General features: G+C 41.5%; 1 protein-coding gene across 2 annotated transcripts; it reads left to right on the top strand.

Moving 5' to 3' along the window:
- Positions 1-472: 472 nt before the first annotated feature.
- On the top strand, positions 473-46,977 carry MAP3K8 (mitogen-activated protein kinase kinase kinase 8). Of its 2 annotated transcripts, none has more exons than XM_033931449.1 (8): positions 473-635; positions 8,669-9,023; positions 17,593-17,760; positions 29,900-30,161; positions 35,498-35,604; positions 40,903-41,055; positions 44,551-44,794; positions 45,743-46,977. In XM_033931449.1, exons 2-8 carry the CDS (start codon positions 8,688-8,690, stop codon positions 45,868-45,870), a joined length of 1,398 nt encoding a protein of 465 aa, XP_033787340.1. In that variant the 5' UTR covers positions 473-635; positions 8,669-8,687; the 3' UTR covers positions 45,871-46,977. The 2 variants fall into 2 exon arrangements, with proteins under 2 accessions (XP_033787340.1, XP_033787339.1); XM_033931448.1 differs by lacking the exon at positions 473-635 and adding an exon at positions 1,516-1,825.
- The last annotated feature ends 13,971 nt before the right edge of the window (positions 46,978-60,948 follow it).

Below are 60,948 nucleotides of genomic sequence, written 5' to 3'. Positions count from 1 at the left end.
ATTCTAATAAATAGAGCTGCGACTCGTTTTTTCCAAACTGTTGTGTGATTTTTGAGGGATATGTGTGTGTGTGGTGGGGGGTCGGGGGGGTTGGATTGGGGGGGGGGGTGGGGGGAGACCGAGGGGCCATTCCAGGTCCAGCTGTTACAGAATCTGAGCTATAAAGATCAGTGGAAAAAAACAAAACAAAACTGTAGCTGATACTAAATATAGTGTCCAATTCCTGAAAAGCAAGCAGAAGATTCTCCAATACAAAGGTGATCCCCTCCAGCATTTATTATTATAATTTGTTTATTTGCTTGCTTTTATAGTGGTCTAACAGGTTCCCTGCTCGACTTTATTTTGTGTGCCATCGTGTACTGCTGCCATGACAATCTCGGCCGTCAACTACGGAGCATTCAGACTGGTTGCACAGCAGAGCAGTCGAGAGCTGGGGCTGCCTCACTGCCTGAAGTACACTACAGGGTTTTGGTGCCGAGGGGCGGAGTCCGGCCGCCACTCAGAAGCGCTGTCGTCTTCTCTCCTGATGACGTACGCATCTGCGCGCGCTCTCATTGAGCAAGCTCAGCTCTGGACTGGACTGGAGAGGGGAGAAGTGCTTGCTTTAATACTGGGCGAGACCAGGACCGTCAGGGGTAATGGCTTCCTGGCAGTGACCCTCCCACTTAAGACTAGCTTTGTAGTGCTCTGTAGCGTCGATGAAATCTAGGGAGGGGGGAGAAATGTCCAGCTTGCGTGCATCATCTACATTTGCTAATGTGTACTATGTTTTGTGATAGTGACACTCGATTACTCTTGCCAATGCAGCTTTTTGAGGTTTTCAAGCACAAAATATAATCTAGCTAGTTACTGTATAAAAATGGATATAAATGAAACGTAGGCTTCTAGAAATTCGTGGTGCCACCGACAAAGATCAATTCAGTACTCTCCTCGTTTTCCTGATTCACCGGTACAATTAGTGCCCTCCCTGCAAGCTGCTCCGTCTCCGGTGCTGACTTTTTACCATTTCCCCTCACTGTATCCTGTTCAGCTTACAGATGTATTCCTGCTGATCTTTACTAACAAGCTAACTAACTAAAGATGCAACCTTTTCAATTGGACTGCAAAGAAAGGGTTGGACAAGTTCCTGGAGGAAAAGTCCATAGTCTGTTATTGACAAAGACAGGGGGGAAGCCACTGCTTGCCTTGTACGGATAGCATGGAGTATTGCTACTCCTTGGGTTTTGGCCAGGTACTAGTGACCTGGATTGGCCACCGTGAGAGCGGGCTACTGAGCTTGATGGACCATTGGTCTGACCCAGTAAGGCTGTTCTTATATGGCAGGTCATCTAGTTTTGTTTTGAGCGCCACCAAGGAACTTTATCTGCTGATCTTTGCTATTCTCTCCCCCTTCCATCCGTTGCACTTCCAGAATTTCTTTTTCCGTGCTATGCTCAACCTCATCCTCTGCAAGCTGGAGGAAAAAAAAAAAAAGTGCCGGCGTTTGCCCCCTCCCCCTAGCTTCCCTGGGGGTGGGATGAACGTGTTTTGCAAGTGGGACGCGCTGTTCGCCTCACTCCGGCAGAGGTCAGCTCTGCTGCTGAGTTTCCTTTCCCGGAAGGGCAGGGTTTCTGGAGGGGGCTTTCCCGGAGTCCGCTTCGCTTCGGCTGCTGGAGCTCTTGGACGCACCGCAGTGTGACAGGCTGGGCTCTCGCCTGCGGGACCGGGCCGTGGGCATGTCCTGGAGTTTCGGGGAGCGGCGGCGGCGGCGACACTCTCCGCCCCGCACCTGGCTGCACACCCACTGACTTGGTTGCACCTGCAGGGAGAAGCCGAGCGAGGAGAGGTGAGATTCTCCGTAGGGGCAGGCGGAGAGCTAGCGTTTAAGTCGCCCTCCCAATTGTATGTTTGTTTCTTAAGCCAAGCTTAAAACGAGAGTACTCTTTAACCATTGATATACTGTACATAGGTGATCGGAGTTCGGAAAGTTCTGTATAGTTGCCTCAGCTTCGCTGCAAACATACGGTTAATTTTATTTCTAATTCAAAGTATTTTTTTTTTAAATTAGGAATATTGCTGGGATAGGTTTTTCATCGACCTTTAAGCATGCTTACAGCTGGGGACAACATGCTGAGAGGTCTGCTGTACTGGTGTGAATGCAAAAAAAAAAAAAAAAAGCCAGTTAAAGCAACTTGTGGTTCATCGCAATCTGAATTTAATCGTTTTTTCTCTCATGGATTTATTCTTTCCTCTGTTTGGATACTGTTGTGTCTCAATTCGGGCTTTTGTTATATAGTCCAGTGTTTTTCAACCTTTTTTGGGCAAAGGCACACTTGTTTCATGAAAAAAATCACGAGGCACACCACCATTAGAAAATGTTAAAAAATTTAACTCTCTGCCTATATTGACTATATATAAAGTAATTCTCTTGAATAGGAATCAAATAAACACAAAGAAAGTATTTTATAATTACTTTATTACAAAATAAAAATTATAAAATACTTTATTCAGTGCGAAACCTGGGCCTGTTTGGCTGAACACAAAGCTGATATTCTGGCTGGAATCGAAGAAAGACACACACGTAGCTCTTCGTCAACAGCTCTCAGTCTCTCTCTGTATTTGGTTTTTATAGCATACAAAAATAGACAAATATACCCTCCATCCTTTTTATTAAACCACAATGGCAGTTTTTAGCGCAGGGAGCTGCGCTGAATGTCCAGCGCTGCTCTTGACGCTCATAGGCTCCCTGCGCTAAAAACCACTATTGCGGTTTAGTAAAAGGTGACCATATTGTAAAATATAAACAGCAGATATAAATTCAGAACTGTGCATAGTAAGTGAAGGGAAGTTTTCATCTCTGGGAATTTACCCAGTTAACTATTAAGTTATTTGGGCAAATTCCTTTGAAAACTGTGGTAATACTGCCTCCACTTTGCTAAATTTAAAATAAAATCATTTTTCCTACCTTGTCTGGTGATTTCATGAGTCTCTGGTTGCACTTTCTTCTTCTGACTGTGCATCCAATCTTTCTTCCCTTCTATCAGCCTGTATGCTTTCTCTCCTCCACACCTCATTCCCTCCCCCAACTTTTTCTTCCTCTCTCCCTGACCTTTCTTTCTTTTTTTCTGTTTCTCTTCTTTCCTTCTGTTTCCCTGCCTGCCCCCTTTCTTTCTTTCTCCCTGCCGTTCCCCAAGCCACTGCCACTGCCATCGGGGAACAGGACCCACCAATGGATAACAGGCCCCAAAGCCGACGCCGAAGCATGCTCTCCCTGACGTCAATTCTGCAATCGGAGAGGAAGTTCCGCCCAGCCAGGCAGCGATTGGCTGGCCCGAACTTCCTCTCCGACTGCAGAATTGACGTCGGGGAGAAGAAGACTTATCGGCTCGATAGATTAGATCGCCAAGACAAAGTGAGTCCTGGGTGATAGACTCACTTTGCCTTGGCGAGCTACTGGCGCCCCTGCCTCGGGCCCCCTGTCAGCTCCGGGCCCGGCGGCCCTGCGGCACACCAGGCAACATCTCGCGGCACACTAGTGTGCCGCGGAACAGCGGTTGAAAAACACTGATATAGTCCAATGATCCCCCAACCCTGTCCTGGAGGACCAAATGAATATACATGAGAGAGATTTGCATATAATGGAGGTGACTGGCATGCAAATCTGCCCCATGCATATTTGTTAGGGCTATCCCAAAAACCCGACTGGCCTAGTGGTCCTCCAGGACAGGATTGGGGACCACTAATATAGCCTCCTTGGTTTTGACAATCTGCTTTGCCTGCTTCCAGGTTTTCTGCTATGAGGACAGTTGAATGTCTTCAGGTGGTTCTGAAAAGATTCGGCCCCAAGAATATCCCAATTTAATAATATCCCAATTTAATAATACCACAAGCAGTTCAGAGCAGTTTACAGAGGAAGAGACTGTACATATACAGCAGGGATCTCAAAGTCCCTCCTTGAGGGCCGCAATTCAGTCGGGTTTTCAGGATTTCCCCAATGAATATGCATTGAAAGCAATGCATGCACATAGATCTCATGCATATTCATTGGGGAAATCCTAAAAACCCAACTGGATTGCGGCCCTCAAAGAGGGACTTTGAGACCCCTGATATACAGTGATGTTACAGAAAATATTGTCAAGTATATTGGTAACAAATTTCAATTACATTAGTAAGCCCAGAAAGGTTAGATATAACCGGAAATATGTCAGAGATACAGCAGGTATGAGTGTCGTTGCTTATGTAGAAGGAGCTTTTAAATATTTGTATCGTTTAAAAATGGTCCGGTTTAAAGATGTTGCTTGCTTCAACTATCAAATATCATCAAAATATATATGTTGCCAAAGACGGAAAAAAGCGGTGTGGGTAACTTTATTAGTCACAGTGGACTTCCCTTCTGATGTATGTGAAAGGGTGTAATTAACTCATACATCCCACTCCTATATGTTTTAATGCCTATTGCAGAAGGAGGGAATTCCCTTCCCATACTGTGAAGAGAAAACCAGCCAATGGAAAGAAGAGATATGGGGATTTACTTCTCTTCCCTAAGCAGAAAAGGGTCAGAGATTTCCTTTTGCAGACCATAGATAGAGCAGTAGCAGTGGGGCGAGGGGTGGTTTATCAAAATGGCTTACTGTGGTCTTTTCTGAATTTCCTAGCAGTCTGCAATACTGCCATGCAAATGTAGTACAATGAGGTCATTAACATCAAAATGAGCATTCTGAGTGATTCTCTATCATTGCCGAGTGATTCTCTAACTGTTTTGTGCCACATTTGCATTCAAAATTTGCCGACAGTAAGGTTTGGCAGCTCAGACCCCCCCCTGCAGTTAAAAAACAAATAAACAAACCCCCAAATCGAAGATCGGCAGGAGAGATGCCCACTCTCTCTAGCCACGTCACACAATCCCCTGACACTACTAACCCCACCCCCTCCACCCCCCTCAGCGGTAGAGATGCCCACTCTCTTCTGCCGTTGCCCAACCCCCTCCCCCATTCACAAAGTCTGGCCAGAAGGATGCCTGCCTACTCCGACTGGCAGGCCCATCTCTTACAAAATGTCAGACCTTCCCATTCCCAGAGTATCCTGGGATGCAGGGAGAGGCCTAAGTCTCTGATTGGCCCAGGCACTTAAGGCCTTTTACTAAGGTACACTAACAGATTTAGCACATGGTAACGATTAGTGTGTGCTAAATGCCATGCAGCCTAGTTTATTCCTATGGGCTTCTAGCATTTAGCGCATGCTAAATTCTTTAGTGAATCTTAGAAAAAGAAGCCCCAAGTTCGAGCATGAAATTTATCTGGATTTGTGTGTACCCTCTGAATGCTGCTTTGTACTTTGCAGTTCTGTGTGCAGACATGAAAGCTTAGTTAAAATAGGCCATTGTAAAAGCTTTAGGAGAGCAATGGGCTAAGAACCAGGGAAAGCAGAACTGAAATCCCAATTGCCTCGGCAGTAGAGTTTGAGCAAGTTAATTCACCCTTCATCAGCTCTCTGGGGCAGAGAAATGCACAGTGTCTGAAATGTAACTCAAGAGTGAGCTTGAGCTTGAGCTTGTGCGAAATGTCAAAGAGGGTTCAGAAAAAAATGAATGCAAAAACATGAAGATACTGTGAAGATGTGAGATCAGTGCAGTAATGAGTGTTGTAGTAGTAATATGCTGGTGGAGATTACCCCCTGATCTTACCTACTGGTGATGTAGAGGAACAGAGGAAGTACATCACAGAGCAGAAACTAAAATTAAATCGGTTGAAAGGGCAGTCGCAGAGCATTTAGTTTCACTTCTGCTATATTTGAGGTGTTTCCAGAACCAAAATGCAGAAGAATACTTGTGAGATTTCTGCACATAGTTGAATTATGTGGTTTATAACCAGTCGGGGGAAGGGGGGGGGGTTGTTGAGATTGCCAGGGCTGTAAAGTCAGAAATGTACCGACTTCAACCCAAGCTTCAAAATAAAAAAATAAAAAAAATAAACTTTAATATATGATAAATGTATCAGTTTATACTTATACTGTATATACATAGTTTATTCCTGGACAAACGTTATACAGTAAAACCTTGGTTTGCGAGCATAATTCGTTCCAGAAGCATTGTAATCCAAAGCACTCGTATATCAAAGGTAATTTCCCCATAGGGAATAATGGAAACTCAGACGATTCGTCCCATAACCCAAAAACTTTAATACAAATTACTATTTGTACTTGTATTGCAAGAACTCACTCATCTAGAACAGTCACTACACTCCTGCAACGTCAGAGAGAGAAGAACCATCGGCTCAGTTGTGATGATGTGATGCGTGTATACTGTATGTACTCGTATTGCAAGACATTGCTTGTATATCAAGTTAAAATTTAATAAAATGTTTTGCTTGTCTTGCAAAACACTTACAAGCCAAGTTACTTGCAATCCAAGGTTTTACTGTATTTACCAGTGCTTTAAATCCAGAACAAATAATTTAAAGCCTAATGTCAGTCGGAGTGGAGGGTTTGGTATACCGACTCCACAGCCCTGGGTTTTTCATTGATAAGTCTTTTGTAAGAGTGTATGTTCATAAAGCAAGTACAGTTTCTTCTTTGCAAAATGAGCTGGAGAGTATTTTACAACTGTATGATTTCATAGCTCCATAATTGGTTTTGCACCTGTAGACAGTGAGCAGGAAACAAGTCAGTCCATCCTTACTTAAGAGTAGCAAAGCCTTCCTGTTTTTCCAGCGTTCTGCATTTGTCACTTTCGTGTGAGCAGCTGTTTTTTTTTTTTTTGGGGGGGGGGTATCTTTAATTCCAAGCATGCTAAATCTAGATCTGTCTGTCTCTGTTGATGCTTCTTAATTATTTCCATGTATTTGTGTCATGAGGTTTAGGAATTCTGAAAAACATAAACCAGATCGGTCTGATCTTCTTTCAGAACTTGTTTGTTATATCTCAGTCACATTTCTGTTTCAAATGAGTTCATGTTAAGTTTTCTGTTTATTCGATCACATGCTGAGTGCAGCCATCATCATTCTACACAAGAATATTTGCCTAAACTATTATGACACTTGTAAAAATATTCTTTAAGGAATATAACAAAACTAGCAGCAAGGCCACTTTGGCCCATGCTCAAATCCTACCTCTAGTCCTAGAAGCAATTAGCGCATTAATATACACATATTAACATAGTAAATGATGGCCAATAAAGACCTGAATGGTCAACCCAGTATGCCCATTAGCTAAACCCATTAAAAATACATGATTAATTAACTTTGATATTTCTCATTTTTGATATTTCTGGGTCATAGACGGTATTGTCCTAGGTTCCAAGTGCTGAAGTTGCTGTCCAAGCTCACTCCAGCCTATCCAACCATCCTGATTGCAGAATATCTACCATAAAGTCTGTCCAATAACATCCTCATGTTCTAAGTTAATGGCATTCCCATTGATGCCCTCCCCAGCCCACCCTACACCAAATCACCACATACGGGGACACAGACCGTACAAGTGTGCCAAGTACCGCCCTTAGTGCTTTTAATTTACAGCCTTTGTTTTCTAATTAGAGGTCCTCTATGGTTTATCCCACGCTTCTTTGAATTCCATCACCATTTTCCTCTCCACCACTTCCCTTGTACTCAGAAGGCTCTAGCACAGGAAACAATCCCCCTCTTTTACAAAACTGCGCTAGCGATTTATAGCACAGAGAGCCGCGCTGAATGGCCCGCGCTGCTCCTGACGCTCATAGGAACTCGATGATCATCGGGAGCAGTGCGGGCCATTCAGCGCGACTCTCTGTGCTAAAAATCACTAGCGCGGTTTTGTAGAAGAGGGGGAATGTGCGCACCAAAGATTAGTGCAAATTTCATTTAAATGTAAAGAAACAGATGTAAATGAGGTCACTAGCTATTCTCTCCCATTGCTCAGAGAAACAGCACACACATATACAACCCCCCCCCCCAAAAAAAAACAAACAAACAACCTAACACCAGTTTCGAGGAAATAGAAAAGTAAATTTCTCATGATTTTCCTTTTAAAATTTGCTCACTTTGATTTTATTTGAAAGAAGAAGTAAGCCCATTCAAGCCTTTGAGCACTGGTGGTGAGGAACAAATGTGTATGAGTTCAAGCAAAACCGGGAAGTGGAATCATACATTGGTGCTTGTTTTCTGTGCTTAAACATAAGCTTTTCAAGTGAGAAAAACATATTTGAAAAGCTTTGTATTTACAGAGCAAAATAATGGTGCCGATGTGTGCCTGCACCGAATGGGCAAGTGCACAAGAGCTTTGCTTACTGCAAAATTTGCATATCATTTTCATGCTGTTAATGTTGACCACTGTGCACTGGTTCCGTAGTATTTTGTGGCGCTGTTCCCTATAGTGCTGGAGTTCTGAGCACTGGTCCGTCTGTCACGTAACCTCTTGTTTTTCAGTAGTGGTTTATGTTTCCCACATAATAGCCATTTTAAGGACCAGAGACACTTTTTTCACTGAGAATCACAATGCTTTCTAGTTTTGTATTCACTTTTTTTATATGGAGAAATCAATTCATCTTTTTATAGGTATGCATGTACAGTATTTAATTCAAGCCAATCTGGAACAAGTAGCTTATTTTATATATATATATATATATATATTTGCACCATTTTTATTTCAAATATTTTGGTGTGAGCTGTGTTTTGATAATTGGAATTAACTGACACACACTTTGTTTTCCTACTTCTAGCTTAGTTACATAGAGCATAATGGAATATATGAGCACCACAAGTGATAACAAGGACGGGATAGAGTTGATGTTGGCACATTTTAACATGGCCGACATGGTGGAGATCATGGAGAAGCTGTACATTGATGGCGAGCCTGTTACTGATGATGTCAGCATGATCACTATGTATCAAGACCTGAAAGACACTGAAGACTGTGCAGAGTCCCTGTTGCTTGGTGGACAAGAGACCTCGCTGATGTCAGCTGTCAGATACGGCACTTGCCAGGACTTACTCAGCTTTGCGAATCAGGTCTCCAATGCAGCAAAGCATTTGCACAAATATCCACAGCAGGAATTCGGGATTATATTAAATAGGGTATGCTGAATCTTTTCCTGATTTTACTTTTTTATTCTGTATGCTTAAGTCTTTAGTGGTGCTGGATTACCAACACTAAAAACTGAGGTCCATTTATACATTGACTAGATATATTGAGATTGTTTTATTTGAAGTATTTCAGAATATTGTTCTTGTATCCTTTATCCACAGTATCTTTCTCTTTGGCCTCACAGTAAGGTCTCCTATCCCAGCTCACATCTCCAGTGATGAAGGGAGTGATACCATGTTTCCCCGAAAATAAGACCTACCCCAAAAATAAGCCCTAGTCCTGGGATTCACCAGCAATTCTTTAACCCGACCCCACTGCTGCCCTCCCCCCAAATCGCGCAGCCGAACCCCTGCTGACTCTCCATCCTTCTCTCCCCGCCGACCGCGAGCGAGCCCTACCTTCAACCGAAGCAGTGTCGGGCCGGCAGCACTCTAAACAGGCTGCTTGGCCTTGGCCTTGTCCATCAGGGATTTCACTCCTGAGGGTCTCCTAAGGGTCTCCTAAGGGTATTATCCCTCATTAAGGAGGGAGGGAAGGATAGAAGCTGGACAAGGGTTATGCTGCACAAGGGATGGGAGGGAGGGAAGGATAGTAGCTGGGCAAGGGTTATGCTGCACAAGGGATGGGAGGGACGGAAGGATAGAAGCTGGGCAAGGGTTATGCTGCACGAGGGATGGGAGGGAGGGAAGGATAGTAGCTGGGCAAACTTCTGCTGCACAGGGGGATGGGAGGGAGGGAGGGGAGGAAAGATGCTGCACATGTGGGGGATAGAAAGAAAAGAGGAAGAATTCAGGTGAAGGAGAGGAAGGGAGAGATGATCATGTACATACCCCTAGTGCCTTTTTTGGGCCCCAAATGAATATGACACTGTCTTATTTTGGGGGAAACACGGTAGTTGAAGTATGTTCTGTGCTACTTGCTTGGACAGCTGAGGGTGGTATCATGTGATCCTAGCTCCTTTTTCCCTATTTTCTCCTACCTCTTTCTACCTTAAATTTGGTCTGATTTGGCAGCAGCATCCTTTGAGCAGATAGCTCTGAGGCATTCTGTATCATTCATTGGTTGTCACTGAAAGTTTCAAGTTCAAGTTTATTAGAACATAAGAAGTTGCCTCCGCTGGGTCAGACCAGGGGTCCATTGCGCCCAGCAGTCCGCTCCCGCGGCGGCCCATCAGGTCCATGACCTGTAAGTGATCCTTTGTCTAAAACCTTTCAATCCCCATTTTTCTTCTATCTATACCCTTCCATAATCTTATCTCTATCTCTATCTCTATCCCTCAATCCCCGTACCCTTCAGGAACTTGTCCATTCCCTCTTTGAATCCCCTTAATGTACTCTGACCTATCACATCCTCCAGAAGCACATTCCAGGTGTCTACCACCCTCTGAGTGAAGAAATATTTCCTAGCATTGGTTCTAAACCTGTCCCCTTTCAATTTCTCTGAGTGCCCCCTTGTTCTTGTAGTTCCCAATAGGCTGAAGAACCTGTCCCTTTCCACCTTCTCTATGCCCTTCATGATCTTGTAAGTCTCTATCATGTCTCCTCTGAGTCTTCGCTTCTCCAGGGTGAAGAGCCCCAGCCTTTCTAGCCTGTCTGCGTATGAAAGGTTTCCCATACCTTTTATCATTTTTGTCGCTCTTCTCTGAACCCTCTCAAGTATCTCCATGTCCTTCTTTAGGTACGGCGACCAATATTGGACACAGTATTCCAGATGCGGGCGCACCATCGCGCGATACAGCGGCATGATGACTTCCTTCGTTCTGGCTGTAATACCCTTCTTAATTATACCCAACATTCTGTTTGCTTTCTTTGAGGCTGCTGCGCATTGTGCATTTTATATACTGCCTATCGAGATTATCTAAGCAGTTTTAGAAGTATTTTCATATCTGTCCCGGTGGGATCACAATCTGTATAACATACCTGAGGCTGTGGAAGACTGAGTGACTTGCCCAGGGTCACAAGGAGCAGTGCAGGGTTTGAACCCACAACCCCAGGGTGCTGAGGCTGTAGCTCCAACCACTGTGCCACACACTCCTCTCTCTCTCTCTCTCTCCCTCCTAAACTATGTTGCCTCCAGACAAGTCTGACCAGGAAACTCATCCTTTAATCTGGAGCTAAAAGATGAATCTCCTGCAAGTGAATTACAGGACCGGCCCGAGGGTCGCTCGCTCTCTAGGGAAACCTCCAGCCATATGCACCCACGTCCAGCATCTCTCCTTTCTTTCCCTGTGCTGTCACTATTTCGGCCATTCTGTCTCCGGCGTGGGCCAAAGCAAGAAATTTGATGTGTGGCCTGTGCGTATTTGGGTGCACTCCAATCCTTCATTGTGATCCACCCCTCTGATGCAAAGTTCCTGTGAGTTTCCAATTTATTAATTATTTATGAAGGAGGTTGTCGGAGCAGTTTTTACATTCAGGTACTCAAGCATTTTTCCTTTTCAGTCCTGGTGGGCTTGCAATCTACCTAATGTACCTGGGGCAATGGAGGATTCAGTGACTGGCCCAGGGTCACATGCTGGGCTTGACCCACAATCCTCAGGGTACTGAGACTGTAGCTCTAACCACCAGGCCTAGTGATGTGGCTAACCTTCAGCGCATGCAGGTACTCAAAGGCCTGCTGCTGTCGCTGCCCGTTTCCCAAATTCTGCTACCTTAAGCAGATACTGTCGGCTCCGGGCGGCTTTCCCGCAGAGGAGAGAATCCTGCATTCACCGTGGGCCTCATCTGGGGCAGCCTCCTTGGAGCGGCTGGGGCACGGGCAGTGTGTCTGGGAGGGAATGCATGGATGGGAGAACATCGCAGGGGAGGAGACATAGGCATCCTGGGACTGTCTGCCAAGTCTCTTCCCTGAAGAAGCCCTTTCTGGAAACGTCAATCGCTCCTCCTAAACTTACTTGCTCCACTTCATCACTGACGCTGAAACCGTGGATTGAAGACAAAGTTTTATTTTATTTTTCTTTCCAGCTTATGATTTATCTTTAATCTTATCTATTGTTTTGCCTTTTGTCTTTGTTTTGTTCTATTTCTATCATTTAAATTTCTCCAGAATTCTACTGTTCAACGGCTCCCCCTTCTGCTTCTATTCCTTTCTCTCCTCTCTTCTACCTTCCAAAGTATCATGCTGTTTTAAAATGTTAATTTTATTTTTATTTTTCCTCTAACTCTACTTTTCACTTCTCTATTACCCTCCAGGTACTTTAGTTAGATTGTGAGCCTTCGGGACAGTAAGGGAATTTTTCAAGTACCTTTCTTATTTCTAATCTTAATGTATATTTTCTGTAAACCGCTTAGAACCTAACGGATGTAGCGGTATATAAGAAATAAATTACATTACAAATTACATTACATACTTAGTTCATCTAGTGCAGGGCTGACTCTGGTGAGCTGGTTTCATTTCCCAAGGTGTCCCATTTGTATCTGTATTGTATCTGTATGTATGTTTAACAGCACTATAGAAATAAGTGCTACTGGTAGTTCAGGTATGTTACTTCTTTTTTTTCACCATCTTACTGAAATGATCTACCTAGCTACTGTTACTAGCAAGTGAACTGAGCGAGGGTGTGGTTTTGGAGGGGGGGATGATATAATCTCATTATAAACTTGCAGATTCAATTCTCCAACATACTCTTGTTCAATCTTTGATACTCAGCACTTTGGACTACTGTAACTCAGTCCACATTGCCATCGTACAAACATGCTCAGATTGCGAAGAATACAGAATGTAGCAGTATGTTTGATCTTTGATTTGAAGAAATCGGATCATATTACATCCTACTATAGAGAGCTCCATTGGCTCCCATTTGAAGCCCGTGTGCTGTTCAAATTGGGGACACTTTGTTATAAAGTCATGTATGGTCAGTCGGCTGAATACCTGTCAGAACTATTCACCTTGTTCAAAGCAAATTGCCTACTATGTATTACCTCTTTATTTGGTTTTCATCCGGTTCGAGACTGTACCCATAGAAATTTCCAACAGCGCTTACTTGCTTACCAGGTGGCGAACTGGGATAGGGAACTCCGTTCTTTATTCATAAGGTCTTGTTCTTACATTCATTTAAGAAAATTAGTAAAATCGATATTATTCACAAGATTTCTAGAGAATTAAAAAAGATTAATGTCTAATTCTGTAGATCGCTGGGATTGTCTAGCATTTTTACTTTTTGTGAACCACATCGATCCGAGAGGTTTTGCAGTCTAGAAATGTAATATTTATAATAATAATATGCTAAGCGCGCATGCGTATTCTTATCCCGTGTTCCCTGAGATCTGATCTGTCAGGATGTGGCCGGCAGAGTGCGCATGTGCGCGTCGAAGGACCGGCCAGGTAACACACCACGACTCCCCCCTCCTCCCCCCCGCCGCCGCCACCCCTACCCGGCACACCACTAACACGCTGCGACTCCCCCCCCCCTCCGGCCGATTCTACCCACCACACCAGAAACCCCCATTGACCCTCCCAGCTGACCCTCCCACCGCTACACGGCCGACAAACCTCGTAGCTCCAGCAGCATCCCAGGCACAGTAAACACACTGCTTCGCGGTCTTCTACTGGCCTAATTTCCTCTGCCGCGTACCTGCATTTTATTGTAAACTACTTAGATCTATAATATGCTTAAGAGGTATATCAAATGTTAATAATACATAAATCACAAATCTGCTGTCCCTTAATATTAATGCCAGAACTCAAACAGCAACAGCACCACTTTTGCCTTTTCACAACTGAAAACATTACATCAGATCTAGAATCGGTGCTTTCAAGCTGGTCCTGCAGTAACTTATTGACTTATTGACTTTTATGGAACATCCACAATTAATATGGTTGAGATAGATTTGCATTCAATGGAAACAAAGCGTGCAAATCTCTCATGCATATTCATGGTGGATATCATGAAAACCAAACTGGTTAGGGAATACTCCAGGACTGGTTTGAATAACACTGGCCTAGAACAGGAATATACTTCCTCCTGGAAAAAGAATAAGCCAAACTGCTATAGATTCCTATATAGAAACTATTCATTAGCAGAAGCCCTCACCTTTGTCATACACAGAACATGGGCTGACTCTTATCTCATATAGAATAAGAGACATAAGAATAGCCTTACTGGGTCAGACCAATGGTCCATCAAGCTCAGTAGCCCATTCTCACGGTGGCCAATCCAGGTCACTAGTACCTGGCCAAAACCCAAGGAGTAGAAATATTCCATGCTACCGATACAGGGCAAACAGTGGCTTCCCCCGTGTCTTTCTCAATAACAAACTATGGACTTTTCCTCCAGGAACTTGTCCAAACCTTTCTTAAAACCAGCTACGCTATCCGCTCTTACCACATCCTCCTGGCAACGCATTCCAGAACTTAACTATTCTCTGAGTGAAAAAATTTCCTCCTATTGGTTTTAAAAGTATTTCCCTGTATCTTCATCGAGTGTCCCCTGGTCTTTGTAATTTTTGACAGAGTGAAAAAATCGATCCACTTGTGCCCGTTCTACTACACTCAGGATTTTGTAGACTTCAATCATATCTCCCCTCAGCCGTCTCTTTTCCAAGCTGAAGAGCCCAAACTGTTTTAGTCTTTCCTCATACGAGAGGAGTTCCATTCCCTTTGTTATTTTGGTCACTCTTCTTTGAACCTTTCCTAGCGCCACTATATCTTTCTTGCGATAAGGAGACCAGAGTTGAACGCAATACTCCAGATGAGGTCGCACCATGGAGCGATACAGGGGCATTATAATACTCAGTCTTGTTAACCATCCCTTTTTAAATAATTCCTAACATCCTATTTGCTTTTTTGGCCGCTGCCACACATTGGGTGGATGATTTCATCGTATTGTCTAAGATGACACCCAGATCCTTTTCTTGGGCGCTAATCACCAAGGTAGACCCTAGCATCCGTTAACTGTGATTCAGGTTATTCTTCCCAATGTGCATCACTTTACATTTGTCCACATTAAATTTTATCTGCCATTTGGATGCCCAGTCTTCCAATTTCCTAAGGTCCACCTGCAATTTTTCACAATCTGCATGCATTTTAACAACTTTGAACAGTTTAGTGTCATCTGACAATTAGAAACAGAAACATGCAAACTAAAACCAAGGAAACCCCGAGAGGTCTGACTGCATACAGTCCAACACCTGAAAAGGAAAACTAAAACATGTTTCCTTTTTTATATATTGATCAAAATATGAAGACACACTACATGCACATGCCCAAAGCTGACATTTCAATCATGGCTGTGGAGTCGGAGTCGAGGAGTCGGAGGAAATTTCGGGTACCTGGAGTCGGAGTCAGAAGTACAAAAAACTGTGGAGTCGGAGTCGGAACATTTATCTACCGACTCCATTTTTGAACTTGGCATACCAATCACGAGCGATTCTTTCAGCTATAGCACTCACTATATACACAGCACAAATGTTGCGAGCAGCTTCTACGGCCTTAGAACCTTGATTAAAAGCAAAAAGAAGGTGGTGTTGAAAATGCTAATTTCTCTCAACTTGACATTCTATTTTAACGATCTGAAAATTAACCAGTGCTGTGGAGTCGGAGTCGAGGAGTTGGAGTCGGAGGAAATTTCGGGTACTGGAGTCGGAGTCTAAAGTACAAAAAACTGAGGAGTTGGAGTCGGAACATTTATCTACCGACTCCACAGCCCTGATTTCAATCACTAAAAATGTTTCTTTTTTACCCTATTTATAGTTTTTTTTAAATGTTTCTAAGCAAGGTGGCCCCTCTCTCTCTCTATTCCTTTCATAATGTTGGTCTTCTGAGACCTTTTCAAGGTTTCTTCCAATTTCAGTTTCTTTCTTCCATATTTTCCCCTGGTGGAATTCTGTGCAATATAATTGAAAATTCTGCAACATTTATTTGTAGTGTTTTATGTAGGAATTCCCCAGTCATAAGGCTGAAATTCCTTCCTGTCTTTTCTCTTCTTAGCCTCCAGCTTCCTCATTTCCCTCTGCAGTTCTGTCTCCCTCTAAATCTCAAAAAATACCAAAAAGAGCAGTAATTTCACAACCAAATAAATATCAAATATACAAAGAGAGTGGAATGAAACAAAAATAGAAATTAACTTTATCAATTCAATTGCACTAATAGATCATAAATGGAAGAAGGCAAAACCTCAGACCGTATTGTTACGTCTCATAACATCCAAAGGCTATTGACAAATGCCCCATTATTCAGGTCTGATACAGACCATTTAACTTTTCAGGAAAGCTATCTTCATGGCTCAGTCAGCACTAAGGCTTTTCTAACTGATTCTCTGAAGAAGCACTAACGAAATGGATCCGTCAGAGTCAGTTACTATGCCATTAAGATAAGTGGTTTCCATTAATTTTTTGATTTTCTGATAAGCTTCATAGAATTAGTTTCTGTGCCACTAAGATAAGACAAGTGTTTTTTATGAATTTTTTGATATTATAAACTGAGTCAGTTTTGAAATCTTTATCTATTTATAACAAAACTGCTATTTTTGCACAGAATTTTTCATATGACCTCATACAACTTCATCATTAATTTTGACAATCACATTAACATTATTTATCCAAAATTATAAAATCCATTGAAAATTTTTTTAAACAATATTAATTACAGCACTTAATGAATTATTACATTCACATTAAGGGGATGGAGGCGGACTAATGATTGAAACCACAATATTGCATTTACCAATAGCCTTTGGCTGTTATGAGACTTAGCAATACGGTCTGAGGTTTTTCCTTCTTCCATTTATGATCTATTAATGCAATTGAATTGATAAAGTTAATTTCTATTTTTGTTTCATTCTACTTTCTTTGTGTGTCCCTCTAAATCTCAACATGATGCATAATTTTGTCTGTCCCTAAAGTCTTTTCCCACGTGCAATACTCCAACCTCTTATTCTTTCTCCTCACCTCTCCAGCTATTACTAGATCTTTCCTTCCTCCCCATCCTCCATGGCAAGCCTTCAGCTTGCTGCTCCCACCCCCTTGGCATATTCATCCTTTTATTCTGCCCCCCAACCCCCCATTGTGCACTCATCCCTTTACTCTGCCCCCAATCGGACAGAAATTAAATTAAAAAAAAAGAGAATGACTGCAGATGGTGGATGATGAAATGCATGTTTGTCGACTATCGAGCCTCATTTTAAGTTAATTTGCACTCAAAAACAATCACATCCATTGCATTGATAGCAATTCTGTTCTATCTACGGTACTTTAGTTTCACCGTTGTTTCAATTACCCATACGTAGCTGAAATAATTTTAAATAAATAATTCCCAAGTTTAATTTTTTGTTGGTTTTTCAATTTTATAATTTGAATTATAATGTGCCACGAGAAACATTTGCTCTGTTTAGTGTGCCGGAGCTAAAAAAACATTGAGAGACTCTGTGTTAAAGTCCTAGTGGCAAGCTGCCTGTTGGCCTTGTTTCAGCAATGTGTATTATTTGCCTGTTTTTAGCTTTGTTTGCACGTATTATTGTTGAAGTGGATACTTGCAGGGCTCTAGCAAAATGTCTGCCTTTATTGCTCTCAAGTTACCACTTTCCGGATTGCTTTAATATTTACCAGTGTTTTTCTTCTGTAGATGATTGCTGTCAAACATGGGCGCTATCAAATAGACTCTGACGTACTCTTGTTTCCATGGAAGCTGACTTACAGGAATATTGGCTCAGATTTTATTCCCAGAGGAGCTTTTGGGAAAGTACATTTGGCACAAGACCAGGAGACAAGAAAACGAATGGCATGCAAGCTGGTATGTTGATAGAAGGCTTAGCTTTCCAAAAGAGTTCACAGAACTGCTTTCAGGACGTTGCAAAGAAAACCTGTAATTGATTTGGGTGTGCTAGGGTATCCTTGTTTAATTTTACAGAGCTGTACATAAATGTCACAAAGGAATGCATTTGTACATTTTAGGGTTCCCTTGCCATGCCATTACTGAATGCTATTTCTTTGATGAGACAAATTCACTATTGAAACACTGCCAAGAATCTAAAAAACGCAAACTTTAAAAATGTTGGGAAGACGTAGCAAAAATGAAGGCAGAATATTTTTCAATTTCCAATAGCTATCAGATTGATAAGCCTAGAGGATTTTAGATCACAGTTTCAGGGTCAGTTTTAGATATGCTGGGCCCAGGGCAGAAATTAAGGAGGGGGGCCCCAGATTTTTCTCCTCCCTGCCTCTCACCCCCTCCCTCCTCTAATTTTCCCACCTGCCATTATTACCGCACATAAAATAACTTTAAATAAGATGACTTCTTTGCACACAAAACACTGATAGTCCTTTACCAAATACAGAACAAGGGACTGCAAATAGAAATATGAAGATCAAAATTGAATTTGGAATCCCCAAGAAATTAAACTGCAATACTAGAGTAACAAAAGCAGAAGGGCATTTCTTTTTGTAGTGAACATAATCAGTGCCACACCAGGCCCCACCAAAATTAGCCACCTCCTTTACTATGGCAGGTGGAGATCCCAAAACCCCTGCCAGCTGAAGACCATCTTCTCCTCCTCATCTTCCTCTAGTCTGGCAGCCAGAAATCTCCGAGCTCTGCAGCCAGCTGCAATATCCCTGAGTTGCCATGGGTTGCAGAGCTTGGAGAGATCTGGCTGCTGAACTGGAGGAAGAGGACTTCAGCTGGTGGGACTTGGGATTCCCTGCCAGATCAGTTATTTATATTTTGCATTTGGGCAGGGTGAATGGAGAAAATTTGGTGCCCACCCACTTTGAGCTCTACCCTTTCCCCAATCAGCTGTCTGGCTATGCGTCTGAACACAGTACAAAGAGACCTGTGATGCACATATCCCAAAGCTAACAAATTCCACTTAAATTAAAATAAATTACCTTTTATCTACCTTTGTTGTCTGGACATTTTATTTTTCCATCATGTTGGTCCCAGTTTACTACTCCTGCATCCGATATCTCTCTTTTCTTTTTCCTCCCTCCCATTATCTATCATCTATTTTCATGCCTCCCTCCCTCCCACCAGTTTCTGGGCCCATCTTTCATCCTCTAGTCCCCTCCCAGCATTTGGTGCAGCATTTCCCCCTTTCTCTCATCCCTTCCTCCTACAACTAGCTTAAAATAGCTCCAGGAGGCATATAGCCCAACATATCTTCCCCTTCTCCCCAGCACAGCCTGACATTTCTCTCCCATTTCCCTCACCTTCAGGTCTATAAAAATCATTTCTTGTGGCTGCAACTCTGATTGGCTGCATTTTACATCCTTATGCATCCCTTCTGTGTTTCTGTCCCTTTCCTTTCACCAGTTTCAGCATCTGCTCTCAAAGTGTCCTGATCCAACCATTATATTCATCAATTTCCCCTCTGTATCTTTGTTTTTCCCTGTCCTGCATTTCCCTCTTTGTCCGTATTCCATCCTGTGATCAGCATTACTTCACTATTCCCCCCACCCCCATTCAGTGCTGGCCCACTGTGGCCTACTCTTCTTCCAAACCTAGGACCTTTTCCCTCCCCTCTTTCTTCCCTTCTTCCCTCCCCCACCCTGGGGCCAGGATCTCTCACTCTCTTATCCCACTCTTCCCCCCCCCAATTCTGTATGTCTCTTTCATAGGTCTCCAGGGTGTATCCCTCCCTCTTCCATTCAGCATCTTTTCCTCTTTCTTCCCCTAGTCAGCTGGTTACTCTCGTCACCCCCCCTTCCAAGTTGGTGCAGCATCTTTCTTGCCCTCTCCCTCCAGCACCTCTTCATGTCTGTCCTTCTCTCCCTCCCAGTCAAGAGAGTAGCATTTAGTTCCCTTTTCCTCTCCACTGCAGGTCAAGCATTTCTCCCCCTTCTCTCTCACCACAGGTCCAGCATCTCTCCCTCCCGATGGTGCTAATGTGCCTCAATCGCTACTGGCAACGGCACGATTGAAAAGAGCTACCCCAGGGCCTCAATCTTCCCTATGATACATCCTTGTCCAATCCATCATCCTCTCCAGATTGGACTATTGCAACTCTATCTACTTAAGCCTAACTAAGAAAAACCTCCACAGACTCCAACGGATTCAGAATGCCGCGGCCAAGCTCATCTTCGCTAAAAGTAAATTTGACCATGTCTCCCCGCTCCTGGCCAAGCTCCACTGGCTTCCGATAATCGCCAGGGTCCACTATAAATGCGCCTGTTTAACTTTCAAAATCCTATATGGTATCCTCCCTCCCTTTATCCCTCTTTCTTGGAATTCCTCAAACCCTAATACCACCAGATCCTCCCACAAATTAAAACTATCCTTCCCCTCGCTAAAAGGCATTTCCCACACAGGAAAGCTAGGGACCTCCCTCCACTTCAAAATCACTGAGCTCTGGAACAACCTTATCTCCCCTCTTCGGAACTTGAGCTCTCTCCAAGTTTTCCGCAAACATCTGAAAACCTGGCTTTTCTCAAAAAATGTAAGTCTCCCTCCAACTTAGGAATCAAGGAAACTCTTATATCTTGGCATCCCAAGTCCTCTAAATTTTCTTCACACTTCTACCTCTAACCCTCTGTTGTAGTTCCTTCCTATTTCTCCTACTGTAAACCGTGTCGAGCTCAACGAACGTGGAGATGATGCGGTATACAAACCTAAGGATTAGATTAGATCAAGAAGTTGCCTCCTCGGATGCAAATTCTTGTTCCAGTTAGACAGGAGCATCACAGGGGAGGCTGAGGCACCCTCCTTTCAGTTGCTGCAATGTCTCTGTCAGCAGCAATTGAGGTAGGTTAGAAGCACCATTGAAATGCTGGTGTGAGAGGGAGAGAGAGAGAGGAAAGCTGCAGGCTGCTTATGTCGGGCTGTGCAAGGGAAAGGTGCCTGGCCATGGGGCCCCCTGGAACTGTGGGGCCCAGGACAGCTGCCCTGTTTGCCCTCCCCTAACGCCAAGCCTGAAAGTTTAGGACAGTTAAACCAAACAGGGAGATATTTAAATACTGTTGTATCCCAGAGAAATACAGTATAAAGAAATAAATATTTAAATTGTGCTACTTAATGCATTTGGAACGTGAGGTGTATTAATATTGGGATTAAGTTCTAACTTGTCTCACTCTTGTGTCATAGGCTAAACATTTCGACTCTTAGGTAATGATTTTACACACAATCATTGCCTCAGTAATGAGAATACAGCACAGTTACCAGCTATGTATGCCCTTTGGGCCTAGTGCTTGCTGCCAATTTGCTTGATTAAGTAACAAAATCAGTTAAAAGAAGTACAGTGAAAGGCCCCATCTCTCCACTTGATCTGTAGTGACAGCAGAGCTTTCTGGGTATGATATGTGCTCAGAATAATAATAATAGCTTTATTTATATCCCATCATACCTTTCAGTTCAAGACGGTTTACAGTCCGGGTGGCTTTTTAATTTTTATAACTTTTTTGGGGGGATACTGGATATCTAGTACCCCCTAAGCAGCTTGTGCACTTATCCAGAGTCCTCCTTTACTGCCCCCCTCCCCCCGTACCTATTCAGAGTCCTCCCTCTTCCCGCCTCATGGGATCCGGTGCTTGCTCACATGCCTGTCCCACACTATCTTGAATTCAGATACAGTCTTCATCTCCACCACTTCCACCAGGAGACTATTCCACGCATCAACCACCCTTTCTATAAAGAAGTATTTAATTAAATTACTCTTCAGCCTATTATCTCTTAACTTCATCCTATGCCCTCTCCTTCTGGAGTTTTCCTTCGTTTGAAAAAGATTCACCTCCTGTACCATGCCATGTAATGCCATGGAGATATTTAAACGTCTCCATCATATCCCCTCTCTCTCGTCTTTCCAGAGTATACATAAACTAAACTAAAACTTAGTTTTATAAACTGGGTCATCAACTAATATGGAGCTAGACTTGGTTAACATTAAGATCAAATAATAATACAGAGGAATAAAACAGAGAAGAAACTGGTTTGAGAGAGATAGGAATAGCTAATTTCCAAAATGTTTGGTGAACAGAGCAGTCTTCAGAGCTTTCCTAAAACATAAGAAGGGACCTAAGCCATGTCCAGAATCACATCTGTTTTTTAACATAGGTGCCTTAAATGTACACCAGCATTTTAAAGGCCTACATTTAAGGTGCCAGTCTCACACCTACTGAGGCACTTAGGGACACCTACGAATGGCTAAGGCCACTTCCAGTGCAAACCATGCCCATGCTGGCCTTAGGCATCTGTAGGCATCACTATGGATCTGCGTAGGTGTGAGACAGGCACCTAAGAATGGTTTGGTGCCTGCATTTTTTTTAATTTTTTTTTTAAACGTGCATCCCAGTTGGTTTGTTAGACAGCAGTAGAATGCCTACCAGCACCTAACTTTGGGACAACCGTTTGGAGAATTTAGCCCTTACAGCCATAAGCAGAAACTTTAAAAAACAAACAAACCAGATCTCTGAGCAGAATTAATCCCACATGATATTTTGTTTTGTATCAGGGCCTGACCATGGAGGAAAACAGAAAAGCCTTGAGTTTTTATCTGAAAGCTGATAAATTCACCTACAATCATAAATCTAAGCAGGGGTGTCCAACCTGGGGCCCGAGGGCCGCATGCGGCCCAGTGAAGTATTTTGTGCAGCCCTGGTCAAGGGCGATGCAGTGTTTTCCTCTACTGCCCCTGAGTGTTTACCGTCTTGCTGGCTCCCTCCTCTGTCTTGCTGCAGCGTTTGCGCATTTGTGCAGCCCCAGAAACATTTTTTTCAGCCAATGCGGCCCAGGGAAGCCAAAAGGTTGGACACCCCTGAAAGGTTTAACTCATTGCATAATTGTGGAGCAACAAGCAAGTATTGCAAAAGCTCTAGCCTGTAAGACTTGTGGAGGGTAATTTTTATAATGGGATGTCTAGTTGAAGAGGACAAGTGGGCTGCTACTTAGGTGCTATTTTATAAAGACAAATAAGTACCTCCTATATATATTTTTACAAAATGCTAGCGTAAACAGCAGAAATCATGCCTATCTTGCAGGTATGGACAGCTTCATCTGCTCAGGAGCTGGTTCAAATGTCTATGCCTAGATTATTCAGGTACCTGCATAGATCAGAATGCGTTAATATCTACGCACGCAAAGTGTTTTATTTATTTATTTAAAAATTTATTACTCGCAATCATCTAACAATTCTAAGCGAGTTACAATAAAACATACATAACATATTTTTCGCTCTACAAGACACACCTTTCCCCCCCCCCCCCAAAAAAAAAAAAGTGGGTGGAAATGTAGGTATGTCTTATGGCTGCTGCCAGTTCTCAGAAATCCCACGAGAACTGACGGCAGCCATTCAGGGAGCGGTGCGGGACCAGGCAGGAGCGCGCAAAGCTTGCGCTTGCCTTGTGCACCACTCTGCTGCTAGAGACGAGAAGGCAGCCATCCAGTGAGGGAGGGGCAGGAGCATGGAAAGCTCCTGCCGATACAGCGCTGGACCACCAGAATTTAAAAAAAGGTACTGGGGAAGGGGCTGCCTACCACTAGACCTGCCCTGTGCCTTGTACCCTGTCCCGCCTACCACTAGACCACCAGAGGGGGGACAGGGGACAGGGTACACCATTTGGTTCAGAATTTTTTTTTCTTGGTTTTTCCTCCTCTACACGTAGATGAGTCTTATGGTCGGGTGCGTCTTATAGAGCGAAAAATATGGTCATTAAAACAAATATCACAATCAAACATAAATACATATTAAAAAAATTATTTTACAATTAGCAAACAAAAGTATGTGCCATAACATCATGGGGTGTATTTTTCACACGGGTCACTATTTTATACATGTGTATATGATCGCGTTCACATGAAAGTAACTTTATAAAATTACCCCCTAATAGTGAGAGTTTCTCCTAGATGACTCTAGCTAGAGTGCAGCAGTTCTCTTATATGAGAATACTGCTACAACACATCCATTTTAAAACAGTGGCTTCTCAGTTCTAAAACTCCGAAGAGCCAAACACAACAATTTGAATTTCATGTGTGACACTAAGGCCTCCTTTTACGAAACTGCGATAACAGTTTCTAGAGCAGGGAGCTGTGCTGAATGGCCCATGCTGCTCCCGACGTTCATTGAGTTCCTATGAGCGTCGAGAGCAGCGCGGGCCATTCAGCACGGCTCCCCGCGCTAGAAACTGCGAGGGGGTAAAAGTGAAAGTGCATTGGCCCTCTATGAATTCCTTGTAACAATATATGCTACCCCATTTTGTAGTGGTTGAAAATCTCTTAAAGCCCTACCTAGAAAACCAATACACAAATTCCAAAATCAAGACTTCTGATTAGAGAATGACACGGTGGCGGTTTACCCGCGGCTACCGCGTTTAGCCGCGGGTAACCCGCCAAAACGGGGAATGAAAAATAGCAGCCTCTGCGGGGATGGGGACAAGGCCATTCACCGCCCCGTGGAGCGGTGAATGGTCTTGTCACCGCAGTGAGGCATCAAGGATCGCGCGGTCCCCGCAGCCCCCACCCGTACGCCGGCTCGATCGTTTATCCAGCTTCCTATCTCCACCTCACCTTAGTTTGCCGGCTTTCTTTTTCAGCGACCGGCACACTTTCAAAGAGCCGTGCATGCGCAGCTGCTCAGTATTCAATCTTCTGCTCTGACCCAACCGGAAACAGGAAGTTGCAGCAGAGCAGAAGATTGAACTTTGAGCAGCTGCATGTGCGTGGCTCTTTGAAAGCGTGCCGGTCGCCGAAAAAGAAAGCCGGCAAACTAAGGTGAGGTGGAGAGAGGAAGCTGGTTAAACGATCGAGCCGGCATGCGGGTGGGGGCTGCGGGGACCGCGTGTTCCCGGCTCACACAAGGAAGGAGGGAGTGAAAGGGAAAAAGTTTCTCTTCCTTGGAAATAGATTCTGAAGTGGCCTCATCAAAGAAGACCAGCACCAAATGTACAAGAAATCCCTTAAACAATGTCAAAAGAGCTCAAAAGAGAAAACTGCTACTGCCATGAGACTCTATTATTGAAGGAATCAACTTGAAATCACAGTTGAAGAGACAGGAAAAGGTTAAATGCCTCATGAAATCCTCAGCCACAACACAAACCAAATTGTGAATGAAATCAGAGCAGACAGTAAGAATTATAAAATTGATGTCTAATGCTGAGGCATTAGAAATAATGCCTCAGCAATACAATTTTCAGAAGTTCTATTTGCTCATGGTAAGGGAGAAAAGAGACTGCTAGTGATGGTGGGGGGACTGATAGAAGATTTGAAAGAAGGGTGGTAGAAAGGAACAGATGGTAAAGGAGGGAGGGAAGGGTGGTGGTGGAAAGGAATAGAACAGACATTGAAAGAGGGTAGAGAGGAACAGACCCTGAAGGGAAATGTGGAAGGCAGAGTGGGGAGAAGACGCTGGAAGGGAAGAAGACAGATGCCAGACTATGGGGGAGCGGAGGGAAGAAGATGGGTGCTAGACTAATTGTGGGAGGGGGTGAAGGGAGAGGCACAGTAACAGCAAATGGAAGACGCAGAGAGAAGACACACAGTGGATGGAAGGAATTGAATGAGAAGATGTGGAAAGCAGAAACCAGACAACCAAGGTAGAAAAAAAAATTCTATTTATTTATTTATTTTTTTTGCTTTAGGATAAAGTAGTATATTAGTTGTGTTGATAAAAATTTATAAACAAAGCCCTGCCAGCTGAACATCTCTTTCTCTAGTTCAGCAGACAGAACTTTGATTTATAAGAAAGGAATAAGCTAAATATTGCAGTACTAAGGCTTATATGGATGCTGCGGGGACGGTGATGGGGTGGTGAATGGGATGGCAGTGGCGGTGACGGGGCGGTGAAAGGGATGGCGGTGACGGTGACGGGGCGGTGAAGGGAACGGCGGTGATGGGACGGTGAAGAGGATGGTGGGCCTGTTAACTGCATATTATGTATGTTAACCTGTTAGTCCTCTTTGTTTGCTAAACATTTTGGAAACTAACTAGTCTAGTCTACTTTTCCTAGTCAAGTTTATATATTATGTATTACATTACTGTTAACCAAGTCAAGCTCCTTTTGGTTGATGACCCGGCCTATAAAACTAAGTTTTAGTTAGTTATGATAGAAAATGAATTAAATAAATAAACAATACAGAGGGCTTCAGTCATTTTAATGTTAACATAGAAACAGAGGGAAATGAAGGAAAATAAAGGCCATATGGCCTGTCCAGTCTGGCCATCTATTATCCTTTTCTCTGCCCTTTGAGCTCCTATGTTCTTGGCCCAAGCTTTCTTGAATTCAGATACAGTTTTCGTCTCCATTGCCTCCACAGGGAGGTTGTTCCACAAATTTACCACCCTTTCCTTGAAGATGCATTTCCTCAAGTTCCTTCCTTTTTTTTTGAACATCATTTTTATTAAAGAGACCACAAGAGAAACAAGCTTGTATCCAAGAATGCATAAGTCTGCCTTTTTATCTTCATTCTGTGCATTCTTATTCTAGAGTAGGGGTGTCAAAATCCCTCCTCAAGGGCCGCAATCCAGTCGGGTTTTCAGGATTTCCCCAATAAATATGCATGAGATCTATTTGCAGGCACTGCTTTCATTGTATGCTAATAGATCTCATGTATATTCATTGGGGAATTCCTGAAAATCTGACTGAATTGAGGCCCTCGAGGAGGGACTTTGACATCCCTGTTCTAGAGCTTCCTTTAAGTTGATAGAGATCTGCCTCCTATGCATTTATACTACATAGTATTTAAACATCAATGTTCAAAATCAAAAAAGGAAACCTCACACAATTCAAGCTGATTCAGTATCCTGGAGGGACATTGACACCTATATTCATATGTCATTTGTAGAGCAGTCCATTTATTTTTATTGCTTTGTAACTTACCTCTCTAATGGACATAAAATATTAAATAGTAAGGAAGACAGTGTTGCTCATTGAGGGACAGCTGATTCAGCAACATGATATATCTCAGTGTTTTTCAACCTTTTTACACCTATGGACCAGCAGAAATAAAAGAATTATTCTGTGGACTGGCATCGATCCGTGGACCGGCGGTTGAAGAACACTGGGCTAAGTCGTGGGCCAGACCCTGCCCATCTCTACCCAATCGCCACCCCATACTCTGCCCCTATAATAGTACTAATTGTAACACTATTTTTTCCATTCATTTTTCATAGATACACAATATAATCTTTTTAACAACACATAATGGTTAACCTCAAAATTAAACTACACAAAGCACACTGACAGCAGATGTGAATTCTCAAAATTGACATAATTCAATCACTAAATTCAAAATAAAATCATTCCTCCCTACCTTTATTGTCTCCCTCCCTCCATGTTATGCCTTACCTTCTGGCCTGCTCCCGCCTTGCCATTTTATGCCGCCCCTGATATTATCTTCAGGCCGGCTCCCTCTTCCTCTCTGATGCAGTGCACAAATTTGCGGGCAGCAGCTCCTTGCAAAATGATGCACTTAGGCAGAAAGAATAAGGAACAGAAGTATAGTATGTCAGGTGCAACTCTGGGAAAAACCGAACAGGAAAAGGACCTGGTTGCATTAATTGATAGGACCCTGAAACCGTCAGCGCAATGTGCGTCAGCAGCAAAAAAAGCAAATAGAATGTTAGGCATGATAAAGAAGGGAATCACGAGTAGATCGGAGAAAGTAATAATGCCGCTTTATAGAGCGATGGTCAGACCACACTTGGAATACTGCGTCCAACATTGGTCTCCATACCTAAAGAAGGATATAAAACTGCTGGAGAGGGTGCAGAGATGAGCAACAAAGCTCGTGAAAGGTATGGAGAACCTGGATTACGAGGAATGACTTAAAAGACTGGGGTTGTTCTCCCTTGAGAAGAGGAGTCTGCGAGGGGATCTGATCGAGACTTTCAAAATACTGAAAGGAATCAACAAAATAGAGCAGGAAAAACAGTTATTTACAATGTTCAATGTGACATGGACTAGAGGGCACGGATTGAAGCTGAGGGGGGACAGGTCCAGGACAAATATCAGGAGGTTCTGTTTCACGCAGCGAGTGGTGGACACCTGGAATGCTCTCCCAGAAGAGGTAATTGCGGAATCCACCATTCTAGGATTTAAGCGTAAGCTAGATGTACATCTCCTTAAGAGTGGCATAGAGTGATACGGGTAAGGGTAAAGTAGATGCACATCTCCTTATGAGAAGCATAGAGTGATATGGGGACTAAAACTATGCCAGGGTACACCTGGCGGGGCTTCCGCGTGTGCGGATCGACGGACTTGATGGACCTAAGGTCTGATCCAGAGATGGCAATTCTTATGTTCTTGCACATTCTGTGCCTCATCTAGAAGCCTTCCCTCTGACGTTGCAACGTCAAAGAGAAGGCTTCCGGTTCAGGTGCAGGATGTGTGTAGGAGCCACTGCCTGTGGCTTTGTGCACTGAATCAGTGAGGAAAAGGGAACTGGCTTGAAGGTAACGCTGCATCAATTGCACCGTGGACCGGCAGTTGAAGAATACTGTTTTGGGCCTGATGCATGTGCTGGCCCTGTGGACCGGCAGGAAATTTCTGTGGACCAGCGGTTAAAGAACACTGATATATCTAACTTAGATCCTTAAGGAAAGATCAAAACCATTGAAGAACTACCCCCCTAAGCTCAAATCTGAAAGATATTTGGCAGAATATCTCAAACAAATCAAATTAAATGCCTGGGAAAGATCTGAATAAACAGACTTTCATTTCTGTCCAAATGATAACATGATTCATAATTGCAAGTATAGGTCTTTGTTGACTTACAACCGCAATTGGTTCTGACTGACAGGTCGCGAGTCGATCTGGACGTAAGTTGGCATATACCAGGGGTAGGCAATTCCGGTCCTTGAGAGCCGGAGCCAGGTCAGGTTTTCAGGATATCCACAATGAATATGTATGAGATGGATTTGCATGTACTGCCTCCTTGAGATGCAAATCTATCTCCTGCATATTTATTGTGGATATCCTGAAAACCTGACCTGGCTCCAGCTTTCGAGGACCGGAATTGCCTACCCTTGGCCTATACTAACTACAGTATTTTTTTACCCCTCCCCACATACCTTTTCTCTGGTGGTCCAGCGGTGAGGAGTAAAAAATAGTTAGTATGGGAGATGGGGGAAACGCGTCGTAAAGTCGAACCGTCGTAAGTTGCATAGGTCGTAAGTCGACGAGGACCTGTACTGTAGGTGGTGGATATGAAAACGGTGACGGAGTTCAAAAAAGCGTGGGATGAACACAGAGGATCTGGAATCATAAAATAATAGTAAATATGGAAGAACTAAGCCAGTACTGGGCAAACTTGCATGGTCTGTGTCTGTATATGGCCGTTTGATGGAGGATGGGCTGGAGAGGGCTTCAATGACTGGGATGGTATAGATGGGCTGGAGTGAGCTTTGACAGAGACTTCAGTATTTGGAACCTAAGAACAGTACCAGGCAGAACTTTGGATTCTTGCCCAAAAATAGCTAAGAAAAAGAAGAAGAAAAACCCAACAAATTTTTAGATTGAATCAGGTTGGGCAGACTAGATGGACCATTCAGGTCTTTATCTGCTGTCATCTACTATGTTACTATGTTTATATTGGAACATTGGTGTCATATACAAACTTGGGGTTGGATTTACTAAAGAACGCTACTGTGTTAGTGCTATTAACGCGCATTTGTTAGTAGGTCTTATTGCATAAAATGGGATCTATAGGAAATAATCTGTGTTAATGTGTTATTTATGGTGTAATGTGATAGTTGCCTTTCAGTAAATCCAACCCTCAATTGTAAGTCCTCTTGGGATAGAGAAATACTTATCTGAATGTAACTCAACTTGAAATACTTCTGAAAAGGTGTGAACTAAATTTTTTTTAAAATTACCGTAGGCATCTTTTTTTTTTTTCCTTACTTCCAGAGTGTTCATTTTCAAATCCCTCAGCCTCTCTGTGTAAGACTTACAGCACAATCCATGTGGGTCATTAATGATATTGCTTTGTTTGCCACCTTGACTTCCTAGATTCCTGTGGAACAGTTTAAGCCTGCAGATGTAGAATTCCAGGCCCACTTCCACCACGAGAACATTGCCGAGCTATATGGGGCACTGCTGTGGGAAGAGACCATTCATCTGTTCATGGAAGCAGGAGAGGGTGGGTCGGTCATGGAGAAACTGGAGACCTGTGGACCTATGAGGGAGTTTGAAATTATTTGGGTGACCAAACATGTCCTCAAAGGGCTCGACTTCCTTCACTCAAAGCGAGTGATTCATCATGACATAAAACGTATGTTCCTACTTTTTAAAATTTCCATCTCCTATCCTTTGTTAGGTAATGTGCAAGAGTGAGGGTGATTCTGACATCTCCAGTCAACTGTTCCAATATTCTTTCAGTTATTTGATAAGAGAATCTGTCTGAAACTTTCAGCCATTTATTTTCAGCTGAAAGCCTGATACTCCTTAAACCGTCATTTAGCAAACTTTCTGTGGCTGTGATCTCATTATCGTTGCCACAGAAAACACGTGACCCCTCTGAGATGTGGGCTGATGACATTTCTGTGAACAGCCTGCTCAGGTCACAACCTCAAACCCAGGTTTTGTAACCTCATTTGGGATTTCAGTGTATAGTTTAGGAAGCCCTGCTTTAAATATATTTTATGATGTCCAGAAAGTTGCACTTGCTTAACATTGGTAAATATATGATATATATTAAATGTAATGTGAATCCTCAGTTTATGCTAAGGAGAAAAGACCCCAAAGGGAAACAACTCCAATGAACTGCAAACCCCCCAAATTACCCATTAAAGGGAACTTTCCCACGGGATTAGCTACACACCATCATAGGAATTCATAACATGTGTATTAAACATATGAGTGAAAAAGTGAAGCAAAATAAAGTCAAATCAAAATTAAGAGTATTATATTCCGCAAGGGCACCCCCCCTCTTCCCCGGAGATATCCACCGAGGAACTCAAACAGGAGAGCAATACTTAACTTAATGAAGGATTGTGTCAATCATTGTTCCAGGGAGGTCAACATTCTATGGAGTATCTTGCATTTCCTTCCCTCGGATGATGTAGCTAATGTCCAGTTCAACCATGCTTAGTTTCAGCGTGCTAAGCCCCTTCTTCAGGAACCTTTTTGGATTCGAGTAAAGCCAAATAACTCCAGAGATACTATTTCCAACACTCCTTACAGTGTGTTTGTTTTCCGTTGGAGGGGAGGAGCTTGAGTAAATGCATGTCTTTAAAGAGGCATGTTGACACTTGCAAAAGGACAAGAACACTTCACTAAAGTATGTTACTCGCAAATACTGAAATCCCATGGAAAATTATTGAAATCTGTTTAGAATAAAGATCCGTTAACATAAAAGTTATCTATATCTATATTAAGTATAAAATGAATAATGACATAAGTTACCTTAGAAACTATAGGACAGGTCACATGGATGAAGTCCAAGAGGTCATATATTGAAAAGTTAAATGATTGGATTCCATTTAATAAATTCATTTAGACCATCAGGTTTTAGTGAGTTCAATTCAAAAATCCAAAATTGTTCCCTCAATTGAATGCGGGACATTTTGTCACCCTTAAATGCAAGTGGGATTTTTTTAATGATAAACCAAACTTAAATAAAAAAGGTGTGATTGTTTTCAAGACATTGGGTGACCATGGGAGCTGATGTTGTAGATGTATGAAGTTTACTTTTATGTTTCTGTAGCCTGACCTTCATTTGACGAGAAGTACGTCCCATGTATACAAGTTTGCAAGGGCATATGATGACATATGCTACCCATTGAGATTTGCAGGTAGTGAAATGTCTTAGAGAATAGATTTTTTTGAGTATTTGGATTGGTCAAAATTAACACACATGGGACCAGAGCCATAAGGACGGTGTTCTCCAATGTGGGTTCCAGTGTAATTCCCTGGCCTTTTATTAGGACTGGTAAAATAATTATCCAGATTCTTTGGACAAGAAAAGGCCACATATGAGCTCTCAGTGAACATTTGATGCATGGCTAGTATACTCCAGTGCTTCTTAATGATATGAGCCATCTCAGCACAATCTGAATATGAGAGTACACAAATCTGCCTCTCCTTCTGATGGTGCTGTAACAGCAAACTAGGGTTGGCATACCATGCTCTTAAATATGCCTGTTTTATTGTCCAATCCAGCTAACCCCTTTGGTGGAACTGCTCGGACATCAATTTCGCTTGTTTTTTTAAACTCTGTATCAGTTATACATATACGACAGATACGAAGAAATTGACCGATATAATAGTAATACCATCACCTTTTTAGACACTTCTGTGACCAAATCGGGTACCAATTTGACCATCACTGTCTACCGTAAGGACACAGATTGTAACACATATTTACACTACAGCAGTTGTCATTCCATTAGGTTAAAACAAGCTTTGCTTATCAGTCAATTTGTTTGTATCCGTCGGGGTTTTTGCAGTGCATTGGAGTTGTTTCCCTTCTGGGTCCTTTCTTCACACGGCACACTAGGGATTCACATTACATTTAATATGTATTATATATTTACCAGTTTATGTTCGGCACGTGCATCTTTCTGGACATCATAATTGTGTCTTTTAAAGCATTGTTAGCATATTTTGGGTTGTTTATTAAGGGGTCCTTTTACTAAGGCGCGCTAACCATTTTAGCGTGCGCTAAATATTAGTGTGCGCTAAACACTAATGCGTTCATTATATTCGATGGACGCTTTAGCATTTAGCGTGCACTAAAACAGCTAGCGCACCTTAGTAAAAGGACCCCTAAATGTATTTTATACAAATCATAAAGGCACTAAATTAAATGGAGCCTGCCTTTTTAATCTACTGAGTAAAATTATAGTGACCTTCAGTAGTAAGAATAGTTTCTCAGAAGGTGGTGCCTCTGAGCTCTGGGGAGGTAATTGTCATACTTTGGATTGTGATTATTTGCTGTGATGTTTACCTTACAGCGAGTGTAAGTTGTGAGGTAGAGAATGACACGGGGAAAAAATCTGTGCCCGTCACTATCCCGTCGCCGAACCCGCCATCCCCTTCCCTGTCGCATCCGCCCTTCCCTCTCGCCACCTCACCGCCCTTCAGCGGCCTGAGTATCTCCCTCCCTCCCCCTTACCTTCGCGGTATGAAACTTAAGGGAGGGAAAGCGCATGGTCACCGATTGCGCGCACGGCCCCTTCCCTCCCTCCCTACCTCCGGCCAAATCTATCTCTCTCCCTCCCCTTACCTTCGCGGCGCTTTAGAAAAGAAACTGAAGCCGGCGAAGCCTGCCTGTGCCGCCCTGCCGTCGCAACCGGAAGTTGCGTCAGAGGAGAAGCTTCCGCCCACACACACGTGACTGCAAGGCGGCACAGGCAGGCTTCGCCGGCTTCAGTTTCTTTTCTAAAGTGCCGCAAAGGTAAGGGGAGGGAGTGAGATAGATTTGGCCAGAGGTAGGGAGGGGGCCACGCGCGATCGGTGACCGTGCGCCTTCCCTCCCTTAACTGCAGGGACAAGGTCATTCACCACTCTATGGGATGGTGGATGGCCTTGTCCCCGTGCCTGCAGTGTGCACTTCCCCCCCCCAACGTTTCGGTGGGCTAGCCGTGGGTAACTGCCACCGTGTCATTCTCTATTGTGAGATACTGAGTGCTTTTGTCCTTTGCTACTGCTGATTGCACCATGTGTAACTGATCTCAACAAATGGTTTGTTAGCTCTGTACAGTGTGATACCAAGTAGCTTTTATAAAAAAAACAATTTGTGTCTCGTACTTTGACTTTTAAAATGTGTCATGCTGCATATATGAGAGTCATGCTGTATATATGTGAAGATAAACTGGGGAAAAAAACCCCCTTTCAAAGTCAAAAGATAAAGAGGTTATTCTAATCCTTAAAGGAAAGAAGTATATTTAGAAGCTTTACAGGTAGGAAAACGGCTAATATAAATAATATCAGAAGAAAAAAGCCTTTAGTCCACCCAATCTGCTCGTTTGTACCGGCCTACTGGGCTGTCATGGGTTTTATTTGATTTGTGGTCTCCTCCAGCCTCATATGACAACTCCTTGTCCTTGAGCTAGTCGATGTATGGAAAATTCTGTCTTCGGGTGGTAACTGAAGCCTCCCAGCTCTTTGAATGCTAGTATTGTATCTCTCATTTCTCTTCTTTCTTCTTTCAGTGTGTCTGTGTATGGCTTATAGCACAGGCCATGCACCACTTTGATTGCCCTCCATTTTTAATTTCCTTTTGTAGATGTGGTCTCAAGAACTCAACACAATTCTCGAGGTGGGCTCTCACCAGAGATCTATAGAGAGAGGTAGTATTGCTTCTTTCTTTCTACTGATGACGCCTCTCCTTATTCACCCAAGTGTACCCTTAGCTTTCCTAACTGCATTGTCACACCACTGACTCCCTTGAGATCACCAGAGATGGCTCCTGGGTCTCTTTCATTTGGTGTCTACTTGTTCTCCACATTCAGAAAGGTATCTGGCCTTTCACATTTTGCATCTCATATGCACATGTTAAAGCATATATACTTTTGACCATTTTCTTCAAGTTTTTAAAGCTATCTTCCATCTTACCTACCATCATCCCTAGCATGTCGTTTGCGTTGCTCATTTTCATATTGCTTGTAAATAAACAACACACCTTTTCCCACTTAACCTAATTTCAGTTGTGGCCTATTGCTGTTCACTGTGACACTCTGATGGCCATTTTCCATTCCCCAGCACTGTGAATCCTTTTGCTTGACTACCCACTAGAGAATGACACGGTGACAAAATTCATCACCGTTCCCGTCCCCGCGGATAACCGCGGGAAACCATCTTCATGTCATTCTTTAAAGAGAGAGGGAAGAATCAGAGTATGAATGGCCACAACCACTGACCCGCAAGCTTTGCTTTGAAGAATGCTGGTGTAGAAGGACTGAGGTTGAAATAGACACTAGAAAATGACATGGGATTATTTCCCGCGGTTATCCGTGGGGACGGGAACGGTGATGAATTTTGTCACCGTGTCATTCTCTACTACCCACTTCATAATTTTTTTTTCGCCCAGCTCCCAGATTGGCTAGCTTACTCACCAGTCTTCTGTGTAGAACAATCTGTCTTCATTGACATTCAGATAGGCTAAATTCCTTCCTTTACATCCTTGATATACTTCGCTAGTCATTCTTTCTAAGAAATCAAATTTGATAAAGTTTTCCCCGTGTAAAACCATGTTGTCTATGTTACCATTATTGATTGGTTTTTTTGCTCTCTACTTGTTCCCACATGTAGAATTTGCTCTTCTACAATTTCTTAACAAATTTTCCAGTTTTTATTTGCTGTTGAAAATAGCCATGTAAAGAGCTTTCACCATCCGAATCTATTTATTTTATTTCAGCATGTTTAATATTATCTCTTCCATATATGGGGTTATGTTTACTATATACTAAGAAGTGGCTGCTGATCAGTTAAACTATGCAGAGATGCATACAGAGTTTTTAAGAGTTTCATTGCTATGTCTGCCTTTTTTGTTTAATGTCACTGAACCTTGTTTTCTTGAATAAGTTTGTCTACACACTGCTTACGGAATGGCACACTTCTTGTAGGTCTAAAAAGGAACTCGTGTCTTTTTTTTTTTTTTTTTAGCTAGCAATATCGTATTCATGTCTACTAAAGCTGTTTTGGTGGATTTTGGATTAAGTGTTCAGATGACCGAAGACATCTACTATCCCAAAGAACTACGGGGAACAGAGGTAATGTCTGTTGGCTAGATTCACTAAGCCTACCGATCAAGTCCCGAGCACTTAGCGACCCCGACCCGATTCACTAACCTTTCTCCCGATTCCGGTCCACACATGCAAATGAGGGGAAGGGCATCCAAAAGTAAGAAGGCAGCGATTCACAAAAAAATTAAGGAACACCGACTGGGATGGCCGATCACAAAAGAAGCGACTGCCGAGGACCAGTCGCTCACGTCCCTGCCGACTCTCCTGAGCATTCTCTCCTTTGGGTCCCCTGAATTTCAACCAGCTGAGGCATCTCTCCTGCTCTGACTCTCCTTCTCTCAGGCGCTCTTTCCCGCAGTGCGAGCCTATGGTTTTAATGCAGGGCTACACTGCGGGGAAGGGTGGCAGAGAGCAGGAGAGTCAGGGTGGTATGGACTTCTTTTAGGCATAGAGCTGCACTGCGGGGAAGGGTGGCAGAGAGCAGGAGAGTCAGGGTGGTATGGACTTCTTTTAGGCATAGAGCTGCACTGCAGGGAAGGGTGGGAGAGAGCAGGAGAGTCGGGGTGGCACGCTCATTTCAGTCTTCTTGCTTCGGTCTCTGCATAATGGGCAACTTGCATTAACCACAGGCTCGTGAAAGTTTCTTCCTTGCGCGGAGAGCAAAACTCAAAGGAGCATTTACAGGCAAAGAAGATGGTCTGTGCATGCGTTGGGATCGCTCAGCAGTGATCCATGCGGTCAGTGGGGGGCGTTCCTCCGATCGCCTCCATTTGAATATGAACCCTTAGCGAATTGATTGGCCTGCCATGGATCGCACATGGATCGGACACGATCGGGCAGATTAGTGAACCTAGCCCTGTATCTCTTGGTTCATGGTTGTTTTGGAAAGGCTAAAAATGTAGTAGCTCAGAAATGTTCAATGGTATGCAATATGTCTCAAGGATCAAAGTGATGTTTCTAATTTTAAACAAAAAATAAAGGAAGTACAAATGATCCGTACTAGTCAATACATAATCTAACACTTAGTTGTATACCTAAAATATACAGCTAATCATTATAATCCAAGCACCAAGATGGAACGTCTTATGATCTTTCAAAAGGAAGTTTTAAGTGTTAGATTATGTATTGACTAGTACGGATCATTTGTACTTTTTTTGGTGTGTGTGTGCATTTAGCATGTGTTCTGCCTTTCAAAAATGTTACTAAGCTTATGTGTGACAGTAACATCCATTTTACAAAGATGAACATAGATACATATAGATGTTAGTGTGTTCCATTCTGGTAACACAACACGTATATATGTCCAGTACTGCAATTAAGAACAGTGCCTGCAAACATTTTGGATGAATGATTTTGGAGGACCAAAAAAATCTCTGAGAGAATAAGGGGTTAGTCTCCCTTAATCCCTCCTGTGAAGGACAGCTAGACACCATACTTTCCTGCAATATAAACATCCTGGGAAGCAGGTGTAAATCCTGACATTGATCTTTGTAAGACAGGGATATATATTCCCCTCCTAAAATCGGGAATACACATGCATTTTTGGCTTCATTCTTGTATCTCCCAAACCCTAACCTGACAATGTCTCATGCCATAAGCTTGTATTCTTCATTTGGATGTGTATCGAAATGTATATGCAATATACACATCTAAATGTTGGTTTGTGCATGTCCAGATTATGAATAGGGCTTCAGAAATCACCACCTATATTTCCCTTGGTAGTAATGTAGTGTTTCAAAAATATACCCATAAAGTAGTAATATCTTACATGTGAGAAACATCTCTTGTAAGAAGGTAGTGGTGATGGTTGTTAGGCTGACAGCTTCCTTAATAGGCAGTTCTGTGTCCAGCCTAATTAGAATCTATCCTAGTAAAGCTGCTGCACCATGAGTCTTCAGTCACCACACCTCAGGATTTTGTGTGTGTGTTTGTGTTCTCATTTTATTTTGTCTCTCTCATCTACCTCAACAAATTGCAGCAAAAGACCTCAGACCGAATTAGAAAGTAGCACAGAGATAGAAATTCTGCCTATCCCTAATGGAATCTAACCCATCTATACTTGCTAAGATCTATTCTATCCCCACAAATAATCTCCTCCATCCCCACTTGTACCCACAGGAGTTGACAGTTATTTACTTTCTTGCAGGCCTCTGTTTCTTCCCAACCCAAACAGCCTCGCTTAGTTTTCTTTTTGGATGATATTCATTATTCAACCAATGAGTATTCCAGCTACCTCTTTGGGCATTCCAACCCTTATTCTTTCTCTCTCCATATATTCCAAGACTCATTTTGGTGATCCAGTTGCCTCGTAGGGTATTCCAAGCCTCATTTTAATTACACTCCTAAGGGAATTCTGTGGCTTCTTCCATCCCCATGAGATTTCTGCAGTCCCCATTCCCATGCAGATGTATAGACTGGATAGGAACTTCTCATCAGAGCTTAATGTAAGGGTGTTTAGAGTAGCTACTAGGTATCACTATTGAGCGATTAATGTGACTGCCCTGCATCCTGAAAGACATGAGTGCTACCTTCATAGTATCCCCAGGAGCTGGGCCTATGGATCAAACTGAGTTTAGTCATATGGTGTTGTCCTAACTGGCCAGCACGTTCTGTGTCATCTCAAGATACTACATTCAAGTAATCATTGACACCAGCTTTGTTAGGGATATGAATTCATTACTATGCCTTTAAAAAAATGTGGTGCAAGCTAAGTCAATGTAATACGCATTGTCAAATAATGTAGGTGAAAATGCTTTAACATGCATTTAAAAAATTAATATGTGAAACATAGAAACTGATGACAGAAAAGGGCCACGGCCCATCTAGTCTGCCCACACTAATGACCCACCCCCTAACTTCCTCCGTGAAGAGATCCCACGTGCCACTCCCATTTTTTCTTAAAATCTGGCACACTGCTGTAGTGGAAGACTATTCCAGCGATCAACCACCCTTTCGGTGAAGAAATATTTTCTGGTGTCACCATGAAATTTCCCACCCCTGAGTTTCAACGGATGCCTTCTTGTAGCCCTGGGACCTTTAAGAAAAAAGATATCTTCTTCCACCTCGATACGGCCCGTGACATATTTGAACGTCTCGATCATGTCTCCCCTTTCTCTGCGTTCCTCGAGTGAGTATAGCTGCAACTTACCCAGCCGTTCCTCATACGGGAGATCCTTGAGTCCTGAGACCATCCGGGTGGCCATTCGCTGAACCGACTCAACTCTCAGCACATCTTAATAAAGTCCAAAAATAGGGAAAAATTCCAAATGAATTGAAAACAGACCCCCAAATTTTGCCCTGTATGCATCTCTAGTAATTTTAATTACAAAGATAACATCTATTGTGAACCAAGTAGCAAACCTATCCTTTTCATATATGCAGTGAGGCTTTTCTTACAGACTAATGAAGGGGCATTTTGTATTTTGAAAGTAATAAAGCATTGGAAATAAAATTTTCCTATAAATTAGTTTTAGCTAGATTTAGAAGTCTTTAAGCTAGGGGGGAGGGATATGATCGAGACTTTCAAAATACTGAAAGGAATCGACAAAATAGACCAGGAAAAAAAATTATTTACAATGTCCAATGTGACACGGACAAGAGGACATGGACTGAAGCTAAGGGGGGACAAGTCCAGGACAAATATCAGGAAGTTCTGCTTCACGCAACGAATAGTGGACACCTGGAATGCTCTCCCAGAGAAGGTTATTGTGGAATCCACCGTTCTAGGATTTAAAAGCAAACTAGATTCACATCTTCTTACGAGAGGCATAGAGGGATAAGGGTGACTAAAATTACGCCAGGTATACACCTGGCTGGGCCTCCGCGTGTGCGGATCACCGGACTTGATGGACCGAAGGTCTGATCCAAAGATGGCAGTTCTTATGTTCTTATAGAATTTGTATTATTTCCTCTATTTTAAAATCATCATTTTGTAAATGCATAAATTGCATACTCTGGTGCAATCAGGAATTTTGTGGTCTGAGACACTAATCTTGCCTCAGTGAGATTAAGCACAGGACATGGTGTACGTGGAGGAGAAGAGTCTTTTCATACGCCTAGATATCCCCTGCTGACACTATGGGGTCTATCCAAAGTGACTTAAAGCAGTGGTATTCAACCCAGTCCTCAGGGACCACCTGGCCAGTCAGGTTTTCAAAATCTCTGTCATCCATATTCACTGTGGATATCCTGAAAACCTGACTGGCCAGGTGGTCCCTGAGGACTGGGTTGAATACCACTGCTTCAAAGAACACAAATGACTCCAGGCCATTTAAATTGCTTGTCTGGGGCTAACCAGGCATATAGTGCTGGATAGTGCTGCTGAAAATGCCTGGTTAGTGCCCAATAGGAACCATCTATTTTGTGGGTGTTCTAAGTGGAGAGTTGGGTTTTAGCTGGTTAATTACCAATATTCAACACTTAACCAGTTAAGATAACCACATAAATAGGACTGTGTTTTATGGGGTCCTATCTTTATGCACGTCTTGGCTATGTTTTAGTTCACTTAACAAAAACTAGACAAAAAAACTCTACAATCGCAAATCCCAAGATAAATATCAAGAGTAGAGTGATAAAATTGTTTGCTTCTTTATAAATACACCCGGAGAAATAACATAAGATTTACATGATTGAAAAATCATTATAAAATTAAACTGTAAATCATATCTAGGCTGTCCTATCAAGAGAAAAAAAGACCTCAGACCATTTTTGTCATTTCAAACCAGCCAAAAGGATGTTCAGTTGAATAAGACAGTACTGTAATCATAGGTCATATACAACCCTCATGTACATTTATGTTAAATTATTAGTGGTGTATCATAAAAAGTCATCTATCAAAATAACTTAGCTTTTGGTTGGGAGACCATTGATTCAAAACACTGATTCAGTGGCATTGCATATCCAGACATAAAGCCATCATCGGCTGAATATGGATTTCTAAGGCGTGGCATATGCCGCTATTTTTTTCTCTGTGTTTATGATGGTCCAAGAACAGGTCCTTGCGCAAGTATTAGGCAGAGATGTTCTACATGAGCTTTCAAGAACTCCATGGGTCCCTTCTACTCTCAGACTTTTGAGGAAGGGATTTGGATGCTTGTGCATGTTTTAAGATATGTTGTTCTTGATGAGCTGTATGGTATGTTATTAGCCTCTGGAGTTACCTTTGTCTTGTGTTATGACACAGTATTCCCTATGGTCTCTGCTCATAACTGTTAATATGTAATTAGAAATAATAAAGCATGATGTTTTAAAACTCTGCAGAGATCATAACAGTAAGCATGACCTGCTCCTTCTGTTCCCTTAGATTGTTTGTTCTAATATTTATAGATCTATATGAGTCCAGAGGTGATTCTTTGTAGAGGTCACTCAACCAAAGCTGACATCTACAGTCTTGGAGCTACTATAATTCACATGCAGACTGGGAGCCCTCCCTGGGTGAAACGATACCCGCGTACTGCTTATCCATCCTACCTTTATATCGTAAGTATGGCAACCCAGACAGCACATCATACCAGTTAATCTAGCAGCGTAGTCCTGCTCCTAAGTGTTTTCAGTTGGTGACTAAATCTCCATTTGTCTGCTCTTAAGTGTGAATGCTACAGGGCAAGTTCATTATTCGTAGGCTGGATGAATAGTATTTGGTAACAGTGTGAAGTGCATTAAACTGCATGAGGTCCTTCAACAAATTACAAATTTATTATTTATTTATTTAGTTTTAGTTTTTATATACCACTTATAGCCTAAGTGGTTTACATTCAGGTACTCAAACATTTTTCCCTATCTGTCCTGGTGGGCTCATACTCTATCTAATGTACCTGGGGCAATGGGGGATTAAGTGACTTGCCCAGGGTCACAAGGAGCAGCGTGGAATATGAACCCACAACCTCAGGGTGCTAAGGCTGTAGCTCTAACCACTGTGCCACACACTCCCACAAATTCCTCTCAAATCACTTTTTCCTCCTCGCTATGAATGATTTTGCAATTGCTTTTCATAAAATCTCAGCCCATTATGGCTTCTGTTGTCCTTCCTCCTATATGTTCATCTGTGTTCTTACAACCAGGTGATAATGCTGTCTCCTGTAGTTTCTTCTCTAGCTTTCAGTTTGAGTTCCTCATCTTCCCTTACTGATCTTATCCCTATTTGCTTTTTGAAGCAGATTTGAGACCCCTTCATCTCTTATTTGCATGCCATAATTACTACTAGTCTTTCCACAGGTCATCTTCTCTAAATAGAAGCTTGCTACCATCTTTCTGTTGATTCATTGAATGATCTTACTTCTCAGGTCCTATGTCCAAAATCATAAAAAAGTTTGTAGCCCAGCAATGATCTCATTTTCTTGAAAAGACAAATAGCTTACAATCCTGTCAAACAGGATTTTGTCAACATTGTTCTACTGAACATACTTTGGTTAGTCCTTTCTGATTACGTCCATTATACTTTGGATAGTGACAGAGAGGTTGTACTCCTTTCACTAGATCTAAGTGCCACTTTTGATCTTGTTAATCATGACATCCTCTTGAACTAACTGCAGACAATGGGTATAACTGGTTGGCCTTTAATATGGTTCAGATCTTACCTAAAGGGAAGATCCTTCCAAGAACAACAGTCTAATTTTTTATGACATCTATGATCTCACATGTGGGATCTCCCAGGGCTGTGCTTGGATCCCTCCTTTTTAATATCTTCTATCACCAGTAGCACTCCTTTTGCTAAACATTTGGCATAACATTTTTCATCTATGCTGACGTTGATCAAATTTTGTCCCTTTCCCCCATTGAGACACAGAGTTTACATACAATTGTTGAAATACCAAATAAGCTTGACCAGTTTGAAATTGAATGCTGCTAAGACTGTTGCTGTACTAGTCCCTCTGACAGGCTCTTCTGATTTAATACCTAGTCCTGCAATTTAATACCTAGTCCTGCATGATGTAGAGATCCCGTTTAATGATGCAATGAAAATTCTTGGAATAGTTGTTGACCACTGTTTAACATTCACAAATCATGTTTCCTTATTAGTTAAGAAATCTGTTTTTGAAACAGATCCTAATAGCCTTATTTTTATTTCTTCTCTCTTCGCCTAGTGGTCCATTTTATATTTCTTTCCCATTTAGACTACTGTAATTCTGTTTTCCATGGTGTATCACAATATCAACTTCATTGACTGCAGCTTATTTAAAACGCTGCAGTTAAAATGATTCATTGCGCTGCAGTTAAAATGATTCTTTCTTTATGACTAAGCACTGGCCTACCACCAGATAAAATTTTTAAGGTCCTCATTTTGATTTTTCAAATTCTTGATTAGTTTCTAAATAAATCTCTATATGGATCCCTTATTTCTAGTGTAATGTGTCTAGTGGCCCTGAATGCTAGGGTCTTGTATCTGAACTAGCAAGTTACATAGAAACAGAAACATGATGACAGATGAAGGCCAAAAGGCCAAACATCATCATATCATCAACAATCTTCTTCCACAATGAAACATATTTCATCTTACAAAATAAATGATGCTTCAACTATTTTCTCTAACTCTTCATTTACCACAATACATTCTAATCTTTCCATCTTATCCATTAGACGTCTCAAATCCAAATACTGTACAGACAATTTAAAGTTTTTTAAAAAAAAATGTATTTCTATTTACAACCAGTTGCAGTTAATGAGAATAATTTGTCACTGGCCATTTTTTATTTAAATATCCTTGGGCTGTTTCAGTTGTTATCATAACCTCTTTATTGGGATATTCTTACTTCTAGCATATTCTTACTTCCACGTTTTGCTAGTATCTCTTGAAAAGACCTTTCCCTAAACTGTGCACTCCTGAGTGACTGTCAGCATTCTCCAAAAGCTGCTCTGTCTCTTTAAAGGTTAGAGCCAGTAGACTGGCTCCATCTTGGTTAAAGTAGAGGCCATCCTTTTTTGAATATGCGTCCCCTTCTACAAAATGTTACCCAGTTCCTAACAAATCTGTATTCCTCCTCTCTGCACTTTTCTCTCAACCATGAATTGAGAAAATGAAACTCTGCCTTCCTTTGGGGTCTTGCGTATTCAACAGGGAATATTTCTGAGGATGCTGCCCTAGAGTTTCTAGATTTTATGGTTCTACTTTGAAGCCTAAATTTGGCATCCATAACCTCCCTCCTGCATTTTCCTATGTCTTTAGTATTCACATGTATTACAACAGCTGGTTCCTATCTAGGTGATACATGAGGTCTGCCACCTTTGCTCCTGGTAGGCAGATTATCAGTCGATTCTCATGCCTACCTGTCTACCTACATTCATAATGATTAAATTTCCAACTACAATGGCAGCTATAACCCTTATGTCCTTGGCAAGACAGATATTGTATTACCAAACCAGCACAGAGAGGGTTTTGCATCACCAAACTAGCACAGAGGTCATCAGCCCAAAGGTGTGACTTTTCTACTGTGTCCTTCAAAATCTCCTCTATAAACCTCTCTGTCTGCCTCAGTTCCTGCAAGTCTGCCACTCTCACCTTCAAGAATTGGACTTGTTCACCTCAGGTTTGAAATTCTGTTCTAAACAAACACATCTCCATCTGCACAAAGTTCATGCCCCATATAGTAAGTCTAGTGGTGGGCCAAAGACTCATTTCTTGCATTTATTTCTAATGTCAGAGTTTTTCTATACAAATGATCCTAGAAATAGAGGTGTATTGTTTGTTCAAACTAGATATCTTTGAATTGGGGTCCTCGGTGTTGGTATTTTATGACCCAAACTTAAGTTGAGAAATAATTTTACCAGAATATGTGAGAAGAATATAGAAGAGTACCAATTCAGGTTTGATGACTGTATATAAAATAAATACAATTAAATAAATTAAAATTAAGAACAATACTCCAGTTGAGTTACCTGTTCTGGTAGGCAATTTTCTCGATTCAGAAATCGGCCTTTTTATTAGGATGGAGTGATGTTCAGATCTACCGCTAAGAGCAGTTGTGTGTTTTTTGACAGATTCACAAGCAGGCACCACCGCTGGAAGACATTGCTGAGGACTGCAGCCCGGCTATGCGGGAACTGATTGAGGCATCATTAGAAAGGAACCCAAATCAGAGACTGACTGCTGCAGAGTTACTGAGACATGAGGCTCTCCACCCCCCACCAGAGGAGCAGCCACGCTGCCAGAGCCTGGACACAGCCCTATTTGAGAGGAAGAAGCTGCAGACAAAGGAAGTGGAACTTCCAGACAACATCCTTGGTATGATATTAGGTCTTATTTAAAATAGCTGGTTTAGAAATATATTTGACTTAATTATGAGACCAAAGGAAAACATGCTTCTATCTGAGCCTATGTTCCATTAAAAGAAGACAGAAGTGCTTCACTCCCTATACTGTAGCACTCCTGTGTATGTTCTCCATACGTTTGTACCTTCAAGAACTATCCTGGTCACCACCTCCACCGAGAGACTGTTCCACACTTCCAGAATTCTTTCTGTAAAGAAATATGTCCTTGGATTACTCCTGCTTCTATGACCCTCCTTCCCTAGCTTCCTTTCAATTGAGAGGCCCACCCTTTGTGTATTTATTTTGTGGAAGTATTTAAATCTCTCTATCGTATCTTGCCTCTTCTACCTTTCTTCCAAAGTGTACATATTTGATAGTCAGTCCCCATATGCTTTATGACAAAGACTCCTGACCATTCTAGTAAGGACAAGAATACCCAGTTTTCTATAGGGGAAGTTTGAGTAAATATGTCAATGAAAAAGAAGAGTGACATAAGGAGGTGGAATGCTATGTTGTTGCAAGCATTCAGAAACATAAAACAGCAATTTTACCTCAAAGGGTGAATTAATCTTGATGGTTGTTTGCTGACACTGCCAGATAAAGTATTTTTAAAAATGCACTTGTATTATAAGCAGAATTTGTCCATTTTATATATTTATTTAATTTTCTATACTGTTCTCTCAGGGGATCTCAGCATGGTTTATGTGATTTTATTCAGGTACTCAAGCATTTTTCCCTGTCTGTCCCGGTGGGCTCATAATCTATGTAATGTACCTGGGGCAATGGGATTAAGTGACTTGCCCAGGGTCACAAGGAGCAGTGTGGTTTTGAACCCACAACCCCAGGGTGCCAAGGCTATAGCTTTAACCCCTGTGCCACAGTCTCTCAGAGGGTTTAACCCTATGACTCATTTTCTTTGTAGATTCCTCCGTGTGTGTGAGTGAGGATTCGGAGATGTTGCGGAGACAGCGCTCACTCTCCCTGGACCTTGGAGCTTTAGCTGGTTATTTTAACATTGTGAAGGGACCCCCCACCAACGAGTACAACTGACTGTGGAAAAATCCCTGAAATAACAAAATGTCAGAGGTCTGCCCATGTAGACCATATGATGGAAAGTGCTGCTAACTGGGGAAATGTATTTTTCCAGTGCTTAACTCTTTTGCAGAAGCCAAAGCTGTGAACTTGGACACTCCAGTACACTAGTTACTCTGGTGCTTTGAGCACATTTCTTCATGTTTTTGTTACACTGTGTTTTCTCTTGAACAGAAATGAACTCTGTCATTTTGGGTAGTACTGTGGGTGCTGAGGATCCTATGCAAATATTTTTCAATGAAAAGTAGATGATTATTGGCGATCATCACATCATGTTGACCTGCTGACAGAAAAGTTAGGAAAAAGGACAAGAACGGAAAAGCAGAAATGATCCCCACTCTTCAAAAGGGCCTAAGATAGGCACGTGGGATCTCTCGAAGAGAGAAAGAGATAATGGTTACTGCAGATGGGCAGACTAGATTGGCCATTTGGCCTTTATCTGCCATCATGTTTCTATGTTAGACTTTATCCATCCACTCTGTATTTTCTGTATATATTACAAGCTTTGGGCAATCATTTTAATGAAATCTAAGAAAGTATAATATCTTGAATGTTCCTGATTTAGGGGATTCTGCAAATATCAAGCTATAGTAGCTTAGTTGTGCTGTTCGCTATCACTAGGGCAAAATTTGTGTGGTCTCAGGACAGCTGCACAATGAACTCCTGAACCCTAGTGAGTCTGATATGTCAAAAATCCCAAAATGTTCCCATGGAAATGTAAATCCTGCCTTGTGTGCTACACTTCTCACTGGTGGAAAACACAGCGTTCTGAATGGCACAGACGTGAGACTGTATATTACACAGTTCTGTACATCCCTTGGGATGAGTATGTGAAATTCTACAAAATCCAGGAATGCTTGGGACCATACTTTCAAGCATTTCTGTACTGACATGGCATATGCTGTGTATCATAAGAGACATACTGTGTATGTTTGTGCCTTAAAAGCCCTTTAAAGCATTTGTTCAAGAGTGCTGTTATCCAAGGTCTGACTTTGCTGAATATCATAGGTACCATATGCTATGTTATTGAATCAACTGAATAATAAAACCTGTAATATTTCAGTATGTTGTTGTCTGTTTTGATCTGTTCACTGAAGTCCCACTTGCATTTATTCTGCTGTTAAATGCCTTACACTGAGCTGTAGTCTGTGCTAATTCCAGTTAGCCAGTCATAAGCACAAGACCAGTTCCACAAACCAAACAGTCAAAAAATACTTTTCAGAAACACTTAGAGGGGCATTTTCAACAGGACGTCTAAGTCCGACTTTGAAAGTTTCCCGCAAGACATCTAAATATCAGGCGGAAGAAATGGCCATTTCTGAGCCCACAAGACATCTAACTTTTTTTTTTTTTTTAATGTCCCAGCTAAATATCTAATTGTTTTTGCCATTATCGAAAAAAAAAAAAAACCATCCAAAAAATCCACTTGCATGTAGGAGGGACCATCATTTTTAATGGACTGGCTGCATTGACATGCCAGTAGAGCAATGGCGCACCCTAGGGGGCACTGCTGTGAACTTCACATTAAGGGTTCCAGGTGTACATCACATGATAACCCCCAAATATTATATGGATGCAGTGCTGTGCATTTGTTATGTGAGAGTTTGTCCCATGCCTAGAGCTACCGGATGTCCGGATTTCCTTGGACATGTCCTCCTTTTCGAGGACATGTCCGGGGGTCCAGATGGCTTTTCAAAACCCGGCACTTTGTCTGGGTTTTGAAAAACTTCCAGCTAGCAGCGACGTCAGGGGCATCTGCACATGCACGGATGCAATGCAGTGACGCCACATGCATGCCTGTGATGTCATTGAGTCACACCAGCGCATGCGCAGATGCTCTCCTGACAAGCAAACAGGTTGAGGGAGCAAGGCTGGGGCAGAACTGGGCGTGAATTGGGCAGAATGGGGTGGGGTGGGCAGAACTGGGCGGGCCAGGGGGCAGGGCCATGGGTCCGGATTTTCGTTCCAGAAAATCTGGTAACCCTACCCATGCCTAAGAGCTGCATTCTGACTATATACTCATAACAGATGCACAAACTGCTACTGGCAGCTACATAACTGCTGGAAAATTTGACCTGGTAAGATGTGGGTGTTCCCTTCTGAGCAAGCTCAAACTCTGTCACAGTGGTGGCCTTCACACCTATTCCGATTGGCCATGTCAGGCTATGCCATCTTCAGCTTTCCTTATGACAACAGGCCATCTTCTGTGCCTTACTACTGAATTCTGTAACTATCTGCGCAGGTTAGTGAGGTTGTTAAAAAAATAAAAAAATCCAGGCTGTGCTCATTGAGGCATGGCTTTCAAGCAAACAGGAAGCCTAATGCTTTTGCACTGCTGCTCTAAGCAGGATATTCAGTGCTCTCTTGGAAACCCATTAGGAAGATGAAGAAAGGAACTGGAGTCAAAAGATAATGAAGGAAGGAGGTAAATGCATGAAAAACAGAGCAGGATACAGTTAGGCTACTTTTAAGAGTGATATGGAAAAAGGAAGCGGAAAGACTACAGTTTCTGGCACCCAATGTTTTTTCTTGACTCTAGACGAGTGGTTTCCAACCACCAGCCAGTCAGGTTTTCAGAATAGCCCTAATGAATGTGCATGGGGCAGATTTGCATGCCTGTCACCTCCATTATATGCAAATCTTTCTCAGGCATATTCATTAGGGCTATCTTGAAAACCCGACTGGCTGGTGGTCCTCCAGGACAGGGTTGGGAGCCATTGCTCTAGCCAAACCTATGGGTTCGCTCACCATTTACAAAGAAAATATGTCATATATTAACTTTTCTTCTTAATTGTTTGCTGTACTGCCCTTAGTTAAAATTTCAGCACTTCATGCGTCCTTTGCTTTTAGGTTGTCTCTTCATAAATATTTGAATAGTATTTTCTGCAGACGTCGTTGTTATGGTCTACAATTTAGCACAGCTCTTTTGGGAATGGAACAAATCTATTTTCTACTACTGCTAGGAAGTGGTTTAGTGGAACTCAAAAGCCACAGTTGCAGTTGTCCGAAAACCTGCTGTGTTAAGAGCAAACTGTTCAAGAGAGCAAAATATACAGCTGCTTCTTCAACTGTGAGCAAAGCGCACTTATTCAGAAATACCACTGTTAATATGTTCATTAATAGAAACTGCCAGAAATTAAATTAATCTGCTTGCAAACAGAAACCAACGTAAGCACAAATTTGCATTGTTTACATCAAAATATATAATCTCTTATAGAAAATATGAAACTCGTTTTAGTGTACATGTAGATTGGCCTTTTTTGTTGGCTTTGTGCAGGGACAGATCACTGAATGCAAGCCAGACTTCGGCCCAGCTCCTGGCTTGAAACTCACGAGCCTGTGGAACTTAGTAAACAAGATAATTATGTTAATTATGTTTCACATATGGAAAAATTACATGGGGATATATATATATATTTATTTTATTTTCAGAAATCATTGAACATAATGCATGCCATAAACAGTAACAGGCTAAACAGAAGAAAGACACAAACAAAAGACAACAGTTTTAATATAGTCCCTTCATCCCAAATACAAATCCTGCCACAACAAATCTAGTGTCCAATAAATTTAGAACTGTGTTGATACACTAGAAAAATTTACACTAACCTCTACTTTGTAAGTTTTTTGTTACCACCCCTGCCCCATAGAACAACAAAATAATTTATTAGCTCCTTAGAACATCAACCCATCCTTCTCTTTTCCATGAGTATATATAGTGGCGTAGGAAGGAGGCAGAGCACCCTGGGCGCCATTTTGGCAGGAGCATCATTATCTCTCCTCTTTCCTCCCCTGGTGATGGGAAGGGTCTTTTAAATGCACTCTTTTCCCTCACATACCCCTTCAAATCTTCACCGGCAGCGAGCAGGCTATCCTATCTGCTGCTTGCACAGGCCTCATCCCTCCCTCTGATGTCACTTCCTGCAAGACTACTTTAAATGTCTTTATATGGCTCTTACTACAGTTGTCTTGATTTGAAACCATTTCAGCTAGTACAGGATATCAGGTTTGTTTTAAGTATTCAGTAATCTCATACAAGGTGGTAGATACCAAAAGTCATGGGAACATCCAACGGATGGTTTTGTTCCAAACATCTCTTCACAATGGCTTTCCTGGAAAGCCACTTGATATTAGACAGTAGATTTTATATTTTGCAACAGAAATGCTAGTTATCATCTACAGTGTATGTTATGTTTGTTTGATGTAACTCTTAGCGTTATGAAGACAGGCAGTATTACATAAATGAAATGAACAAAATGTTCAGAGTGAGGGGTTTTCTAGACCAGTGATTCCCAACCCTGTCCTGGAGGAACACCAGGCCAATCGGGTTTTCAGGCTAGCCCTAATGAATATGCATGAGAGATTTGCATATGATGGAAGTGATAGGCATGCAAATTTGCTTCATGCATATTCATTAGGGCTAGCCTGAAAACCCAATTGGCCTGGTGTTCCTCCAGGACAGGGTTGGGAACCACTGTTCTAGACAACCAGAATCATTCATGGCAGATTGGTTATGTATGTCTGAGCTGATAATTATACTTTACAGAAGCAGCTATGCAATAAACCATGAAAACAGCATAATCAGAGAATCCAGAGAGTGGTGGAGAACATGAATACTGGAAATCTGTTACAGGTAATTCAGGCTGCCTTGGTGTAGCTGATCAAATATTAGCTTTGTGCACCTATTGATCTCTTGCAGCTGGGGAAGGGATACTAAATAAAGATATAGGCAGGATTCAAAGACAGCAAACAACTGCTAATAGCAAACAGGTAAATGGTTTAAAAATGAGTTATGCTTTAGTTTCACTGTGCAACTATTGTGTTCAGGAGTCTAGCTAAAATGTTGTATAGTCCCATATCTTTTGGAAAAGACTTTCAGAAGGTTGGACAGATTGCTATACAGTACGGAGAGAGATCTTATGCGCTGTTTGATCATGTGTTTTATATGCTCAAGTAGATAATAATAAAAAATTTTCAGGGGCATTAAGTGCTCAAAAATATAGCACCTGCTTTTATATGACATGCATGTAGGCATTCCTAGGGTAAGAGCAGAGGCTGGACAGAACTTATATGTTGTGACTTAGGCAATCTAAAAACAGGTCTAAGTGCTCAGAAGTTATCCAATGTGATCTGATAACCACTGCAGACACAAAGTACAGACCCCCACATACTCACCCAGTGATCACTGACACTCCCCCCCCCCCCGCCATAAAAATCAGAATAAAAATGTACATACCTGCATCCAGAACATCAGCAGCTGGCATAGGAAAGCCTAGTAGAGCTGCCACAAAGGTGGCTTAAGTAGTCTGGGGGATGGGCTAGTGAACCATAAAGGAGGACCCAAGCCCATAAGACACTCTAACCATTGCATTCATGATGGAAAATGTGAGTCCACTAAACCCTACTGTACTGGCATATAGGTGACACCTGCAGCCATAAGGGCTATTGGGATTGTAGACAGGTGGGTATAGTAGGTTTTGGGGGGGCTCACTATGACCTGCAAGGGACTTGTAGTGAGATGTGTATATGGCACCCTTTTTGTGAAGTTCACAGCAATGCTCTGTAAGGTACCCCACTACTCTGTTGCCATGTCTGGGTGGTCAGTCCATCACTTTGCTGGCCCCTCCCACATCCAAAATGTCTTATTCTAGGCGTTTGGAACTTGGACAAATTTTTGGACGAGAATGTAGTATAAAGACAGACGTACTAGTGGTCTGGATGATCAAACGGCTGGACGTAGCAGTAGACAATTTTCAAAAAAAAAAAAAAATTTCAGGATGTATTTTTTGAGAATGAACTTTGGACATGGACGCCGGTTACAGAATCGGGGTTTAGTGTAGGCCCGATTCTGTATAGGACACCTCTCCCGGGCATCCTATACAGAATCAGGGCCTTAGTTCCCTAGGCCCAAAACGGACTTAGACGTTTGTTTTGATTATGCTCCTCCACATATTCAATGCACGAACCGTCTTTATTCAAAGCCTTTACAAATTGTTTCATCAGGCCCAGCTTTATATGTAGTGGTGGCAGTATGATTCTATCTCATGTTACCAAAACTTAATTGATTACATTTTGCCCTCCAACCACCATATATTCTCTCGGAGGCCAGTCTTTTTTTTACCCAATGTCCATGTTTCCGTAAATTTCTAAAAACTTTTCTTTTTGCCAAACATTTTGAAAACTAATCTCTTTGAAACTTTTGCTATTACTTTCTTTAGTTTTTATTTAATCATTGTAAACTTTCTTTAGTTTTTATCTAATTGTTGTAAACCGAGTCGAGCTTTCTTAGGTTGACGACCCTGTATATAAAGTTAAGCTTTAGTTTAGTTTATGAGATCTTTTAAATAGTGGTAAAAAAGATTAATAAATTTAGCCATATCTAAGAAACTAGAGCGATGTGGTCTATCCAATGCAATTTTCTGAATTAGTGCCACAAATAACCCCAGGAACAGGTCCAAAAACTCAAGGCACCAAGAATTTTTTGTTGTTGCTGTCCTGTGTATTTAATAAAACATAAAAATTCCTATGAGACCGATGAAGATTTAAGGAGCAAAAAAATCTAAGTGAAATAGAACATTTCTGGGTAGCACTGCTGAAGTCTGTTGTAAAACATTAAAATTTTAACTTTTTGGATGCTATTGTTGTATTACTAATATACAGTATATTGTTATATATCACCATCTAGTGGCTACACTGCATATAACAGAAAATATACTTACTTTTCTTAAATATAGAACATCTTAACTTTTTTTGCCAACAATATGGCCCCCCCTTCCTACAACTATGAAGTAAAACTATTGAACTAAACTACACTGGTCAGCTGTGAAATAAATTAATCAGGAATAACTACATTTTTGTAATGTGAGCCTATTACAAAGCCATAACACTTGAGGGGGGGGAGGGGGGGGGGGAGATGCACAGAATAGAAAATGATACGGGGACAAATTTTTTCCCATCCTAGCAGGAACTCATTTTCACAGCCCATCAAGTTCTTTTCCTGTCCCTAACCCATTCCTTCAAGCTCTGTCCTCATCTGTACAAGCCTCACACACTTTAAAATAATAAGTGTTCGAGGCTTGTGCGGTTAAGGCAGACCTTAAAGGAATGGGACAGGGACAGCGACAAAACTCCAGGGATGGGATGGGAAATTGACTTCCTGCGGGGATGGGTACAAATTTTGTCCATGTCATTCTCTAGCACAGAACTCTGACGCTACCTTGAAAAACATTGACTGCTTCAGTGATTTTATTTTATTTTTTTTTAATCTTTATTGAATTTCCAAAACATTGCCAGTGCATTACAGATAATATAACATTAAAAGTTTGAATAAAATGCACCTTAATATACAAATAAAGAAGAAAATAACCATTTTCCCCCCTTTCTCTTATTATAACATGTTAACTCATATTAATTATTACCAATATTATACTTATATAGTTTAATTCCTCAAAATATCCCTCCCTCCCTTCCTCCCACCCTGGATGTGTAAGGAGATCTATTGTTTGTTAACAAATGTAGTCAATGGGTTCCATATTTTATTAAATAAATTACTAAAACCCACGCATTCTGCATTTATTCTTTCATATTTATACTTATTACACAAAAGCCGATTTCGGAGGGTGGGGTAAATTTTCCCAATTTTTATAGGTATCATCAGGCCTATATAATGCACCAGGGAATGTATTGGATCCTCCCCGAACTCATGGAACATCTTCCAGATTGGTTATACCTAGAATGGAAAATTATGTCCCCTATGCGATTATCCCATGTATTAAGTATCAGATTACCTAGTTATGTTAGGAACAACGTAATTTTATTGGATACATGGAAAACAATTGAATTTATTGATAAATTAACAGATGTTCCTATAATAAAATCAACTTTACAGTCCTTATGGTTAAACTTCAAAATCCAAGTAGATGGTGCTGGGATTTTCTGGAAGAATTGGATGCAGGCAGGTATTCGGACATTAAATGATGTTATGTCTAATGGAAAACTGCTTGATTTTTTACAACTGCAACAATCATGTGGTATTTTAAAATCTCAGCAATATAGGTGATTACAGTTGAAGCAGGCTATTCAGAGTGGGTTCCCTGAATGGAAAAATTTAAAAACTTATAAGGATTGCAGATCCTTTGCTACCAGACAGATTTAATAGGACATCAGGCCGAGAGGTATAAATTAATCTCTGAATTTTTGAATAAGAAGCCAAAAAATAGTCTTGGAAGACATTTGGAACATCGAGATAAAGAAGTATATTTCTGCATCTCGATGGACACAAATTTGGTCTTGGAGGTTAAAATGTACAGTGTCAGCATCTATGAGACAAACATGGTTATTTTTGTTGTATAGGAATTTTTGGACCCCAGTTCGATTACAAAAACTTGATACTTCAAAATCTAATAGATGCTGGCATTGTCATATCAATATAGGGACGTTGGATCATCTGTTGTATTTTTGTCCAAGGATACTTAATTTCTGGAGGTCAATCTGGGGACAAATTAACCTTATATTAGAATCATCTATTTCTTTATCATATGAAGCTATAATTTGTGGGATGTTGTTACAGATTAAGCCTGTGTTGGATAAATACAAAAGCCGTCTTCTATTGATCTTGACAGCAATAGCAGTCCAAATGATCACGAAAAACTGGAAATGTCATGACAGGCTTAATTACTCATTCTGGTGGGTGAATGTGTGTAATACGTCTAAATATGAAAGAATAAATGCTCCAGTGATTTTAAATTACTGATTGATGCTCAATGATAATTTTATAATTCAGTTTTCTATACTGCTCTCCAAGGGGAGCTCAGAGCAGTTTACATGAGTTTATTCAAGTACTTTTTCCCTGTCTGTCCTGGTAGGTTCACAATTTATCTAATGTACCTTGGGCAATGGGGGGATTAAGTGACTTACCCAGCGCCACAACCTCATGGTGTTGAGGCTGTAGCTCTAACCACTATGCCACACTCTCTCAGCTTGCAAATTATATGCACACTGATAGTGTTGAGCATTGGAGATAACAGGGGGAGGAACATGCTAGGTGCATGGCCACAAGAGCTGACATAACTGTTATGCAAGGGACACGCATACATACAATGCACATACAATGCACATATCCCACACAAGTACAGGTTTTAAAAAAATGCAAGTAGACCTCTCCACTGAGAAGGTGCCCTCTTGCAATAATGGAAAATTTTGAACGCTAAAGATAGGCTCTCCTCACTCTGCATTACACAGAATGCTCATTTAGTACTAACACATTCCTATAGGATTATCAGTAGCTGCTACCACGAACAGTAAAAACCATGCAGAACCCCTTTGTGCATAGAAGCTGAATAACTTGCACGCTAGACTGACTACAACCAGTCTAAATAAAATGTTGCTAGCAAACCAAGCTTTAAGCATTGTGTCCTCAGTTGTCATTCCCTTGAGCTACTCAAATCTATGTGAATTTGTATCTTCATGATCTGGCAGGGGCAGATTAATTTGTGAGTCACAAGCATGGAGTGGATCATTTCTACTACTACTACTAATCATTTCTTTAGCGCTACTAGACATACACTGCGCTGTACATCAGAACACAGAAGAGACAGTCTCTGCTCAAATGAGCTTACAGTCTAGACAAGACAAACTGGACAAGAAGGTGCATCAATACACAGTGCTCACCTCAGGTGGGGGAATTACAGAGGGAATAATAAGACCGATATTGGTGCTTAGAAGGTGGATTGGAGTTTAGAATTGAAAACAGCTTCAAAGAAGTGGGCCTTGAGTCTAGATTTGAATACTGCCAGAGACAGAGCTTGATGTACTGAGTCAGACAGTTGGTTCAGGCATATGGTGCAGCAAAATAGAAAGGACAGTCTGAAGTTGGCTGTAGAGGAGAAGGGTACAGATAAAAGAGACTTATCCAATGAGCAAATTGCCTGGGGGGGGGGAGAGGAGAGAGATACTGAAGAGCTGCAGGTCAGTAAGAGGAGTTTGAACTATATGTGGAAACAGATGGGGAGCCAATGAAGTGACTTGAGAAGAGAGGTAATGTGGGCAATATGACATTGGTGGAATATGAGGCGTTCAGAAGAATTTTGAACAGATTGAAGGGGAGGGAGATGGTTTAGCGGAAGACCAGTGAGAAACAGGTTGCGGTAGTCTAGGCGAGAGGTTATGGATGAGGATCTTGGCAGTGCGCTCAGAAAGGAAGGATCTGATTTTAGTGATATTGTAGAGAAAGAAATGACAGGTTTATTAGGTCTATTAGAAATAAAATTTCAGTGGAGGGGGATAAGCCATAAAAAATGTGCATTATACTGTAGAATCATGATTATTGTTAGAGGATACAGTAATTATTAACCAGGTTTGTCCCCCTGGTTTTTCTCACAGGTTAGGCGAGGTAAAATGAATGGTGGCATTTTGATTTTAAGAAGAGGTTATCTGAGATTAAAGCAACAAGAAGTGCCACAGATTGAAAGGATGGAGATATTCTGGCTAAGTTCAGGTTCCCTCAATATTCTTTTATTATATTCTGCTCCCGGAATCATTTATACAGATTCCTCCTCTATAATAGAGTTATTGGTTGAACTTAATTAGCTAAGGGGCAAGACAATAGTGTTGGGGGAATTTAATGTACAGTACATGCAGATGAATATGGAAGGGATCAAAGGGTCTCTAATTTTATTGATTGGATGGATATTTGGCGTTGGACACAAAGGATTGAAGTTTCTACGCATTCTACTGGACACAGCCCGTATCCGATTTTTCTGAATAAATTATTAGATTCAGGTGTTTTTAGAACTGAAAAGTTTTAAAAAATACCCTGGTTACACCATTTTTTAAATTTGGTCTTCTCTTAAATTACAGGTATCTAGGAAGAATGAAACCTTAAGAATTGTGAACCCTGCCTTTACTGCTGTTTTCTTCTTGTCCCTATCAGAATTAGCACTGACCCTCTTTATCCTGGTAAACATTGTGTTCCCATTTCTCCCTTGTTGCTTATGGTTCTTCTGTGCTATGGAGAGATTCCCTTCCCTTTTTGATACGAGAGGAAGAGAAACATTTCTCAAGAGGATTTACTTGTTAGTTTTACTCTCTTGAAGATGTTACTTCCATCTGGTGGATTTTGTGCAAATTGGACAGGATGAAAGGAAAAGTATAAGGCATGAATAGCGTGACCATTTATTTTTTTCATCAAATCAGGACATCTATTAATATTCAGTCCCACCCCCAATCATGCCCTAGCCCCACCCCCAATCGCACCCCAGCCCTGCCCCCAATCCCATCCTAGCCTCGCAACCAATCCCGCCCTAGCCCCGCCCAAAATTTCTTCCATTCACTTTTCATGTATACACAATGGTAACCATAAAATTTTAAAAAACACAAAGCACCCTATATGCAGCTCCCTGCGCTAAAAACCGCCATCGCGGTTTAGTAAAAAAGGAGGGGGTATATTTGTCTATTTTTGTACAGTTGTTACTGAGGTGACATTGCATAAAGTCATCTGCCCTGACCTCTTTGAAAACCCACGGAATATAAATGATAATTAACATTTTCCTGCATACAGCGTGCTTTGTGTTGTTAAATTTTTATTGTTGGTAGATCATTTTGACTTGGCCATGAAAGTAAGGGGGAGGGAGGGAGGGGAGCTGCTGAAAGACATCTAGTAATCCTTGCAGGCTTGACTGTGCAGGGAATTATTTTTGTAAAATCATGTTTTGTTATGTGACTGGCATTATTTAGACTTTAATTTCTATGAATGAATAGAGTGAAAATGATATAAAATTACTTGCTTGATTTTTATGTGTGTGCGCTGAAGGAAAGTGGAGAGAGTGGGCTGAGAACGCTGAAAGGAAATGGGGAAGAGAGAGTGGGGAGAAGACGCTGATTTATAAATTGACAATTGTACAGAATATTGTTTCTTTTTATACTTTAATATAATAAGTTCAATATAAAACAATTCAAGGCTTGTGTGGATGGAATCAGGTGGTTTGCGGAGATGGGGACCAAGCTTACAGGGATTAGTCCAATAAAATGGTATTTTCTTATTTCTTATTATTTGTTTTATTTTTAATAAATTTATTTTATTTGTTAATTTGTAAAGTGGTGATTGTTATGTATCAGTTTTTTCAAATTTACATCTATTGTCTTTATATTTTTCACAGTATTAGAGGACATGTATTACTGTTTTTGTGGTGTTGTGGTGTTACATTGTATGCAGTCTGGTTTCTTGGCGGTTCAGTTTAACTTTTCTCTACATATTTCTATTTTTAGTTTGTTATTATTTCATATTAGGTGAGGGTGTATCTGTCTGTGTGTATGAAAGAGACATGGCTTTCTGATAGCATCGACTGTACAGGATCAATTGACTGTGCAGGATCTGGATTGTTTAGTTTTACAATGTATGTGTTGGTGTTTAAGATGCTGCCTTTTCCTAGGTACACTCTTGTGCAATATGTGGATTGTTACTAAAAATCATATTTTTCATATAGATGGGGGGGGGGGTCAAAAATGATGGGCCCCAGGGGTCACATATGCTAGGTACGCCACTGGGTAGTGCTATTGCATGTGCCTTCATTCAAGACAGTAAGGATGGAATAATACAGAAATACTCTCCTTTACAGCTTAGGTCCCAAATTGTGGAATATGCTACCTTTATCTTTGAGGATGGAGCAGGATGTTAAAATATTTAAAAAGAATCTGTTTTTTTCTCCAGAAGTATGATTAAGACATTCTAATTGTGGGCATTCTTCAGTGCAATAAGAAAGTATCACCATATAATTTGGAGTATTAATAATGAAATTATACTTTAAAAATAGGTTAACAAAATTTTGTGGTGATCTGGTTAGGATTTTTCCAGATGTCTCTAGAGTTACCCAATTAAGGAGGAAAGAGTTTTTGAAATTAAAAGCTAGAGTTTTAGCTCTTGAGGCATCGTTTTACTTAAAATTTCCGTGTAAATGTCTTGTCAAGTTACAGGACATTGAATTTGTATTTTGGGACCCCATACAATTACAATAATTTTTAATTGCTCGAGAACAGAAATTAGTTAGTACTTATGAGGTTGTTGTTTCACTACTGAGAAATAAGAGGAGAAAAATCAATAATCCCTAGAGTAAGGAATGGTTCGGGATTCGCGAGGGTGAATCGTGAATCGTGATTCGTGAAATTATTCCTTTTTCTTTTTACTTATAAACTTGTTTTGTGAAAATGTATCATGTCTCCCCATTAATGTGGGCTTCGAAAGGATTTTTGTATGGAATGATTACGTAATGTTAATGTTTAACGATGCCTTTTTTACTTTTATCAAATGTGAAAATGTAAAGATTTGGGATATTATTTTTTTAACTTTTATTCCTATTTTGCAAAGTCCTGAAAGCAATCTCCATAGCTTCTATAGCACAAAAGGTCATGTTTCTCATATGCTGCCTCAGGTTGTTTTCAGGACTGTGCCCTGACGCAGTATATGTGAACCATGGCCCATGCCGGCCAAGGTCCTATTATTAAAAAGATAAGTGGAAAGTTGATGATTTTGCATATGAAGGGGTGCTAAAAAGTACTTAACCGAACCAAGAAGAGAATGATATGGATATGATTCAATCAATGATCTGAAACAATGTAAAAAAACATAGAGTTTCATTTCTGCAAATTGGCACATAACTGTCAGCCTAGAGGCCTCTGGGAGATTATATCAATCTGACCCTGGCATGGGAAGGCAGATAGACCCTTAGTGCAGGGAAACTGTTTTAAGTAGCCCTGATTGATATATTTTAAGTTTCAAGTAGCCCTGCTTGAATCATGGCTAGCTAAAAGGTGTTAATGTCTGATTAAGAGGGTGCTTAGGACAATGGTGCACAGATCAAGCCAGAGACTTAATCCCATCACCATGCTTACAGGTATCACACCCTCCTTAGCAATTAAATTAACCATTGTTTCAAACAGTTTACAAATTCTAAACAGAAAGATACTGGGGCATACAGGTTTCTATATTGAGCCAAGGTATAAAAGCCTGCTCTCTGCAACACACATCTCTCTCTCTTTTTCTATGGAGCTATCAGGAGAGGGGTCTTCACTCTCTCTCTCTCTTGGCTCTTTGCTTGGCACTCTGGTTCTGTCTTGGCTCTCCCTCTCTCTGTCTATCCTGCCCTTTATCTATGAAACACGAAGCTTCCTAGAACTGCAAGCTTCTATGTCCCTCTCTGCCTCTGACCTCTGTAAGGCAGTGAGACTGCTTGTTCTCTGCTTAAGTGTAATGCTCTCTGCTTAATTGTAATGCTTATAAATATTACTTTTCTGTAAGACTATTTCTATAATATATTCTTTATATAATCACCCCTGGCTGTGCTTCTTATTTGATTCTATCCCTAAAGAAACTTCTGTGAAGGAACTGAACCTGGGACCTGGCGTTTGTGAGTACGCCTTTCACTTAACCCCTACCACGTAATATTGTGGGGGCCACTTTCAAACTGACATTTTGGGGGCTCTGTCTCGGTCCTTCCTGATGATTTCATCTGGGTAAGTAGAATTTAAGTTTTTTTTATGCACTGTGCAATAGGATTACAGAGTGAGATAGAAATCAAAAGTCCTTGGAAAACCCTTAGATTGATTGTACGTTAGACTGGATGACACACTGTTGAAAAGTTCCAGTAATATTGTGGGGTTTTATACTTGGTGAGATTTTATTTCAATTTTTGATTGATAGACAGAGTGAGATAGAAATCAAAAGTCCTTTTGGAACCCTTAAATTGTTTTAGACTGGATGACACAATTGTGAAAAGTTTCAGTAATATTTTGGGTTTTATATTTGGTGAGATTTTACTATCAAAAGTCTTTGTAGTTTACCTGTGCCAGTTTGCATTGTATGATTTGATATGCTTGCTAGGGTGTTGCATGTAAGAATATTTGAGCTGCTCTGAAGAAAAGCAGGGTTCAAAGTGAAAACAGTCACTCAATTAAGACACGCCACATCTGTACTAACTTTAACTTTTTTTACCTTGTGCTTTTAATTCTATTTCTTGTCAGTCTCTGCCCTGGTGAAAGGCCCAG

This window comes from Geotrypetes seraphini, chromosome 2 (genome assembly GCF_902459505.1).
Source record: "Geotrypetes seraphini chromosome 2, aGeoSer1.1, whole genome shotgun sequence".
Taxonomy (NCBI): domain Eukaryota; kingdom Metazoa; phylum Chordata; class Amphibia; order Gymnophiona; family Dermophiidae; genus Geotrypetes; species Geotrypetes seraphini.
This window is presented reverse-complemented; position numbering and strand designations above follow the sequence as displayed.

What these genes read in the sequence shown, in the direction of transcription:
- MAP3K8 (XM_033931449.1), top strand. Translation starts at nt 8,688, where the DNA reads ATGGAATATATGAGCACCACAAGTGATAACAAGGACGGGATAGAGTTG. An exon ending in TCGGGATTATATTAAATAGG is followed by an intron (nt 9,024 to 17,592) that starts GTATGCTGAATC and finishes TTTCTTCTGTAG; the next exon opens with ATGATTGCTGTCAAACATGG. An exon ending in GATTCATCATGACATAAAAC is followed by an intron (nt 30,162 to 35,497) that starts GTATGTTCCTAC and finishes TTTTTTTTTTAG; the next exon opens with CTAGCAATATCGTATTCATG.